This window comes from Podarcis filfolensis, assembly GCF_964270895.1.
Source record: "Podarcis filfolensis genome assembly, chromosome: 9".
In the NCBI taxonomy this organism is placed as follows: Eukaryota; Metazoa; Chordata; class Lepidosauria; order Squamata; family Lacertidae; genus Podarcis; species Podarcis filfolensis.
In genome coordinates this window covers 20,089,805-20,155,215 of record NC_139610.1, presented here as the reverse complement: position 1 = coordinate 20,155,215, position 65,411 = coordinate 20,089,805, and the positions used below count along the sequence as shown (strand labels likewise).

At 44.6% G+C, this 65,411-nt stretch overlaps 1 protein-coding gene and 1 long non-coding RNA gene across 3 annotated transcripts; both read right to left on the bottom strand.

Moving 5' to 3' along the window:
• Positions 1 to 31,029: 31,029 nt before the first annotated feature.
• On the bottom strand, positions 31,030 to 34,149 carry LOC310770343. The gene is made up of 2 exons (XR_014552091.1): positions 33,081 to 34,149; positions 31,030 to 32,409 (listed from the first exon to the last, which is right to left on the bottom strand). It is a non-coding gene; the product is annotated as an uncharacterized lncRNA (long non-coding RNA).
• Positions 34,150 to 37,878: 3,729 nt separating this feature from the next.
• Positions 37,879 to 64,325, bottom strand: YIPF7 (Yip1 domain family member 7). Of its 2 annotated transcripts, none has more exons than XM_083630804.1 (6): positions 64,225 to 64,325; positions 62,151 to 62,267; positions 60,447 to 60,613; positions 52,739 to 52,884; positions 42,270 to 42,451; positions 37,879 to 38,520 (listed from the first exon to the last, which is right to left on the bottom strand). In XM_083630804.1, exons 2-6 carry the CDS (start codon positions 62,264 to 62,266, stop codon positions 38,358 to 38,360), a joined length of 774 nt encoding a protein of 257 aa, XP_083486930.1. In that variant the 5' UTR covers position 62,267; positions 64,225 to 64,325; the 3' UTR covers positions 37,879 to 38,357. The 2 variants fall into 2 exon arrangements, with proteins under 2 accessions (XP_083486930.1, XP_083486929.1); XM_083630803.1 differs by having other exon boundaries at positions 64,179 to 64,313.
• Between the last annotated feature and the right edge of the window lie 1,086 nt (positions 64,326 to 65,411).

Here is a 65,411-nt window from a genome sequence, read left to right as displayed (position 1 = left end):
GAGAGGGGGCAGATGGGAGGGAGGGACTCACCATTTCCTGGCCTGTTATTTTCCCACTCCAAATTGCTGCACACACATGCACCCATAATATTTTAAATCTGACTGCATATTGCATTTTGGACTCTGTGAGTGTGTGTGAGCGGGGGATGCAAAGTAGGGAAAGTGTTGTGGCCTCTTCCCACAATTCCTCCATTTCAAATTTCATGCTCTGGCAACAGCTTTTCCATTCAAAAGAGCCTACCAGCCCCACCATTACATACATTTGCATGTACCATACAGGGGCATAGGAAGGGGGGGGCGGGCTGCCCCAGGTTCCATCATGGAGGGGGGTGACAAATTATCAAGGAACAATTACTGCCCTACGAGGGCGGTTCATAAAAAACTTTTTTTTAAAAAATGCCTGCTCCAAAGGTCTTATCTTACTACACTAGGGATTATATAGCTACATATGAAATTTCATGCATATCAGTTAATAGCTTGACCCTCCTCCACGAAAATAGCTGTTTACTTGGCCGTTTTCCTATGTCGTGAAGGCTGAAATTTCAATTCAGTGGAGCACTTACTGTTCCCAACCCTAACCCTGTGGAAAGCCATCTATAATTAGACTTTAATTTGATTTTGACATGTTTTTAGGAGGTAATTTAATTATTGTTTGATTTTATACTAATGTTATGTATCTGATGTTACATAACTGAGCCCGACTTCGGCCGGGGAGGGTGGGATATAAATAAAAGTTTATTATTATTACTATTACTATTATTATTATTATTATTATTATTATTATTATTATTATTACATATTATTATTCCTTTGTAAGAAAATAACATAAAACCAATTTTGCAGGCAAAAAAAAAAATCAATGTGGGAGGGGGGTGACAAGAAATTTTCTGACCAGGTACCACCTGACCTTCCTATGCCTCTGGTACCATATTGTTGTTGTTGTTTAGTTGTTTAGTCATGTCCAACTCTTCGTGACCCCGTGGACCAGAGCATGCCAGGCACTTCTGTCTTCCACTGCCTCCCGCAGTTTGGTCAAACTCATGCTGGTAGCTTCAAGAACACTATCCAACCATCTCGTCCTCTGTCGTCCCATTCTCCTTGTGCCCTCCATCTTTCCCAGCATCAGGGTCTTTTCCAGGGAGTCTTCTCTTCTCATGAGGTGGCCAAAGTACTGGAGTCTCAGCTTCAGGATCTGTCCTTCCAGTGAGCACTCAGGGCTGATTTCCTTCAGAATGGGTAGGTTTGATCTTCTTGCAGTCCATGGGACTCTCAAGAGTCTCCTCCAGCACCAGAATTCAAAAGCATCAATTCTTCGGCGATCAGCCTTCTTTATGGTCCACCTCTCACTTCCATACATCACTACTGGGAAAACCATAGCTTTAACTATATGGACCTTAACTATACTGGTACCGTATAGTTTGGACCTAAGATGAGCTCCTTATTCCTTCCCACCCCATAGAGCAAACAGTGCTGAGAACACTTAAAGCCATGCATGACCCACATGGCATGTTCCTTGGACCCAGTATGGCTGTTTTTTTTCTTAATGACAATCATTACAATAGAGGCTTCACACACGTTTGTGTGAATAAAGATTTGTGCCTCTTCATGTTAGTTTTCATTTTAGCTCAGAAACATGAGACGTAAACAGATTACCATGAAGAGAGAAAGACAAAGATAGGATAAGCTTGTGTTTCACTGCTTCCAGTGACCTGCATCAGAATTCTTGTATAGCCAAGGCCACATAGGACTTTAAATGGGCTCTTGAGCAGAAAATGTATCTGAACCCATATATAAAAGGTGCCACAGAAGCACAAAAGATGTAGATATTGAGAGGAAGAGGGAAAGAGAAAACAGCCTTTCAGAGTCTCCTGATTACTTGCTGCCACGTATTGACTGAAATACAAAAGGAATACTCAGAAAAGAAAGTGGAATGTATTCACAAGAGAGAAACAAATGAAAATCTCACCTGCAAAACATCCCAGCTTTGTAGAAATCAACTCAGCTGGAAGAGTTTGAAATAATCAGTCCCATATATCTGCCTTGACAAAACAGGGATTGTTGACTGATCTCGCGAGTGAAATGCATACCCCCGTGAAAAGTGGGAACAAGGTGTAGGCTTTAAGCTACTCTTAAGACCACAAATACTACAATATTATTGTGAAAGGTACAAAACCACTTGCGCACACTCGTCATAAGTCTAGAGTACAAACTACTATTAATGTCAAGATTTCGTCAGAGTTCAACATTTCTGCATCACACTCACAAGTACGTTAGAAAAGCAAGTCCAACACATAAAAGGAGTCAGATGCAGTTAAAGTGTGCTTCAGATTGCAGCATTATAACCTGTGTTTCCTCAGAAATACAGCGGTACCTCAGGTTACATACGCTTCAGGTTACATATGCTTCAGGTTACACACTCCGCTAACCCAGAAATAGTGCTTCAGGTTAAGAACTTTGCTTCAGGATGAGAACAGAAATCGTGCTCTGGCAGCGCGGCAGCAGCAGGAGGCCCCATTAGCTAAAGTGGTGCTTCAGGTTAAGAACAGTTTCAGGTTAAGAATGGACCTCCGGAACGAATTAAGTACTTAACCTGAGGTACCACTGTAAGTCAAATTGACTTCAGTGGAACCTATTCACTTATTTCCTCCCACTTTGTATGCCACTCAGTTCACAATGTCTTCTGGGCAATGAACGATAAAAGCCTTAAAAAACAACAACCCCAAAACCAACGAACCCCATAAAAACAATCAACAAAAGCTCAAAAAAACCCAACAACCCAGAATAAAACCAACCACAGTACAAAACTAAATAAATATATAAAGCCAATAAAAGCACTGAAAATATTTAGTCTTAAAACGTTAGGGGGAAGGTTCTTCACCTGATGCTGAAAATATCACAATATAAACTTACTTCCAAGTAGGTGTCTGTGGGATTGCACATTTACTTCCCCTTTCCTCAGTGAGATGCTCAAGGTAGCTACCATCTATAGAACTCCAGAATTCCTCAGGTCCAGCTGTGAACCTGAGTCCTCGCAGGGAGTGCTACCCCATCTGAGAAAGGTTGAACCTTTGTTGAAACCAATGGGGCTCAAAGTTACCAAATGATGCACATTAGTAATGGTTTGCTCCTCTGTATTTGTTTTCTTTTATAGAGCGTAACATATTCCCCTCATAGTTCAGTGAACACGCCGCTGTTGACTATCATCTGTGTTTCTGAAATAATGGCATTGTTTCTATGGTCTGTTGCAAATATGTTCTCACACGGAAGTGATTTGTCTAAGATGGGCTTCATTTGAATTCAAATGAGCGAGTTATGATTCACTTTTAAGAGATCCTTTGGTAGCACTGAATAGTCTGATTAGAGATGTATCATTATGCTATATTATGGCATCCGTGGTCTTTTATGATCCAGAGTTCAGACAGCCGCCAGCATTCGTCTTTTGTGACGTCTGGAAGCCGATTTTGGTGCCAACCTTGGTCATCATGCAAAGATTGGGAAGTCAAGGCATCATTTTCGTTTGTTATAAACAACCCAGCTGGGAGTGCAGCTGCTTAATAAGGGGGAAACGATCAAGCTTCCTTCTACCTGGAAGGCTCTCATTATTCAGCCACCTAGATAGTCTCTCAAAAGAGCAAATAAACAAGCTTGAGCTGAAGAAATAGCCCTGAACCCTGGAAGCTATGGCATCTGAAACAGCTTCCAACGGGGGATACTTTATACACGGATATCAACCCAAAGATCTGCTAAATGAAACTGAAGTAATGAGTTTCCAGGGATATGTAATCTGAGAGTCCTAATTGGCCCACTTTGCCTGAGCTCTTCAGCCAGAGCTGCCTTAAAAAGCCATCCTTTTCACATGAATGTCATGGCATCTGCACAAAACAAAAGAGGGGACATCTTCATACAATTACCGAGAACTTGCTACATTGAGCGTAGACCCAGGAGAACAGGTAACAAAGGACACTCTGGCTACACAGTAAAATCCTACCCTTAGCAAGTTTAAATGAGATGATAAATTAGCGAAGCACTTTTAAGATAAAAGGAAAATGGGCTTTTCAATATATTCACCTATATAGTTATGGCAACTGGCAATTGGCTGTGAAAACTTCGTTATAATTTGAACTTGCCTAAGATTAAGGTGAGTTGATGTTACAGTAAAAGTGTTCTTGTCCATAGCAAATATCATTATCATTATTATTATTAATTAAATTTATATACCATCCTGCATCACAAGATCTCAGGACAGTCCCCAGAATAAAATGCAAGATAAAAACACAAGTAAATAATTAAAGCAATAACAGACACATTTAAAAAGCTCTAGAATATTAATCAGCCAAAGGCCTGGTTGAAATGGATTTCATAATATATTTTTCATAATATATTTTTAAGCCCCAGGCAAAGCTCCCTAGGGAGAGCATTCCACAAATGGGGAGCCACTACAGAAAAAGCCTGTCCTTGTGTTGCTGACCTTTGCATTCCTTCTGCTCCCCCAAAAAAACTACTGGTAAATAGGAAAGTTTGTTTTCTTTTGTTTGACACAACTGCTTGATCCACGAATTCACAGTCTGAAAAACCAGTCACTTCACACATTAGGTTAAACATAAATTTTATTAGAAGGCAATGTGTCATGTTTGCAGCAATCTCATTCTCACCATTAAAAGGTTGCATTAGTCATCCCAGTTTGCACATCTCTCTGTTTGCACACATCCTTTTCAAGTCCAAGGAGCTTGGAGAAATGTGGGGAGGGCAACGCACGGACCTTTTGTCCGTGACAAAGGCAGATTCAGGTCCTTATGCATTTCACATCTACAGCCATGCCAGGACCTTCAAGGTAGCTATATAGGTAAAAAGGTAAAGGACCCCTGGATGGTTAAGTCCAGTCAAAGTCAACTATGGGGTTGTGACGCTCATCTTGCTTCAGGCCGAGGCAGGCGGCATTCGTCAACAGACAGCTTCCTGGGTCATGTGGCCAGCATGACTAAACCACTTCTGGCACAATGGAATACTGTGACAGAAACCAGAGCACACGGAAACTCCATTACCTTCCCACCGCAGCAGTACCTATTTATCTACTTGCACTGGTGTACTTTCAAACTGCTAGGTTGGCAGGAGCTGGGACAGAGCAACAAGAGCTCACCCCGTTGCGGGGATTCGAACTGCCAACCTTCCGATCAGCAAGCCCAAGAGGAACAGTGGTTTAGACCACAGCGCCACCCGCTATATATAAGGCATCTGTTGTTAGGAAATTGGATCAAGCAAGCACTTCCAAGAGTGAGCCAGGAGTTCAGAATTACAGAGAAGACATCAGGACCATGGATAGCACACTGAGAAGCTGCCTGAAGGGTCGAGGATTGCAATCAGACTGCCCTTTAAAGTCCCAGTCAGGAGTTACTGAGCTCTAGAATACTGCTGTTGACAGTTCATGGACAGTTCAGACTCTGGAACCACATACTTGGGTGACCCAACCTGGTGGCCTCCTTAGACATCTCCTTCAAGAGCAGTTTCCCAAGACCATACAGTGGTACCTCGGGTTACAGATGCTTCAGGTTACAGACTCCGCTAACCCAGAAATAGTACCTCAGGTTAAGAACTTTGCTTCAGGATGAGAACAGAAATCGCACAGTGGTGGCGTGGCAGCAGCGGGAGGCCCCATTAGCTAAATTGGTACCTCAGGTTAAGAACAGTTTCAGGTTAAGAATGGACCTCCAGAACGAATTAAGTTCTTAACCCGAGGTACCACTGTATTGTGAACCCCATGACTCACCCTATTTTTATATTATTATTTTATGCATGCCCTTTTCTGTCTAGCCATTTATTTTCATTACTTTCTTTTAAACTGTGAAACGGGTTTCTTTTTAACAAAAGAAGTTCAATGCATGGAGCAACAATTTTAAAACTACAAAATGGCAGAGGGTGATATTCAGCCTGTTCTCTACTCTGTAATTTGCTTAGCACAGTAGTGGCCGAAAACTAGCTAACAGAGGTGTGTTGCAGATTGAGTGGATCCTCACCACTCTCCCATGGCCTGCTATTCCATTGCTTCCAAGATTTAAGTGCTGTGCATCTGAATGCTAAAGAGCGAACCTGTGCTGTATATAATATAGAGTAATAAGGAACTGCACAAGAACACTTGCCAGAAAGTCTTGAAGCTGACAGCTTCTCAGTAAAAAACGACGAAAAACCTTCATGTAAAATTTGCAATCAATGACTCAATAACTTGCATAATATTTTCTGAAAGGAAACATGTTGCCTGCCAGCATTTTGCCCGAGGTTGAAAGGATTTCTTCCAGTCTTTTCAGTTCGGGAAAGCAAAATGATTGACCTAATTCATAGTGATTGGAAAACTGGGAAAAGACGGAAGGAGATCAAAAGAGCTATGTTCAGAGGCACAGCTGCGACTGTGTTGATACAATATAGTTGCAGGGTAGGTTGTTTCATAATCGTGCTAGAAATGTTAATACTGGGAAACGATGTTTGTCATAGAAGTAGGAAGGCGTGGTGATTCTGATCAGTGTGTGAACTCAGTAAGAATTGAGCTTATTAAGTTTATACTTAATATTGCAACCCCTGGGAGCTTGTGGCCAGGACATTGTGACCAGGACTTGTAAACAGGGGTGTTTGTGAGGGCGATGGCAAGGGAACTGCAGCAGTGACCAGCAACACCTGTGCCATGCTTGACTTCCTGCCTGAAATTGCGCGAAGCTGCACCTGAAGCTTCAGATTTGACTTGGGCTGATATTTACTCTAGAGCAGGCATCCCCAAACTCGGCCCTCCAGATGTTTTGGGACTACAACTCCCATTATCCCTAGCTAACAGGACCAGTGGTCAGGGATGATGGGAATTGTATTGGCAAAACCTATTTGGTGTTTCGCAACTTTCTGACTAGTTGCAGGACCTTAGCTAGACCTAGCAGAGTAAATGCAGAATTCACGGGAGCAATTGGCGACTTGGCTGCAGACAGGATAGATGAAGCAGGAACCAGGAACTTGTAGTTAGGTGTTTATTATATACAGTGGACTATTTACAGGAACAGAACATGGATCTTTAGCTTGCTCTCTTGTACACGACTCACAACTCCTGCACTGACACACTGAACCAACTGTTAGTAGGCCATTAATTATCACTCCCTTGAGAGAGCTTGACCAATCATGGAGCTGTCTCCATGCCTCTGTATCACCAGGCAGGCTTACTCCTTCACATGACCTTTTGGCTGTCTGCCAAACCTTAGTTGACTCTGTGTGAGTAGCTGCACGTAAACAGTTTCCCAACAAATTGTAGTCCCAAAACATCTGGAGGGCCGGAGATGCCTGTTCTAGAGCTCCTCCAGCCTGTTCTCTGAAGGCCAGGCTAGATGGGACATCATTGGCATGAATGGAACTCATGTTTACGTTTCTCTTAGGTCAATAGAAGCCACAGCACATGAACAACAGCAAGATGCTTCCAGTAGAGGCTTTCATCCAACAGCAGAAAGCTTACTAAAATGAAGCCACCCTCCTGACATTGGCATCACTGCAACTTACCCGGATAAGGCTGGTGCATCCACACAACCCCAATCTCAGCACCGCCTTGTTCCCCAACCCTCCAAGTCCCATCTAGGTGAGCTGCAGCAATGCTGGTGTCAGGAAGGTAGTTCTGTGGCTCTTCCCTACCACAGTGTTGCTTCCTTGCCAGTGCTAATAGCAACTTGGGGAGGGGTGGTTTTCATCAGGACCATGGAAGGAGTAGCAGGATTACGGGTCCCCCTTGGCTGCTACTTACCTCATGAAAAATGCACAGGAGTTCATTGCATCCGTACAATTAACATCACATCCAGTTTTGTTGAGAGAATGAGCTATTTGCCCAAGGCTATTGAGGCTGCAGTCCAATACTGTAGGGTTGCGGAGGGGTCCATTTTCAACCGAAGGGTTGCATTCTCTCTTGGTCAGCCTTCTGAGAGATGCATGCCAGAGGTGGGCAGGGCCAGAGGCAAAAGTAGGTGGAGCCAGATATGTCTACACCCCCTACCTCTCCATCCTTCATCCAGGCATGCAAGAGGCATTGTCTTGGGTCCATAGATGTCAGCTTTTCCCTTTTCTTGCAAGGAATCCTATTCGGAATAAGGGAATTAAAAAAAGGGAAACATTGACAGCTATGCTTGGGTAACGAACACATTCCAGCCATGCAACAGAGCCCAAGGAGAACATGTGGGAGAGCGAGTAGCCTGGGGAGAAACCCAAGGGCCACATAGAGAGGTCTGGAGGGCCTGAGGTTCTCCATGCCTTTCTTGGGAATAAGCCTAATTGAAATAATGGGACTTCTGAGGGGACATGTGTAGGATTGGGTTTTTACTGAGATGTATGGCTGAGGGAGGATTTCAGTCCAGTTCAAGCAGTTCTGTTAAGGAACATCTTCATTGCAGAGGATTTGAAGGTGTGTTCTGACTTCCCTGGGGATGATGGCCAGGTCTACTGAAACTCAGCTTTGCTTTATTATGTGAACTGAGAAAGAACTCAACACTCACCTGTCGCTACACATAACAAGGAAAGATTGATTGCTAACTGTAGGTTTGGTTGTCTTCAAGGGAAACCTATATGTCATCACTAATTTATCTATTTACTTTAAAAATGTATGCCCTGCCATTCAGGATCTGGGCCCCAAAGATGGCAGATCACTAATATTCCCATTGAAGAATCACCAGTGAACTTCCATAGAAAAAGTAGGGTTCCTTGGGGGACAAATACTCCAGCTCTATTTTACAAACTGAGGGCACCCAAATACCGATTATTAAAGACCTCTGCAATACAAGATACTGTTTCAAGGGCATTATAATGTGGGGAACAAAGTTATGTTTCCCTTTTCCCGACATTTAAAAACAAAGCATTTCTGTTTATTGTAGGAATAACTCACAATTGTCAGTGCAGTAAGCTAAAAGCATATGCCCTAACTTCGGAAGGAATTGCATGATACTAGATATTAAGAGCACTGTTGTGGGTGGTACATATAATTTTATGAATTTATAGAAAAAGCTTTGTGGGGGTTTTCCTTAGCTGTATCTGTTTTGATTGAATATAACCCTGTTGTGACATAAATTGATGCCCTGCATGATTAATCTGCTTAACTCACCCCCTTTGCCTGTATGAGCTGTGATTAAAAAACACAAAAATACATATTGTTAAAAGTCACATAAGGCTGAGAATGTAGCAAAAGTGGGGGGAGACTAAACACAAAACATACTTAAGTTCAAGCTAAATTTTGCATGCAACAAATTTTGCAGTTTATTTAAATACACAATTTCCTTTCTTTGAGTTTATCCAGCTTAAAATAGTGTCTTCCCAAGCTAGCATGTCACGTGTTTGCCTATAATTACTGCAATCATTTTTTTTGCAAAACAACTGTCTAGCCCATTTAAAATGAAAAAAGCTAACATCAATCTAATTATCCCCTGTGAGCCTACTTTCCATCAATTTCCATTACAAAGGTAAGTGAATTGGCCATTATTTTCCACTTCTAACTGCAGCTTCCAGAAGGTCCCCCCCACACCCTGTGTGGCAGATTTCTTTAAAACTCATAGCTTTCATTTCAGAGTGTGCATCAGGACTATTGACGACTAATAAGAATTGCATCTCAGATGTACTTCTGCACACACTTTCAGTTTTTGTATCAGTTAATTTGCTTTCGCCTCAGTAATGGACATTTGGAGGTGGAGAAGAGCCAGGGACTGGTTTTGCTCCTCATACATCTTATGAACTCCGCAGAGGCATCTGATTGGCTGCTGTTGGAAACCAGATACTATTTGGTGGATGCTGGGTCTGATCTAGCAAAGCAACTATTATGATGCACAGGCCTTACAGCAGCGACTCCCAACAAATGGGTCAGGAAGCCTGTGCAATTGGGCTTTAGAAGAAAACCAAAAATAAGAAGAACTTTTAATCCTCGATGGGCCTGATAAATACCTCTTACAGCTTTTTTGTTTCATTGGCATATTATAATGCTTGCTAGGAGAACCCTGTTCCCTCACAGAACTACAATTCCCAGAGTTACCTAGGAAGAGGGATTGTTAAAGCACTCTGGGAACCGTAGCTCCATGACAGGAATAGCACTCTCCTAGTTAAAGCTATGGTTTTCCCAGTAGTGATGTATAGAAGTGAGAGCTGGACCATAAAGAAGGCTGATTGCCAAAGAATTGATGCTTTTGAATTATGGTGCTGGAGGAGACTCTTGAGAGTCCCATGGACTGCAAGAAGATAAAACCTATCCATTCTTCAGGAAATCAGCCCTGAGGGCTCACTGGAAGGACAGATCCTGAAGCTGAGGCTCCAATACTTTGGCCACCTCATGAGAAGAGAAGACTCCCTGGAAAAGACCCTGATGTTGGGAAAGATGGAGGGCAGAAGGAGAAGGGGACGACAGAGGACAAGATGGTTGGATAGTGTTCTTGAAGCTACCAGCATGAGTTTGACCAAACTGCGGGAGGCAGTGGAAGACAGGAGTGCCTGGCGTGCTCTGGTCCATGGGGTCACGAAGAGTCGGACACGACTAAACGACTAAACAACAACAACAACAAATCACAGCACCCTATAAACTGCACAACAAACTGCACACTTATGTAATCATACATTTTTAGAATATATATATGTATATATATTTGTAGCTTATGAAGCAATATCCTCTAATCTGATGGTTGGTGTTCTTATAGTCCCTTAAGCAAAACCATGAATAACTTTGTGAGTACAATAAATATTTCAACAAATTCCACATTAAATTATTTTAAGTTAAGTTGGGTTTCTTTGGCATGGATAGCTCAAGTTGAGTGAACTTATAGGTGAAGGCTGCCAAAGACCTGTGGTCCAAAATTCCTGTGACAATTAATCTATGGGCCACCATACCAAGTAAATTTGGACATGTCTGTCATGGTACCCAAAAAGCTGGGAACCACTGCTTTACAGTATAGTGCATTCTGACTTAATTCTTTCTATCTGGGAGAGCAGCAGCAAATGAATCATTTGGCAATGGCACAGAGGGTGCATTATATTACAGTCACTATAAGGTACCACTAAATATAATCACTGTGGTGAAGCGATCCCTGTTTTATCTGTAATGTCTGCTCCAGCACAGGGATTATGTTCTAATGTTCCCTGCATTGCCTTTTTGCATTCTTCCCCTGAGAAAAACAAAAGAAAATGTGTTCCACCTTGATTTCAGCGGGATAGTCACTTAATTTGTACTCTTCGGGGTTACATCTGCTAAGAAAAAAAAGATAAGCCTGGCATCCCGACCCGATAGAACGGTGGCTCAATAATCCATCACACTTTTGCTGAATTGGGTTGGCTGGGTGGAAGGAGCCTTTAATGGCTGCACACACAGGAAATCACCAGGGAAAGCTTTTAGTTACCAGTAAATACAGTTTTGGGAAAGCTTCACCTGCTGAACTTCATGTTTGTTGTTTAGTCATTTAGTCGTGTCTGACTCTTCGTGACCCCATGGACCAGAGCACGCCAGGCACTCCTATCTTCCATTGCCTCCCGCAGTTTGGTCAGACTCATGTTTGTAGCTTCGAGAACACTGTCCAACCATCTCGTCCTCTGTCGTCCCCTTCTCCTTGTGCCCTCCATCTTTCCCAACATCAGGGTCTTTTCCAGGGAGTCTTCTCTTCTCATGAGGTGGCCAAAGTACTGGAGCCTCAGCTTCAGGATCTGTCTTTCCAGTGAGCACTCAGGGCTGATTTCCTTCAGAATGGATAGGTCTGATCTTCCTGCAGTCCATGGGACTCTCAAGAGTCTCCTCCAGCACCATAATTCAAAAGCATCAATTCTTTGGCGATCAGCCTTCTTTATGGTCCACCTCTCACTTCCATATATCACTACTGGGAAAACCATAGCTTTAACTATACGGACCTTTGTTGGCAAGGTGATGTCTCTGCTTTTTAAGATGCTGTCTAGGTTTGTCATTGCTTTTCTCCCAAGAAGCAGGCGTCTTTTAATTTCATGTTCAGTTGTTGTTAAAGACATGAAAGATTTGCAAGACTGACTCAAGTCACCTACACAGCAGGCTGGTTAACTCTCGTGTGCCAAGCCATTTTCATGTTCATGAATGAAACCCAGATCTGTGAGAGCCAAGCCATCTGCGTTCTCATAGTGCTTTAACCTCCCCATGCCATATCTGCCTCCCTCTGAGTAAAACACCCGTGCACAAAAACGACTGTTTATGTAGCCGAAACGACAACAAAATGCTACAGGATTCAGCTAACTGTGAATGAACTCGTATCATCAGGGGCATTTTAGATGAAGCACGCACGTTGAAATATTAAAGGAGCAGCTGCACAAAGAGAAGCAACTGTATTTAATCAACAACACACACAGCAGATGTGTTTTCTGCAGAAATCTGTAGCTACAGGTCCGGAGATGGAACTGAAAGTGGAATTCCAACTATAGGTTCCGTGTAGGTTGTAGGAGATGCATGTCTTTCCTGTCCTCTGACTGTATACACATTACTATAGCATTCATAATCTATAAAACATTAACAACAGGGGTTTTGTGTTGTTGTTTTAGAAGGAACTCGGGGGAACTGAGTTCCCTTACCTTTTAAAAACTGAAATAATCATTATTTTTTGTCGGGGGGGGGGATGTTAGAACGGATATACACCTAATGTCTGAGCCAAAATCCAGTGATATCTGTAATTAATAAAGTTGTGGTCATTTCTAATTCAGATCATTGTCTGTTTGAGTTCATTAATCATATCTTACATTTAGCCACAGCCCAGGTGTTGTTGTTGTTGCAGCACTGCAACTGGGCCTGCAATAAACAAACAAGCAAGCAAACTTTGTGGCGAGTTCCCCCACATTTCCCCCCAGAAAAAAAGCACTGATTAACAACATTAACAAAATAGCAACCCAAAACAAACTAACTAAGTCCTGTTGAATTCATACACAGTCTCCTCACCCCTATAACTCATAATCTTCCACTCTGTTCAGTTCATTAAAAGACACCTACACACAATGCCCATGGCCACAACTCCATTCTGAAGGCTCCTGGGGCTGGAGGGTGGGGCAAGACAGGTGGAAAGCACCTGTGCTGGTCCCGTGGGTTACCCGAGAGGCGAGGTCCAAGTCCTGTCTGAGGTCAAAGGTGCAACGTGGAGGCAGTCCGTAGTAGCTGAAGCTGGGTGCAGGGCAGGGAGCCGGGTGAAGTCAGGAACAGGCTTGCAAGCAGGGAGCCAGGGTGGGTCAGGAGCTCAGGCAGAAAAGCAGAACGGGGTTCAGGCAGAAAAGCAGAACAGGGTTCAGGCAGAAAAGCAGAACAGGGTTCAGGCAGGTACTAGCAACCAACAACGTTGCTCCTGCAACTTGGGACTGGAGCTGGCCGGCTTTTATCTGCCCCGAGGCATAGGGCAGCCCTGATCCTCTGGTGACTCGCCTCTCCTGGCCTGGAGGCGAGCACTCCTCCTGCAGGAACTTAGTTCCCTCTGCCTCTCTGCCCTGAGCCTCTGCAGCTCAGGAGAGGGTTACCAGACCCAGTGGCAACCTGAGCTTCCTCTGATGGGGATGAGAGTGGAGCACCTGCAGGCAGTGGGTCCTCCATCACCTCAGGAGCCAGAGCAGACTCAGCTGATGCCTGCACCTGAGGACCCTTCAGGCTCATGCCCCAGCCCCAGCTCAGCTGGTTCTGGAGGCGGGGAATCCTGTGCAGGCTGGGAACCCTCAGGTCCAGCATCCAAATCCAAATCCCAGGCCATCACAGCACCATTGCACAAAGCCTCTCTCCCCTCACCTTGGAATGGGTTCTTGAACTCAGATACTTCTTGCTTGCCTACATATAGGATGGAGAGGAATCCATAAGTGTGAAGAAACAAGCCTGTAGCCCCCAAAAGGTTGCCCAGAAGAGAACCTCAGGTTGGAAAAAGGTTCCCCCACCTCTGATGTATATGACCAATGTCCTTTCCAGAGAGTGGATCCCACTTCTTTTTTCAAAGATGGGGGAGGGGAGTTGCCATCGGAGTTCCGGTGAGGCAGCATGGCGGCTGCAGCAGCAGAAAAGAGCTCCTGAAGCCAGCCAGAGTAAAAGGCTGCCTGTCCGATTCCCGGGCTCCCAAGACTGCTGCCGCCAGCACCGCCAGCAGAGAGGAATCGGGGGTGCCCGGGAGTCTATCAAAGGAGCCAAAACACCCCCCCAAGACTGAGATTGAGCCAGAAAGGCACCCGACCCCACCCCCCAACAGCCCAGAGGAGCTCCAAAACCAGGAGAACAGTGGAGCTAAAGCAAAGAGGGAGAAAGAAAGGGGAGAGAGGAAGAAAAAGACAGAAAAAGGAGCCCCAAAATTTACCGCTGCTGCCCCCATCTCTGCCGTCGGGAAAAAAGAGGAGAGGTAGGTGAGCACCAGGAAGGAAAAAGAGGCTCCAAAAAAACACGTGGCTGAGCCCGACCGGAGCTCCAGCGGCAAGGAAAACAGCGAGAAAAGCCGCATGACAAAGGAGAGCACAGAAAACAAGAAACTATCCCTTTTTCCCCCTTTCTTTTTCTTTTTTTTTAACCCCCCTTTTTGTTAACCCCTTCCTCCTCCCCCCTCTCTCCCTTTTTTAAAAAAAAAAAAATTAAAAAATCTTTTTTACCCCCCCCCCATATACCTACTTTTATCATACTTCTTTTTAAAAGAGGGGCCACTGCTGCTGCAGCCACCCTTTACTTGAACTTCAATTGTTGTTTCTACCTTTTCTACACTATTTAAAGACACCCTTTTCCACACACACCCCCCCAACTTAAATCTCCTTTTATTTTCACCTCAAACTCCCCTCTTAAGAATTAAAGTGGCAGTACCCAGAAAAGAGCCCTGAAACAACACAGGTCATTTCCTGGGACTGCCACTTCGCCCCAGACTTTCCACTCTCTTTTACCTATCCTCTTCGTACCTTACTCATTTTTTAAAATAAAATAACTTTATATATATATATATACACAACAACAACACACACACACACACAATTCCCCCCCTCTTTTTAGAGCCCTTTTTATTCTAATTGTCAGCTTCTTCTTGAGGGGGGAATCCTTCGCCCCCCCCTGCTACGACCACTATTCTCTTTTAAAACAAAAATTTTCTCCATATCACTGCTATTGCTATTGATACTCTCCCCCTCAACTCTCCCCTTCCATTTTTCTCTTCCTTTTTTCTCTCCCCTCTCTCTCTCTTCACCCCTCCTTATTTTTTCCTTCTATCCCACCTTTCACTTTCCATCCCCAATTTTGCTTTCTATCCCCTTTACTTCAAAAAATCAACCCCCCCCTTTTTTTTTTTAGCCTGTTCGCCAGATTGTTTTCGAGGGGGGAGCCCTCTCCCCCCACCCCTCTTTTAAAATAAGACTTTCCCCCATACCATTGCCACAGTTCACCCTCCCTCTCCCCTCTCCTTTGTTCTCCTTCCTTTTCCCACCCTTCCCCCTCCTCCTCTCCTTTTCTCTCCCTTTCTCCCTCCCCCTCCCCTTCCCCTAAAGGAAACACATGCACACATTCAAATCACTGTATCATACTTTGCCCCCCTCATACCATAGCTAAAACTATTGCTGCAATCTATTACCGCTGATATTATTGTACTATCTCTCCTCTCCCCCCCCGGCTCCCCCCTTCTTCTTCCTTCTTCCTTTTACTCCCTCCACCCTTTACATATAGCCCATTTGTCTGTCTCTGCTTCTGAGTGCACTCCCAACCCCAACTTCCACCTTAACTGGACCCCAGTACAGCACCCCTTTGGGGTATATACAACCCCCTCCGAAACAAATATTTCCCCTGGCCCCACCCCCTAATCTTTTGCATCTCTACCTGCTGACCCCCTCCCTTTATATGAACTGTCTGTCCGTTAGTCTACTCATCTTCTTACCTGCCCCCCCCCCCCCCGCTGTGGCGGCACCGCTGAGGCAACTACAGAAGCCCTACAGAAGTTCTTGAAACACAGGCTAGAAGTGACACAAATGACCACCTAATCCAAACGCTCTGCACAAGCCACCAGCCAAAGCCTGATCAGCTTAGCAACCCAACAATACTCAGGAACCACCACTGCCACAACTCCTAACCACCGCTCTACTCCAAGAGGATGCCAAGCCAACCTCAAACCAAAACCATTAGGGAGACTGAGATGCCACCAACCAGGGAGATGGCAAACAACGCTAAGACCGTAACTCCCCTTCAAGATGATGACCGCCCAGTAACGAAACGAGACCTGAGGGAAATGGAAGCAAGATTAGAAGCACGATTAGAAGAAACACTGAAGGCCACAATGGCTCCCATGCAGGTACTAATCAACAATCTAACCTCCAAAGTGGAAGCTCTAGAGAACAAGAACCAAATGCAAGAAAGAATAATAGAGCAATACCGGGAGGAGAATGCACGTGTGAACAAGAAACTGGACGAACTGGTAAACCAAATGGAAGCAGAACACAGAGAGATGAAAATTAAGCAAGCCGACCTTGAAGACCGCAATAGACGTTGTAACATCCGCTTCCGCAACTTTCCTGAAAAAACAGAGGAGAAAAGCCCAGCAGACCTAATTATACACTGGCTGAAAAACATAATCCCAAGCCTGAAACTTGAGGCAGATGACTTGGAGAGGGCTCACAGAGCCCTAAAACCTATGCCAAAACCCAGCGCCCCCCCAAGAGACATCATTGTATGCTTCACACGCTACAAAAAGAAGGAAGAGGTATGGAACAGCATCAGAAACTTAACCAACCTTCGATATGGAGAAACCCCCATCCTGGCCTTACAGGACTTATCCCAGGATACCCTAAACCGGAGGAAAAGCCTGCGCCCATGCACCCAGCGTCTCCAACAAGCAGGGATCAAATACCGATGGGGCTTCCCCTTCCGCCTCATTGTAACAACTAATACAACACAACACACGGCCACCAACATATCTGAGGCCCTGCAACTACTAAAGAACCTTGAACTCGACCTCCCACCGGAATGGCAACCGACAAACCCACCAAGTGACAGCCCCAACCACGAGGAAACAACAACAAACAACTGGACGACGGTACAGAAGAAAAAGAAACAACAGAAGCGGCACAACAACGCAATCCAATACAGGCAAGCATCATGCTCAGAACCGTCCCGCCGGCCATACGACACAAGAAACCAGACCAAGATTAACCAAACCAATTCATCGCAGATGGACAACCCTACAACAACAACCCCAGCTGAATGAAGCAACCAGGAAAAAACCACAAACTGAAGGACTGGTGATTCCCCCCCGTTTCCCCCTCTTTTCCTCCAAAACATAGATTTAGTTAACACCATCAACATCCCCCCCAGCCCCGCACCCCCACAGAAATCCTCACCCCAACACCAGTCCAGACGACCTCAACCACACTCCCCATCACCCACACCTTCAACATCCCCATACTCCATACTAAGGAAAAACAACTCCAACCTCAATAACACAACCCACAATCAGGCTAAAATCTGACACCCAACCAGCACTATGGTGGCACCAGAGCGTACCAGCACCCACATCCCCACCCCAACACACCAACAATGTTGCTCAAAACATTGGCAACATTGCTTATGAACCTTATACTTGACAGCGACGTTACAAAGTCAATTCACACTGTCTCGCTGATCACCCCCTATCGCAGACAACAGGGGGGATGGCCTGTCCTTGAACACGGCCCTCCACACCAGCTGAGACCTAGGACCAACCGGCTAAATGCCAGATGGCCCCAAATACCCCAAACAAACACCTATATGACTACATATAGGAAACTCTCCACAACTTACCCCCTACTCTTTAACCCAAATCTTACTCTAACCCCACTAACCCCCCACCCACCACACCCTAGGTCAGCGCAACCCCACTGGTTCTTTAAACAACACGAAGAGAGAGACACAAGACAACCCGAACGGGTTGGCAGGGAATCACCCCACATAATAGATAAGCAAGATGGCTAACCTTAAAGCAATTACATTAAATGTGAGGGGGCTGGGAAACCCCATCAAAAGAAAGCGCATCACCTCATACATAAACACCATGAAACCACACATCACCTTCCTACAAGAAATACACAACCCACCCAAAGGCAGCAAACTCCTGAGCGACCCCCGCTTCAGTCAACAGTGGGTCGCACGAGGCTCAGGGAAAGCACGTGGTGTAGCCATAATACTTAGTAGAGACCTGAACTTCACTGCCACAACAGTCCTCAAGGACAAAAAAGGCAGATTCATTTTCGCTAAAGGGACACTAGACGGCAAAATCAAACTGACAATCGGCTCCATATATGCCCCAAACGCGAAACAATTAGAATTCTTCCAGAAGACACTAAACAAATTCCTCTCCTTCTCTGAAGGGGAAGCAATCCTAGGAGGGGACCTCAATCTAAATATGAAAGGCATATCCCTGAAAGATATCCACCCTACAACCCCATGGGCAACCTTCCTCCGAAGGAAACCTCCAACAACTAGGAACTCTTACAAATTACTAAAATTGCTAAAAAGCAGGGGTCTCTATGACATCTGGGGTGAGCAAAACCCGGGAGACATCAGCCATACATTCCAATCGGGACGCCATGATACAGTGTCCAGACTGGACAGCATTCTACTCACACAGGGTCTGATCCCCTCAGTGGAATCAACAAACATAGGTAACATTAAAATCACAGATCACGCCCCAGTAGAAGTCATCGTTAAAATAGGAGAAGGAACACAAACCACCCCATCATGGTCCTTCAGCCCCATCCTAACTACAAACAAACAAATTAGAGAGAATCTCACAAAAACCCTCCAAAACTACTTCGAGGAAAACGATGTAGACAATATAACAACCCCCCTCCTATGGGACGCAATGAAAGCGGTCACCAGAGGAGCTTGCATAAAAGAGAAAACATTCATTAAAAAACAAACCACCTCAAAAATTAGCAAAATAGAACAAGACATCACAGTCCTCTCATCACGCTACAAACAAACAGGATCTAAAAAACTCCTCAAACTTATAGAACAAAAAAGGAGAGAACTAGACTCCTTAGAAATCAACAAAACAATGATCAACATTCTATACTCTAAACAACGTTTCTATGAATATGGAGGGAAAACCTCCAGATTACTAGCAAATAGATGTAGGAAAAAAGCACTCAAAACAAGAATACACTGCATCACCAAAAAAGACGGCAACATAACATTCTCCCCCAAAGAAATAATCTCAGAATTTGCAGAATTCTACTCCAACCTATACACCTCCCATAACCCACCAGAGAGGGAAATAAAAAAATTTCTAGCAGGACTGACCATGCCTACCCTAACTGATGAGGAACAGGAATTCATGGACAGCCCTATCACCCCAGAGGAAATAGATGCAGTCCTCAAAAATCTGAAACCACACAAAGCCCCAGGCCCAGACGGCTTCACAGCAGAATTCTATAGGAAATTCAAAGAACCCCTGATGCCTTACATGACCCGCCTATTCAATGACATCATAAAAGGGGGTCCCATCCCCAAAACCTGGACCCACTCCAAAATAGTCTCCATCCCAAAACCACTAAAAGATAGCCTCAAAGTAGAATCATACCGCCCAATCTCATTAATAAACCAAGACTACAAGATATTCACATCAATCTTGGCCAACCGCCTAAAAATCTTCCTACACAAGTTAATAGCCCCAGACCAAACTGGCTTTGTCCCTGGCCGCAATATAACAGACCCCATCAGGAAACTACTGAACCTGATCGAACACAGCAAGGCAACCAAACTCCCATTGACAATTATGTCCTTAGACATCCTCAAAGCCTTTGATTGCTTAGAGTGGAAATACATATTAGCAGTTCTAACTAACATGAAATTTGGCCCCAACTTCCTACAAATCCTCAAACAAATATACTCCCAAGCCTCAGCAAGATGCAGAACTAATAATATGGATTCTAATACTATAGCCATCCAAAGAGGCACGAAACAAGGATGCCCACTGTCTCCCTTCTTATTTATCCTGGCTCTGGAACCCTTAGCAATCCGCATCCGAGCAGCCACAGACATCAAGGGAGTGGAAATAAAAGGCAGAACCTATAAATTAGGGCTCTTTGCAGATGACCTAATGGTCACAACACCAGACCCCATAAGCACAGCAACCTCCCTAATCAGAGAACTCAACACATTTGCAATGGTGTCGGGCCTACAGGTAAATTTCACAAAGTCAGAAGCTATGTGCTTCAACACCCCTCCTCACACCCAAAAAGAACTCACGAAGGTCACCAAAATAAAACTTTGCCACACCAAGTTCAGATACCTAGGGGTACAAATAACCAGAAACCTCAATAAACTGCACCTCCACAACTACAAGCCCCTGTGGCGACAAATTAACAAAGACCTAAAGAGATGGAATAACATGAATTTCACTCTCTCAGACAAAATAGCCATGATCAAAATGATCACACTCCCAAAACTAACCTACCTATTCCAAACCCACCCAATCTGGATCCCCCCAACCCAACTCCGCAGTTGGCAAAGGAAACTACACTCTTTTATCTTCTCACATAAAAAACCAAGAATAAGCCCCAAATGCCTGCACCTCCCCACCTCAGAAGGAGGATGGGGAATCCCCAACATAGAAGCATATTACATTGCCAACCAAATACGACATATAATCCCATATATACTCAAAGATGAGACAAAACAATGGGTACACCTAGAGAGGGACACAATTGAAAATACCTGCACCACAGCATACCCACTCCTCCCAAACAAACTAAAGAAAATTCCCACAACACTCAACAGGTACACACAGACCATGCTCAAAGCATGGAAAACACAAATAGGCAAACTATCCCCAACCCCATCCCCACTAATCCCCCTGGCGTACCACCCATTATTCCACCATGCAGCACAAAACCTCCAGATAAAAACCTGGCGAACCAAAGGCTTATATCGCCTAATAGACTTTTATAAAAATAACAAACCTTTGTCAACACAAGAAATACAAGACAAACTAGAAGACACCCAAATGCCCTGGTTAACACAACACCAACTACATGCCCTCTTAAACAACCCAACAGTAAAATTAGCAGCAACTAGGCCCCTGACAACCTTCGAAAACCTCCTCCTAACAACAAAGGGAAACAGTAAAGGGACGGTATCCGCAATATACAAAATAATACTCCAAAACCCCACAAACCCCCTAGACGCAATCAAAAAACAATGGGAGAATGACATAGGCTATGAGATTAACCCCACGCAATGGACCAGAATGTGGTCTAAACCTCCCTTTAAATCCATATCAACGAAAAGAAAAGAACTCACACTGAAACTCACCTACAGGTGGTACCTAACACCAAGGAAACTAGCGCTAATACGCCCAGGAACCTCACCAAAATGCTGGAGAGGGTGCACCTCCACAGGCACATACCTCCACATGTGGTGGGAATGTCCCAAAATCCAACTATTCTGGGCAACAGCCATACGAGAAATATGTAAAATAACTAAACAAGTATTAGATATCACCCCAGAATTGGCCCTACTAAACATCTTCCAAGACAACAATGCCCATTTACACCACAAAGAACTCATAACCCACCTACTTTCAGCAGCCAGAAACACCATAACCAGACACTGGAGAGACCTGTCAGGAGTAAGCATGGACCAATGGTACCAAATAGTATGGGAAACAGCCCTACTGGAAAAATTAACTAATAAACTGAAACTGACACGGGGACAAACAGAAGAAGACACCTTCACCCCGGTATGGCTCCCCTTTATCACATACACAGCCCAACAAGACAATGACAATAATCCACCAACAGCATACAAATCAATATGGCTAACCTGATCCAAAACACCCACCCACCTCACTCACACACGAAAACAAAGATCACCACAGCCAATCACAAACAAACAATCACACCCTACGCCAACCCCAAACTCTCTCACTACCAAAGGAACACAAGTGAACAACACAAACAACGCTGACACCAAACTCTACATACACTAAGCATAATAGAAACACTGCCACCCGACCCCACCCCCATCCATCTTCCCTCTCTCCACCCCCCCTTTCTCTTTTCTTTCTTTTTTCTTCTCCCCCTAATGCCTCAACAAAGGAAACGGATTTGTAAAAATGTTACATGGGAAAAAAAAATATACGAGGCATTACACTTCTGTAAAACAAGAAAATCCTAAATAAAATATTTAAAAAAAAAAAAAAGATGGGGGAGGGGTGGGAATGTCCTGCAATCAGTGCCATTCCCTCATTACAAAATATACATCCCCCACCCCAACAAATAAATGTAGCTTTGCAAATCTACCCTTATCTGTGCAACTGAAGAAAAAGAGGATATAGGAAGTTATTTCATAGGGTGTGAATTGCAGAACCTATTGTGTGTCTTTGAAGAGGGCTGATAGTTCTGTCATGTTCCTAGGCTATTTGACTAGACGCATGTGTCAGGAAAAAAGGAAGTTGGAAATGGTTAAACATCTATCTTCAGAAATTTATTTTGGCTTGATGCTTTCAGTCTGCAAATACAGCTGCGGCAAGAGCTATGCATCTTGTATACACAATCACACACATAAAATTTGCGTATTGTATACTGAATTCTACTCCTCAAGCCATAAGCTCTTGCTTTCCCCTATAAATTGCTGATAAAAATTGCTTGCACTGTACTGAGCAATCAGATTTGGAGACAGACTGATTGTTCTTACAAAACTGACCTCGTTTTCCAGATGCAAAGAATTAGGATTTTTAAAAAACATTTTTTAAAAACCAGCAACCCAGAAACAACCTTCTATGAAATAGAAACAAGCAATTTGCTTTGTATTTTTATGCCAATCATTGATGTTATGAAGGCCGAAATTAAGGCCTCCAGGTGGAATCTAAAAGAAAACACTGCAATATTTTAACCAGATGGAGGTTGTGAAAAACACATCTGATGTTGTCTGTAGCCTGGCTTATCAGCTGCATCAATGGATCCTGGAATAATCTATATAGGAAAAACATCATGGGCATATCCACACTACAGACTTAAACTAGTTTAACAGTCATTCTCTCATCTTAGGGAGGCCTGGGAATTGTGTTGGGGGTTGGTGGGTAGAAAACTAAGGGGGGGAAACCCATCAACACCCTGACTACAATCTGCAGAAATCATTGGGAGAAGTCATTCTTTGGGCATGTTCAGAAAGAGGAATGCTTTGCATGTACAGTGGTACCTCGGGTTAAGTACTTAATTCGTTCTGGAGGTCCGTTCTGAAACCTGAAACTGTTCTTAACCTGAAGCACCACTTTAGCTAATGGGGCCTCCTGCTGCCGCCGTGCCGCCGGAGCACAATTTCTGTTCTCATCCTGAAGCAAAGTTCTTAACCTGAAGCACTATTTCTGGGTTAGCGGAGTCTGTAACCTGAAGCGTATGTAACCTGAAGCGTACGTAACCTGAGGTACCACTGTATAAAAATTCAATCATCAACATCTCTAGTTAAAGGATCTCAGGTAACAGGTGCTGAGAAAGCCATGGCCTGACTTCCCAGTGAGCCTGTGGCTGTCAGGGTAGACAATAACAGGCGATGTGTCTCAGTATAAGACAATTTCATATGTTCATGTGGTAGAAGTGACATAGACTAGGAGTGTAGGAGATATTGGTACAGGGAAATTGAACCTGCATCAATGTTGGAAATTCAGATCACATATTCAGATCACAAGGCCCGGTGGCCGCCATCATTTAGCTTTGTGTGCAATTGGCTTCAAATCAGCTCAGCTCAGCTCAGCTGCATTTAGTCTACACTCTCCAGATGCAGCCGAATAAGGCGTGAGGAATCCACAGTCTCTATGGCAAGGGGTTGACACTTCTCATGGAGTCAAAGCAGCCATCTCCTTTAAGCTGACATAGCACAGCATAGCTTGCGTCAATCACAGCACAATCTAACTCTCATAGCCCCACCGTGGTTACTCACCTACACAAAAGGCTGTGTTTTGTAATGTGACCTGGGCAGCAATTCAAGGGGGGCAGCTGGAGGAAGGACCTCACTGAAGACCTCCAAGAGCAGCTGCAGCCTCACAGCAGATGACTTTGACCTTCCTCTGGATGGCTCTGGAAGTGAGAAACCACCCAGGTTCACTGAGAATCAGCATCTGAAGTGGTAATGGGGTCACAGCCCCAAGGACAGAATGAGCAAGTTGATAGTCAGGTAGGGATCAAAGGCACGAGGTATGGTCAAGATTATGAGATGGCAGCTGGTTTGAAGATGGGTTGGAGGCAAGCAGGATATTCTTTTCAGACACTTGGGGTCCTGAATGTTGAAGGAAGAGTAGCAAAAACACAGCTAAGAAGTTTGTATTTATGGCTGACACCTTTCTTTGGAAATTAAACCAATGTCCAGACTTTAACATTCAAAAACTTTACTTGCAGAAACTTACAGATGAATTAAAACATAACATTTACAGTCACATGCCTGTCCAAGCATGGGCTTACAGTCTCTTCTAACTTCCAAACAACAGTATCTTCCTCTCTTTCCAGAGCTCAGCACTCAACTTTCTGTATCTCAGGCCATGCCTTGCAGCTCTTATGAGAGATTTCCATTTTACAGTCTTCTTCAGTTTTGCTCTCTTTCTTTCAAGCAGAGAAGCACTCAAACACTCAGTTCAACTTAGCACTGTTCACAGTGGATTCTGAAACACAGTCATCTTGCTTCACATAAAATGGAGTCTCTCCTTCACTAGATACCTCCCACATGACCAACGTTAGCCAGTGACATGAGAACTCTCTAAAATTCAATTACCAACCAATCAAATTCAAACACATGGTAATGCATACAAGCATTTACAATTTCAGTGAATTAAATTACTGTACTTAACACTGAGTCAGCAACTGCTGGGAAGAAGAACGGCTAGCACAACTTAAGGCTGACAGGATCGTATCACTAGAAGACTCCTTGTGTAGAATAAAGGTAATGGTCTAGGGTCAAGTGGGGCTCTGTTGGCTCCTGGCTCACCTGGTGGGGCTCTTAGGTTGTGCCTCTGGTAGCCTAATTTGACCTGCAACTTGTCAGTACTGCAGGAGATAAGAGAACTGAAGGATGCTGAAATTTACTCAGAGTCGAGGGTGGATTTCATGCTCTTTATTCAGCTCATAGTGGTGAGGAGGAATGGAAGTTCCCTCAGAATGTCTGCTTTATATACATTATTACACAATGGGCCCCACGTGATTGGCTAATTCTGGGATTCTCCTGTAGGCCAATCAGGCTGCGGATTCACTTCCACCTGGAACTGGATTGGGTGGCTCCTGTGGACCAGTCAGACTGCTGCATTTTGGATCCTATTCAACTCAGTACATAACAGATGTCAACCAGTAGTCCCTCTTATCTTATATCATTTCAGCCTTGCATAAGATTCTGAGGGGAAAGGAATGGGATTGTGAGGTGTTACCAAAATGATAAGGGAGGAGGTGGCAGCAGGGCTGGGATGGGCCTAAGGCCCAGGGAGAGAGTTTGGTTCATCCTGGTTGCAATTTGGCTATGCTTCTGGGAGGTAACTGGAAATGGATCCCCTGCTATCGAGGCTGCCGTGTGGCACTTGCGCCATGTAAATAAACAGATATAGACACCACTTCCTTGTCAAGGGATGGCAAAACCTGATCCATGCTCAGAATAGCACCAAGGAGCAGGGCAAATGAGGAGTAAGCAAAGCGCTGACTATGTGTATTAAAGGGAATCTAAGCAGAGCTTGTAGATGAATGCTCGTATCAAATTCTTGCTGATCATGCATAGTGGGAGCGATAACATTCTACTCTGAAAAATGGTCTATAGCGAACCACAAGGAAGAGATCCATCAGGAAACTTTACCAAGCAAAGGCACTAATACACCGTGTGCCATTCATAGCAGTACCCTTTGATTAGAGAGTGGCATGGGAGAAATGTTTGGTAATGATTCGAGACTTTCCAATGATTTCAGGGTCAACACTGATAGGGCTGCAATGCATCAGGACTTTGTAGCTACAGAAGGGATTATGAGAAAGATTCTTGGATGGTTTCAGGAATGCAAGGTCACTGACACAAACATGCTGCCATGATTTGCAGGATCTCAAAAACAGAGAAGCCATATTATATTTTTTGCATTCCCTTGGGGGTCATATAATGGCAAAACCTATTTGGTGTTTTGCAACTTTCTGACTAGTTGCAGGACCCTAGCCAGACCTAGTCAACGCAGAATCCACAGAAGCAATTGGCGACTTGGCTGCAAACAGGATAGACGAAGCAGGAACTAGGAACTTGTAGTTAGGTGTTTATCGGACTATTTACAGGAACAGAACACGGATCTTTTGCTAGCTCTCTCGTACACGACTCACAGCTCCTACACTCACTGACACACTGAACCACTGACCCACAAACTACCAGTTAGTAGGCCATTAATTATCACTCCCTTGAGAGAGCTTGACCAATCAGGGAGCGGTCTCCATGTCTCTGTTATCACCAGGCAGACTTACTTCTTCAGATTGCCTTCTGGCTGTCTGCCAAACTTTAACTGACTCTGTGTGAGTAGCTGCACGTACACAGCTTCCCAACATCATATGTTTGTGGCCACATGCCAGTTTTAGTTAGGGTCCTTAGCCAGTGATAGGCAGGTTCAGAACCAAATGGGGTCAGTTGCTCCCTGTGTCTCTGTTCCTGCCACCTTCATTTTTCTTACTTTCAGTCATGGTGTTATGTTCTCTGGCCTCAATCCCCTCCAGCTTAGATGAAGAAAGACATGGTTGGGGAAGCTCAGGTACCCAGTGACCCTGATCCACATCTGGAAGATGTGACTTTACCTGATTCATCAAACTCAGAGGTGTACCCGCCTCTGACCCTACATGGCATTCCTCACTGCCCCTACACAGGAAGGAGCTGACAGCTGCAGAACCAAGCAATGACCTTTAAAGCAGGCATCTCCGGCCCTCCAGATGTTTTGGGACTACAATCCTCATCATCCCTGACCACTGGTCCTGTTAGCTAAGGATGATGGGAATTGTAGTCCCAAAACATCTGGAGGGCTGAGTTTGCCTATGCCTGCTTTAACACCTGGGAACAGACGACTAAAGAACTACGGCAAGAGAAAGTGATGTACTATGCAGAATTGGCAAAGTTGACACCTAAACTACGGGACAAGGATAACTGTGATTTTAAAGATGAATGGGAACCATTTACAAAGTATTTAAAGATGCAACAAAGTGAACTGTACTCCTTGGCAGGCTTTGAATAAACACTCACAAACTTTTTGTTGATAATAACCAGTCAGATAAATTAAGGATTTATACAATTATGTAACATGCAGAGAATAGCATTTATAGAGAAACCAGAGATTGGAACTGAGGGAAGTGGGGGGGGAGGTGAGAGTGGGTTGTTTTATGGGGGGATGGGGATGGGGAGAATTAAGGATGTTATGTTTTAAGATAATATGTTTTGTTTAAATTCCTAATAAAAAATATTTTTAAAAAACCAAACCCCTGGAACAGAGAGTTTCAGCCAACCCCTTTCATGGTGATCTGTCCAGGGTCCTGACAGATTGGCCTTGTTATTATCTATACCTTGACTCTGCTGCTATGAGCGTGACATCCCTTTCTCCCATTCTCACTCCCACTCCAGGGCTTTTAACGCAAAGGGGCAGGACTTCATTAATTTCAATGGGTCTACTCTGAGTAGGGCTTGGTTGGCTTCCTCCCCTACAATATAAAACAGTGACCCTATTGATGGGTGAAAGGATAACAAAAGGAGCAGTGGAAAGGGTAAGAATCATACAGGTGAATTAAATGGATACAATACATAGCTGCTGTTTTAACCTCCCATTGTCAGGAACACAGTTAACCCTAATCTCTCTCACACACACACCCCACCCACCCCGGTAACAGCTATTTAACATCGTGTTAAGTTTTGCTTTAAGGTTCACTTGGAATCCTGCCACTGATTCCAGCACCCTCCCACCCTAACGTGCGGTAAAAATATATTAGGCACTAATGCTGCAATGGACATTGCTCTTTAATGTGCCATTGGTCCTCCTGCTCTGCTGCTGCTTTGCTGACTTGCACTTTTGAAAGACAACTGCTTGCCTGATCGATAATCTTCTTGGGAAGGGGAAAATGCAGGATGGTTCTCATAAATTGATTTCTAACCCTGCATCTTCAGCAAGAAAAAACAAACTGTCACTACAGAAAGGAGGGAAATGTTCTCACCTGGCCAGGTTGCAAGTGGCTGGCCTGATCTCGGAAATGAAGGAAGTGTTTCAGTGTCCTGACCAAAAGGACTAGATAAAAACATTTGATAATGATTCATAAATCTTCTTTCCCTATATATAAAAAAATGATACTACAATTTGGACTGATGTTCCTTGCATTAACATTCATTCATACTCCTGGGTGCTTGACAGAGCGGGGGGGGGGGGGACGACAATAATAATAAATAATAGTAATAATAATAACAATAATACAGTGGTACCTCGGGTTAATTACTTAATTCGTTCCGGAGGTCCGTTCTTAACCTGAAACTGTTCTTAACCTGAAGCACTACTTTAGCTAATGGGACCTCTTGCTGCCGCTGCGCCGCTGCTGCACGATTTCTGTTCTCATCCTGATGCAAAGTTCTTAACCCAAGGTACTATTTCTGGGTTAGCGGAGTCTGTAACCTGAAGCGTATGTAACCTGAAGTGTATGTAACCCGAGGTACCACTGTAATAATAATAATTTATTATTTATACCCTGCCCATCTGGCTGGGTTTCCACATCCACTCTGGGCGGCTTCCAACAAAAGATTAAAATACAATAATCAAAGCATCAAAACATAAAGAGAAAAAATAATAAACATAGCCACAAAACCAGGGATAGGACTATAGCTGAGTGATGGGAATATCTGCTTTGCATGCAGAAGGGCCCAGGTTCAATCCTAAGAAATTCTAGTTCGTGCTGGGAATGTCCTCTGAAACCCTGGTCAGTGTAGACAATACTGAGATAGCAGCAAGGTCATTTCCTATGTTCCATAACACAAAAGCTGTACAAAACAGGAAGTAGGATGAAAACTGTGTCTAAAAAGCTCGGTGGAGGGAGGCAGTACTTGGTGCTAAAAGAACAGAAAGGTAGGTGCCAGGCAAATGTCTCTGGAGAGAGTCTGCCGCAATTGGGGCACCACCACCAAAAAGGCCCTCTAACAGCCCCACCTCAGATGATGAGGAAGCTCACAAGAACCCCTTCGCTGAAGTTCTGAATGAATGGCTAGGCTTCTAAGAAGGCCAACTGTCCACTTATTCAAAAGTTCCCCATGGTAGGCAGGTACATTTAAAATTTAACTGGTTGCCATTTGCCTTTTAGTTGATGAAAGCAAGTATTATTTAACTAGCAGAGGTCCTGCCTAATTTGTCTTCCTGTGTCACCATTGTTTAGCCCATACACTGAGATCCAGCTCTGAGGGCCTTCTGGCAGTTCCCTCGGTGAGAAAAGTGAAGCTGCAGTAAATCAGTCAGAGGGCCTTCTTGGTAGTGGCGCCCGCCCTGTGGAACTCCCTCCCATCAGATGCCAAGGAGATGAGTAAATATATAACGTTTAGAAGACATCTGAGGGCAACCCTGTATATATGAAGGTGCCCAGAGTGGCTGGGGCAACCCAGTTAGATAGGCAGGGTACAAATAATAAAAATGTTATTATTATTAGGAAATGCGGTATTCACTTCTCCCTCTTTGGGCTCTTCTGATTTCTGTGTACCAGTAAACACATGGTCTAACTTTCACAACATCTGTAATTGGCAAATATGCCACGGCAGTACTTCTCTTCCCTTCTGCAAACTGCTGGAATTTTTTGCATATTATTCAGGGCCTCCTTTGTATGTGTGCTGAAACCATATCAGTTGAGGCCTTCGAGGAACTGCAACCGTGGATATGGAAAGCATTTTAATTTCCCTCCCTTAGCTATTTTAAGCAAGCAGGTCTTTACCCCATCATCACACCTCTGGCCTCTGATTTCCATAACAAGGAGATCCTAACTAACTGCTACTAATATCAAGGATGGGTCTGCATACATTTCCTTCCCTTTCAAATCCATTGGAAAGGGCGCAAAACACTGGAGAGCAGCTATCTCCTGCGGTACACAGAGTAGATCTGCAAATTCCCTTTTGTGTATTATACATATGCATCTGGAATCTGCCCTCCTGAATAACACAGAATAAGTAGAAAGGCCCAGAGGATGCTGGGAAAGATCCAGGGTGGGGGAGGGACTAATCTGAACCAGAGTGTAGAAGAAGAAGAAGAAGAGGAGGAGGAGGAGGAGGAGGAGTAGTTTGGATTTGATATCCCACTTTATCATTACCCGAAGGAGTCTCAAAGCGGCTAACAGTCTCCTTTCCCTTCCTCCCCCACAACAAACACTCTGTGAGGTGAGTGGGGCTGAGAGACTTCAGAGAAGTGTGTCTAGCCCAAGGTCACCCAGTAGGTGCATGTGGCGGAGCGGGGAAGCAAACCTAGTTCACCAGATTACGAGACTAGCGCTCTTAACCACTACACCACACTGGCTCTCAGAGGGTAACAGTCAGCAGGATATGGCAGCAAGAAGCAAGGCATGGATTTCAGTGTGAATCCATCCTATAACACATAAGAAGAAAAGAAGAAGAAGCAGCAGCTTTAGAAGGTCACCTGGCAGGTATATTTATATTTAAGGAAGCTGAACGGTTGCTATTGCTCAGTGACAGCCGCCCTCGCCGCTGTGTTAAGGTGAAGAAAGGCACTTGGGTAAACAAGTAACAGTGGATACTATTTTTGTTTAGGAGAAGAGGCTGCCGATTGAGCCTGTCTGCAGCTTCCATGGAAACATCTGGAGCTCTTGGCTTCCTGCCCTGGTACATTATTGCCATCTGGGTCTTTTTAGATGCTGCGGACTCCATTCACTAATTGTGAAGCTGCTGATAAATCGACTGGCCCTCATAAGAAGGAAAAATTGCGCAGACCAATCATGTTTATCCAGGAAAAGTGTTCTCAGATATCACAGAATCAATACAGGAGCGTTTATTAGTTTAGTTAACATTGGGTGATGTTTTTTCCCAAGCATTGGGAGGAAAAGGGAACTGGATTAAAAAAAACAACAATGGGGGAAATGTTGGGAATAGAACATTTTACTGAAAACTGCAGTTGCCAATACATTTCAGATGCTGGCTTTTTTTTCAGGAGGCATTTTCCTCCTCTTCTATCCCATTCATTGTGATCCTTCACTCAAAACATCAAGCCTTGGCGTGGTGGGTGAGTCATCTCCAAACTTGCACAGATGCAGGTGGAATTTGATCCCGGAACCTACTAGTTCACTATGCAGCACAAACTCGTGTTTGGGTTCAGCAGAAGGCTCCATAAATCTCTACAACAGAGAGCTTCCATAATTTGCGCTACAAATATTAATCTATGGAAGCTTCCTCTGTTTAGAATAGTTCTGATGTAGACATAAAATACAAGTGCTTTCAGTCCGTAAATTAATTTGTTACATCGAGGGGGGGCGGAGTGAATTTTTAAAATCTCGCAGTAGCCCCACAACGAATGGTTTGGCTTTAATCTTTAATTAAAGAATGCAGGGGAGTTAAACGGGCATGAAACAATTTTGTTACTCACTGTATGGGGAATGGATGTTGATGCTGGGCCATGCTTCATGCAAAGTAATGTGAAGTGATGTGCTGTAATTTGTGATGCAACGGCCTGCAAATCTGCATGCCAGGAAATTGACTGGGCTGTTATTTCCCTGCAGATTCAAACATGATCACCACTAGAGAGAGAGATGGAGAGAGTTTGCAGAAAGGGCTCTCTTCTTTTCCCCCTAGCGCTGTCAGGTGATTAAAAGGCTATGTTAATTGATCAGCTGATTGATTTTTAAATTTGTAACACAAAATAACCCGAAGGGAATCCTCCCACTACCACCTTCCTTATGTTTTCTGTTTCTGGTGGTCATCTAGTCCTCTTCTGTTGACAGCCTGGTTCTGTGGACCTGCTTTCTTCAGGGTGTGCCTGCACATCTTTAAAGAAATCTAGTTTTGAAGTCTGCGCAGCAGTCGTGGCCCCACCAAGTGAGGTGCTGTAGAAATGCAGATCCGTAAAGGTTTATAAATCCCTAATTAATATTTTCTGATGTGGCCACACTGCCTCTGGCAAGCGCTTGGTAGACAAGACAAGTAACATGAAAATACTAGGAAAAACTTCACCTGCAACATCCAAAGGCATCCGCCACCCAACTCCACTTTCCCCCAGGAAGAAGCAGCCAGTCTGGCTGGTCCCTCCTACTCAACTAGATCTTTCCATTGCTTCTCCTTCTTCCTGCTATGGGCAGCCCAACCCAAACCATGTCAATCCAGGACTATCTCTGGTGCTATTTTTCTAGAAAAAGAGGTGATGGAACTCACCATGAACTTCTCCCTTGTTCTCTAGTAATGGCAATGGCGCCCACCTGAGAGGTGCCGGGGCTGAGCTCTGGTGAGTTCAGGCTGAAAAAAAGCCCTGACTATCTCCATCCATTCGAATCCCCGCGGCGGGGTGAGCTCCTGTCGTTCGGTCCCAGCTCCTGCCCACCTAGCAGTTCGAAAGCACACTTAAGTGCAAGTAGATAAATAGGTACCGCTTTATAGCGGGAAGGTAAACGGCGTTTCCGTGTGCTGCTCTGGTGCCGGTTCGCCGGAGCAGCTTCGTCACGCTGGCCACGTGACTCGGAAGTGTCTGCGGACAGCGCTGGCTCCCAGCCTTTAGAATGAGATGAGCGCACAACCCTAGAGTCTGTCAAGACTGGCCCGTATGGGCAGGGGTACCTTTATCTCCATCCCAGAGGGATGTGGGTGGCGCTGTGAGTTAAACCACAGAGCCTAGGACTTGCCGATCAGAAGGTCGGCGGTTCGAATCCCCACGATGGGGTGAGCTCCCGTTGCTCGGTCCCTGCTCCTGCCAACCTAGCAGTTTGAAAGCACATCAAAGTGCAAGTAGATAAATAGGTACCGCTCTGGCAGGAAGGTAAACGGTGTTTCCATGCGCTGTTCTGGTTCGCCAGAAGCGGCTTAGTCATGCTGGCCACATGACCCGGAAGCTGTATGCCGGCTCCCTCGGCCAATAAAGCGAGATGAGTGCCGCAACCCCAGAGTCAGTCATGACTGGACCTAATGGTCAGGGGTCCCTTACCTTTACCTATCTCCATCCCATTTGGATGAAGCCCGTATTTCCTCAAATCAGCCCATTTGGTTGCAGATTTGGCTGAATCCAGTGCCCAGCCCAGCCCATATAAACCAGATACTACTGTCCTTTCTTAGGTGATGGAGGACAAAGATGGAAAACTCTGGTTTTATAATGTTAAAACCACCCTTCTAAATTCTTCCCTCTCAGTATACTGGCTCCCCGTTATTCTGTTTTGTATTCTTCAAGTGGTTGGTTTGCTGCAGATGTATTGTTTGTTGACGATTCCTTCCCCATAGACTGGCTGAGTGAGCTTTGTACATTACATGCTCAGATTCAATTCTGGCTTCCAGGAGACATATTTAGGAATTACCTTGGCTCTGCAAAGGGTTGTTTCTGCTGTGACAGCAGGTGGTAGTTTAGTGGCAATTTTGGAATCAAACATTGCTGTACATTATGTACAGTACAATGGAGCTTACAGAACCATTTGTCTTGAAAAAGAGAAACGGCGACCCAATGGGCTGAAATTCAGTTAGCTCATGTGGCGGTCTAATAACATGTTCCTGTTGTCCTGTCCCATAATGTAATCCTTCAGCATCATAATAATTCCATTTAAAAAACCAAACACATTTCTCATGCTTGAATAAACTCTTTGTACAAGGTGCCAAGACAAACTTGTGTTTGTATAATTTAAAACTGAAGGCCTGGAGAAAAAGATTCAGTTTCTAATCAGTATGTGAAATTCAGCGGCTATGTGGAATTGCAGTTTCTCGTGTCCAGCCCTGCTTAGCTTTGCCTTTTCCCGTTCCATGTTTTTTTCTTCTTCTGAAGACATTTGCCTTTCCATTCTTGACGCCAGCGTCAAACTTCGATGGCAAAAGGAGATTGGAAACTCCATGTTTTGCCCATGTAATTTGGCAGTAGTAGAAGATGGGATGGGGTGGCAGCCATTACCTGACCTCCCAGCTGTTGCTGCCTTCCGGGAGGAGAGCAGGAGGGAGGTCAGCGCTATGCAAACAAACCAGTGGAGCCAAAATGTCCTCTAGTCCTGGCCCAGGACATCTTACTGCACCATCCAGATATGAATTACCATACATTTTCCCCCAAAATGAAGGGGAAATGTGTGTGCATCCTATGGAGCGAATGCAGGCTTTCGCTGAAGCCTGGAGAGCGAGAGGGGTCGGTGCGCACCGACCCCTCTTGCTCTCCAGGCTTCAGGAAGCTATCTGCAAGCCTTCGGAGCCCGGGGAGTGCAGCGCTGAGCTCTCAGGGCTTCGGGCAGCTATCCGCAAGCCTTCGGAGTGCGGCGGGAGTTCCCACCGGGCTCCAAAGGCTTGCGGATAGCAGCCTGCAGCCCAAAGCCCAGGGAGCGCAGTGCCAACTCCCACTGCGCTCCCCGGGCTTCAGGCAGCTATCCGCAAACCTTCGGAGCGCTTTCCCAGCCCACAAGCTCCAGGAGCGGCGGCAAGGCTGTGCAACCTTGCTTCCACTCCCGGACCTCTTCTGGGGGCTGGGGTTGGGGGAAGCTCGGGCTTAAAACGAAGTCGCGCACAGCCTCCCCCGGCTGGAGAGGTTGTGCATGGCTAAAGAGGAAGGATGGATCCCGCTGGCTGTCTTGGCTTCTTTGCTCTTTGGGGCTGGGGGGGGGAAATAATTTTTTTCCCTTTATTTCCCCCCCTAAAAACTAGGTGTGCCCTATGGTCCGGTGCGCCCTATGTAGTGAAAAATACGGTACTACCTCCATTTATTGCCCTCACCCCCTGCGATGGTCCCATCCAAATTTGGCCTCATTCTGTTACACAGCAGCCAGGCCTCAGTCCTGGGTGCACACAAGAAAATTACATTGGAAACCCCAAGATATATGGACAGGTCCCTAGAACTGCAGGATTCATACATGTGCCTTTCCCATCGTCTATAAAATACATTTTATTTTATTTTTCCTGGGGGTTTTTTAAAGCAAAGTTTTCCAGTGCCTTAAAAAAAAAAGTCGTTTCAGCAAAAATGCTTTTAAAAGCAAACATTTACAGCTTAATGCTTTCCCTGTGCAATTATTAACATCCCCTTCCTGGTTTTATTTCATTTTCATCCATTAAACAAATAAAATGTAAATCATATAATCTAATTTCGGTAATGGGATTTAATGCATGCTAGGTAGGGGAAGAGCAGAAAACATTTAGATGTGAATACAGAAGTAGATAGCTCCAAAAATTAATGCATAATTTTCCTGTATGCAGAATCTTTTTCATTGCCCATTCCCTCTTCGCTCTCTCATACACTGTCTTATTCACGTACACACACTTACCCCGTGTACTGATTTACAGAAAATGCTCACAGGGTATACTATTCACATACTACTCTCAAACCCAGACAATATTCACAACACAAGCTGTGTACACCTTACTAGCTTAAAATGCAGCTAGGTTGTCCTTTTTTCTCAAAGCTGGTTTTGGGGTGCTCGAAGCTGGTTTTGGGGTGAAATGCATTAAAATATAGTACACTCGTACTTTGGAGGTCAAATGCCTTGCGAGTCAAACATTTTGGCTCCCGAACGCCGCAAACCTGGAAGTGAATGTTCTGGTTTGCGAATGTTCTTTGGAACCCAAACGTCCAACACAGGTTCTGCGGGTTCCAATCGGAAGCTGTGCCTTGGTTTCTGAATGTTCTGGAAGTTGAACGGACTTCCGGAATGGATTCTGTTCAACTTCCGAGGTACGACTGTAATTCTTAAGAAATGACAGACCGGATATAGATTGTGGCTAACGTCACAGATATGGATGAAGAGATATGGATTGTGGCTAACACCAGCTGTGGGAACGCACTGGATGGCAGAGTAAAATAGGAATATGTGCACAGCCAGGCATGGTATAGTAGCTGATGTAAGTGTTACTCTTATTGCAACATCCCTTTCCATTAACTTCATAGACCAATATGTCCCTAGACACTGTCTGCTGGCAGTTCCCTCTCCCCACTTAATTCTGAGCATTTGGAATGGTCACAAACATTCCGTAGCACTCAAGCAGTTCAGCCAATGGCTAGAGAGGGCTCATGTTCATCATAATATTAGCCAATCACAACAGAGGTTTCAAAGAATACAGTCTTTGTTTATCCATTTTTTAATTTAAAAAATGATTACATAATGAAGAGGGTTTAACATGACACAATTCTTTCTCTCCACCCCTCACCCCAAACTCTATACATTCTGTTCCTCAGATCAATATTATGATCATGAAGAGTTGAATGAGCTAGATAGCCAATGAGTGAATGCTCAACTCAATTCTGAATTGGCCTGGTAATTAGTAAGGTCTTTTTGTGGGGGGAACTGTTGTCTGCTTTCTGAGAATTCTCTCCCACTGGGAAATGACGGTGTGGTGACAGTGCTATGTGTAAGTGGATGATCACATAGTCTCCTGGAAAATGTAATTCCCAGCGTCAGCCATGGCTGAGAACCAGCTAGAAATTTAAAACCCTCCCCACCTCAAAACAAACAAATCCAGGAGCAGGTTCCAGATCTAGAAGTGGGTGTGGAAATATATAAAAGGTTTGCAAGAAACAAATGAAGATACTAGGCCCTAACAGAGCAATTATTCACCCAGTAAAAGAGAGAAGGGTTAGGTGTTTGGGCCACATACTTCATTGCAATCAACAGACATTTCACTGGGAGTTAAGAGGTTAACGTAAAAGACCTTGATGTACGTTTTCCTTCAATGCAACCTTGTCAGAATAACGTATTATATTCTGAGCTAAGGGCAAACTTCTGGAGAAAACAAGGCTCAATTCACAATACAGCAGAGGGCCAGTTTGTGAAGGTGTTTGGGGGTGGGCATGGTTGCATGCGTGAAAGCAGAACGCTGGGAGGAGCTGGGGGCGGAGCCAAATGCAGCGGCCATGCTGTTTCAATGGCCGGCAGCGCTGCCACTGGGGGGAGACTGCTTTGACACTCCTTCCCCTCTGCAGGAAGGAAACGATCAAATTGTTTCTCAATTTTGACCCTTTTACATGGTTTTGTTTGTATTGTGGTATTTTATGCATTGTGACTTGCAGTTGTTTTTATTTATCATAGTTTAGTCATTATTTATTGTAACTGTTAAGAGTGAATTTCTGCTTAATTATTATTTGCTGATGTTTTGAGACTTAAATTTCATTGTTTCCTATTATATTCTGTTAGGTTTTTTTGAAAATTACTTTATTTGATATAAGTTGTTCCATTTTAAAGTTTCGTTTTTATTATGACTTTTTGTATTGGATCAGATTATGATAAGGTGTGTGTTCTTTGCTGTATATTTTGTTGCCATAAACCACCTTGTATATAGAAATATAGAAGGGTGGTACAGTGGTACCTCTGGTTACATACTTAATTCGTTCCGGAGGTCCGTTCCTATAATAATAATAATAATAATAATAATTTATTATTTGTACCCCGCCCATCTGGCTGGGTTTCCCCAGCCACTCTGGGCGGCGTCCAACAAAGATGAAAGATACAGTAAAATGTCACATATTAAAAACTTCCCTGAACAGGGCTGCCTTCAGATGTCTTCTGAATGTCAGGTAGATGTTTATCGCTTTGACATCTGATGGGAGGGCGTTCCACAGGGTGGGTGCCACTACCGAGAAGGCCCTCTGCCTGGTTCCCTGTAACTTGGCCTCTCGCAGTGAGGGAACCGCCAGAAGGCCCTCGGAGCTGAACCTTAGTGTCCGGGCAGAACGATGGGGGAGGAGACGCTCCTTCAGATATACTGGATCGAGGCCGTTTAGGGCTTTAAAGGTCAGTTCTTAACCTGAAACTGTTCTTAACCTGAAGTACCACTTTAGCTAATGGGGCCTCCAGCTGCCGCACACCGCCTGAGCACAATTTCTGTTCTCATCCTGAAGCAAAGTTCTTAACCCGAGGTACTATTTCTGGGTTAGCAGAGTCTGTAACCTGAAGCGTATATAACCTGAAGTGTATGTAACCCGAGGTTCCACTGTATACAAATTAAAAGTAAAATGAAAATGAAATGAAGGAAGAAAAGGAGCTGGCCACTAGAGCCATACCGCACTCAGCTCCACGGTTTGCCTTTGTACTTTTTAGACATTGGGGAGCTGGCCCTCACCCCCAAAATATTGGGGGGCCAAAACGGCTCGGTCCCCAGGAGCTGGTGCCCCTCAGTACAGCAAGCTTTCCAGGCTGAATTCGAGCCCTAAACCATGAGCTTTGGGGAACATCTCTAAATCATTCAAAAAGATCTGTAGATGGTTCTGATTTTGCAGTCCAACGTAGAGATAAGATAGCACAGTCTTCCTGGACACCAAAGCTCAGAAGACAGCCATGAGTGCAAAGAGACCATAGAGCAAAGCACAGGGGTAGGCAACCAGAAACTGCTGGCCTTCCATCGACAAGGCGGAAGTGAATATTTTGGAGGCTGAGAGGCTGCACCATCCAATAATGAGGAGAGCTAGCACAGTTCCTAGAAACCCCCTGCAAGAACATAAAAAAAAAACCTACTGGTTAATAAGAGCAGAATAAAAAGACTTCAAGAGCCTTCCTAATCAGGGATGCATTGATAGCCAAGGGCCAGCGGCAAAGACAATATAACATCAAGCCAAACAAACAGAAGATGAGGGGAGCAGGCGGGAGGGCATTTTTCATTTCGTATGAAAAACAGCTTCATAATTTGCAGCTTTAAAAGACTAAGCAGCAAGTAGTAAATTAGTCAGCTGCTATCTCGTTTGTTAGGACGGCAAGACAAACAACCGCAGCATTTTCATCCCGCAGCGAACCAGAAGCTGGCAGCAGATAAAGAGAAATGTGTGCATGATGTAATATTTGCACTGTGCAATCTAGGGCAACGGGCACATCCGCCCTGCAAACTGATGCCAGCTTTGTATCAATTTGACAGACTTGTGGAGGGAGCTGGAAGTGGCAGCTTAGGGGAGGGTCTGTGAATTCGCTCGTGCCACTGCTGCCCTCCCTCTCCGCAGAGAAACAGTTGGCGCTTTTCTCCGGACAGAGGGAATGGCGAATGAACTGGCCGAATCCTGTCATAATGATATGCCTACTATGTTAGCTTGTTACAGGAACAAGCTATTTGTTCTTATATTTATGTCGTATCCCCTTGTCCTCAGTGCAGCTTACAGCAATTTCATCAGTATCTAATGGGCAGCTTGAGGAAACAAAGGAAGGGAAAATGAAAATGATAAAGAATTCATTTCCAGTCACTAACCATTTTTTTTTTTTTTTGGTCCTCCATTACTGTTCTTCTCTGTCTTCAAAATATAGCTCTCTTGAGATACACAACCAGTGTGGTATAGTGGTTAAGAGCGGTAGATTCATAATCTGGTGAACTAGGTTCGCTTCCCCGCTCCTCCACATGCAGCTGCTGGGTGACCTTGGGCCAGTCACACTTCTCTGAAGTCTCTCAGCCCCACTCACCTCACAGAGTGTTTGTTGTGGGGGAGTAAGGGAAAAGGAGATTGTTAGCCGCTTTGAGGCTCCTTAAAGGGTAGTGAAAGGCGGGATATCAAGTCCAAACTCTTCTTCTGTTTGGTTTCCATTTGTTTCTCTCTTCCCTACCAGTCGCCCCTCACCCATGTCCCTGCCCTTACCCCCCATCCCAGAAAACAAATCACACTTTTAAGGAAAAGTCTATTCAGGCCCTTAAATATTTTGCAGTGAGTGACACAGGTGATGTGTCAGCTGACAGAGAAGCCACCATAGATAGGAATGGTGCCAATGCCAGTTTCTCCTCATTGCTTTTCTTCCTCTTCTGCTCACAGGAAAGTTGAGCCTAAAGATGCAAGTGCCATTTCATTGCCTATCTTACTTTATATATCTATACCTATATATCTATGTACATCAGAGGGGCGGGACTTCTTTTCCGTGGGCCCAATTAGAACTACCAGATCTCCCAGTTTGTCCTGTGAGACCATTTCAACCAAGCCACGCCCACCTGCTCTACATCCTTGATTCTAAATTTGCACAGGCAAAAATGGGTCACCTGACATTGTGACATCAGGTGATTGACAGGAGAGTGGTCCCACCCACCTGTCAAACTTGGTCCATTCAGGCTGGGGGAGAAAAGCTAGTGGGCTAGATCTAGTTTCCTAATTCTGATGTTCATGGAACATGACATACAAGGAGGGGGGAGCCATAGGGATTTTATAGTTTAAATTGTGATGGGTTCACTGGACATTTTATTTGGCCATTTTCTAAGATGGGCAACAGGTCTGTTATGAAGTCTGGCAATTCTCCAGAGTAAGCCCATTTTGCTGCTGCTGTTTTTAAAAATACACATGCAGTGCTTTATACATGAAAATGATTACATAGTTAACCAATTAACCCTGCCTATTGCTGTAGAGACTGCTAGGGTCGCCATGTTTTGAAGAGCAAAAAAGAGAACACATTTGCCGACTTCTCCTTTTAACTATGAATCGCTATGACGACTCTACCCATGAAAAAGACGGTGTGTCCTGGAAAAAGAGGACATATGGCAACCCTAAGACAAGACCACTGTGAAACCACTGTTTGCCATAATAAGGGAAGAAGAATGCTTTAATATATGGATTGTTGCCAGAACAGACTTTAGCTGCTCAGTGGAGTAAGGCAGAAACTCAGTACGATAAAAAAGCAACAACAACCTAGTCCAACAGCAGCAAAATGTATTTAGATGCAACTGCTGCTTTGTAAAATGAATCAACGGGATTTTTTTCTGTTCCATCTCCTGGCTGCAGTTTATCCAGAGCTGCTTTTGCAGCTCCCACTGTTCCATCATTGATTAGGGTTGGAGGAAAGCAGGTGGTCAATAGCAAAACATTCCCCACAATCCCACCCTAACCTGGGCCAGAGCCCTGAACAGGTGATACAAGCCAGATTTAATTACCCGGCTTCATCTGTTGGCTATGTGAGCAAAATTAAACCTTCCTTTACAGAGGCAGTGTACCACATTGTGTGCTGGGAAGAGGCAGCAGAGGGTACTAGGGCTGGGCGATATATATTGTCCAAAACCAGTTTGAAATCCATTTTGTTATATTGGTTTCATAATTTTTGATCTGGCAATATACAGTGGCACCTTGGTTCTCAAACTTAATCTGTTCCAGGAGTTCCTTCGACTCCCGAAACCGTTCAAAAACTTCCGACTGGCTGCGGGAGCTTCCTGCGCTCAATTGGAAGCTGCATTGGACGTTCAGCTTCCAAAAAAGTCTACAAACCAGAACACTCCCATGTTTGCAGTGCTCGGGAGCCAATTTGTTTGGGAGCCAAGCTGTTTGACAACCAAGGTACCAGTGTATCACAAAGCCTGGTGTATGTGTGTGTGTGTGTGTGTGTGTGTGTGTGCTGTGCAAAAATCACAATGCAGGGAAAACTGTGAAGCCAGCCAATGCCTCTACATAGCTCCATCCTTATTTCAGACACCGTGATATATCATTATATTGCGATGTTTAGCTGGTGATACATCACAATGTTGAAAATCAGATACAGTAGTACCTCGGGTTAAGAACTTAATTCGTTCTGGAGGTCCGTTCTTAACCTGAAACTGTTCTTAACCTGAGGTACCACTTTAGCTAATGGGGCCTCCCACTGCTGCCGTGCTGTCGCCACCGCACAATTTCTGTTCTCATCCTGAAGCAAAGTTCTTAACCTGAGGTACTATTTCTGGGTTAGCGGAGCCTGTAACCTGAAGCGTCTGTAACCTGAAGCATCTGTAACCCAAGGTAGAAGAAGAAGAAGAGTTTGGATTTGATATCCTGCTTTCTCACTACCCGAAGGAGTCTCAAAGCGGCTAACAATCTCCTGTCCCTTCCTCCCCCACAACCAACACTCTGTGAGGTGAGTGGGGCTGAGAGACTTCAGAGAAATGTGACTAGCCCAAGGTCACCCAGCAGCTGCATGTGGAGGAGCAGAGACGCGAACCCAGTTCACCAGATTACGAGTCTATTGCTCTTAACCACTACACCACACTGGCTCTCTGTATTGCCAGGCCCTAGAGGGTACCTGTCACTACCATGATCTGAGTATCTAGAATAAATTTGGCTGTCTGCAATTGGAAAAAAGCATGCTAACCTAAACAGATCCAGCAAAGCAATTCCCATAACTCTCTGTTTTCCCCATCGCTTCTCTTATCCTTTCTTGTTATTTCCTGGTGTCCTCTGTCTCAATGCAGCTCACATTACCCCTTCCTTATCATTCAAAGCAACCTGCCAGCATTTGAGATGAAACTTCATACTTACTGTAGGGAGAAAAAGACCGCGTAGGTTGATAGGATCACCATGGGCAGCAGGCAGTAGCCTAGCACACTCGCCACACAGCCATAGGAAACACTTGTGAGGCTCATCAGGCTGAGCAAAGCATGGATTGCTGTGCAGCCAATAGCACTCATGCCGTAAACGTAGCCAAAGTGGACTTTTCCTGCCTGTAGAAATGAAGAAAGAGAGGAGGGGATCACCATACAAATGGTAGATCAGCCAGAAAAGAAGTGGAAGGTCTTCCTTTCTGCCAAGCCATGGAGGCAATGGAGGTAGAATTTGCTGTTATGTGATTGAATCCCGCCTAAAAACAGGGGCAGAGGAGATGCATCCTTAAGGATGCAGAGATGCATTGATGGTGAGGCAAATGCGCTGGAAAATGTGGGGCAACATTTCATTTGACACAACATCATTAAGAATAATAATCATTGTTATTATTATTAGCTAAGCTTCCCAGCGGGTGGCGCTGTGGGTTAAACCACAAAGCCTAGGACTTGCCGATGAGAAGGTCGGCGGTTCGAATCCCCATGACGGGGTGAGCTCCCATTGCTTGGTCCCTGCTCCTGCCAACCTAGCAGTTCGAAAGCACGTCAAAGTGCAAGTAGATAAATAGGTACCACTCTGGCGGGAAGGTAAACGGGGTTTCTGTGTGCTGCTCTGGTTCGCCAGAAGCGGCTTAGTCATGCTGGCCACATGACCCAGAAGCTGTACGCCGGCTCCCTCGGCCAATAAAGCGAGATGAGCGCCGCAACCCCAGAGTCGGTCATGACTGGACCTAATGGTCAGGGATCCCTTTACCTTTAAGCTTCCCACAAATAAATCAGAATGAGTGCTCGATAAATAGCAGATGTAATCTAAACTCCCCGCATTTTTGTGTGCAAACAGATCGGGATGGTGGCTCATCCAATAGCCAACATTGTCTAATCTCTCTGCAAACACAGGCGAATGCTCAATAAACAGAGTATCTGGCAGTACCCTGAGATATAATTGACCTGTAACACAATTCCTTCCACATGGAAAGCCAACATACCAGGGAGTCTGCTATGCAAGACCCTTCCTTCCATCCCAACATCTAGTTTTCTACATGGAAGGTTTTCCCTGCCATATGGAGGAACAACCAGTCACGTAAACTCTCGCCTGCGGTCTGAAGTAATGGAGCTTACCACTCCAGTGAGAACCAGGGTCTAGTTATTGCTGACCTTGCTGGCTTGCACCCGTTCTTTTTTGTCTTCTCCGTACTGAGCGTTCTGCAAAGTGTTCAACATCTGGGTGCACCTTTCTGTTGCAGCAAAGATACATCATAGCTCTTCATGAAAAAGTAAAAAACTTACGTAACTGAATCCACAAAATGAGTCTGAGCGCGTGTGCTTGGCCATCGTAAACAAAGGAATACCTAGAAAGTTTCAGTGATACCTTTTATGAATCTCCAAGCCGATGGCACCAATAGTACAATTGTGATTTCTTCCCTTAATATTGCAGCCAAAAAGCAGTTGCTGCTGCATTAACCTATCAATGACCGTTGACCTTTTCGTGGCACTTTTCTTCTTCTTCCTTTGCTTCACCCAGTTATTATTCCTCCCCCTCCTTTTAGGGTGCAATCCTACACATCCTTAAAAAATAAAGGTAAAGGGACTGGACCATTAGGTCCAGTCGTGGCCAACTCTGGGGTTGCGGCGCTCATCTTGTTTTATTGGCCGAGGGAGCCGGCATACAGCTTCCGGGTCATGTGGCCAGCATGACTAAGCCGCTTCTGGCGAGCCAGAGCAGTGCACGGAAACGCCGTTTACCTTCCCGCCGGAGCGGTACCTATTTATCTACTTGCACTTTGACGTACTTTCGAACTGCTAGGTTGGCAGGAGCAAGGACCAAGCAATGGGAGCTCACCCCGTCGCAGGGATTTGAACTGCCGACCTTCTGATTGGCAAGTCCTAGGCTCTGTGGTTTAACCCACAGCGCCACCCGCCTTACCTGGGATTAATTCCCATTGAACTCAATGGGACTGACACATGAGGAGACCCACATGGGACAGCATGTTAATAGCTATCGACTCCGTAACAAGGACTGTCGTGGCAATTTGAGAAGACACTTTTATCTCTGAAAGAGAATTAACGGGCCACTGGCTTTTCCAACACTCATATTTCCAGCACTCCCCCGACTGCTGCTGACATACTGTGGGTATATAATGCCATTAGTGTAACAGATTACTATCAACAACCTCGATAGTCATTAAAGGTTTTCAATAGGTTTAGCATTTTCAATTTGGGCAGGGAGGTTTGATCTGCAATATTTCCTGCAGATGCCGCGCATAAACACAATGCCAGCAATAATCAGCTAATATTTTAACTTGTTTGTTCCAGAGCGTTTGATTAATTGACACAGCCATACTTAGCAGCTTAATCTAAGATTAACAAATTGCTTGCGCCAGAGGCAGAAGACAGCAAGATAGCGGCTAAATGAAAACTCTCTTTGATATACTGCTTGGCGGAGGAGGGAGGTTTTGGTGCAATAAGAAAGGGAAGGGGGTAGCTGAGGAAGACAGGAGGGAAATGAAGCTGGAACAGATCAAGTCAAATTATCTTCCTGTTTCCCATGTCCCACACGCTTTTCTATCTCCTTGACTTTCATTAGAGGCTTGTTTGTGGGGTGGGGGAATTAACTGCTTTGGAACTTAATATTTCTGATGAGGTTTATGTACACAGAATACACATTATTTTCTCAGATCTAACCTTTTATGACTTAGCCCACAGATGGCAACTTTGGCCCAGAAATACTTGCCATCCCCCAAACTGCCTGAAATACAGACCAAGAAGGAATATGTTCAAGCCTCTCTGAGAGAGATTTTGCCAGAAATTGACACAGAAACCAGCAACCTGGAAATCTGAATGTCATTCAGTCCCAACGCACCAACTGCTCAAGGTTGCTCAGTGTCTTTTAGGTCTCTGTTTCAGGTGGTAGAACAGGTGTGAGGAACATTTGGCCCTCCAGAAGTTGCTGAACTACAACTCCCATAAACCCCTGCAAGTATGGCCAATGGCCAGGGATGATGGAAGTTGTAGTTCATCAACATCTGGAGGGCCAAAGGTTCCACACACCTGGGCAGGATCTACAGAGATATGAAAAACGCTGTTAAAAAATTATTTATAAATAGACAGTAGCTCCCAATGCATTTTGCCATTGATGATTGATCACTACTCCACAGCGCCCTCTGGTGTCAAATTTTTATAACACATTTTTAACGTTATAATGGACCAGTCCAGCTGAGTCCCTGCAGGGGTAGATACAACCTAAGCCGCAGCCCTTCTCAACCTGTGGGTCCCCTGATGTTGTTGAACTACAACTCCCATCACCCCTAGCTAGCAAGGCCAGAGCTCAGGGACGATGGGAGTTGTAGTCCAACAACATCTGGGGACCCACAGGTTGAGAACTGCTAAGGCCATACATAAGGACCAAGCGGGCTTTCTGCCGGGAAGACACATATCTGACAATTTGAGGAATGTAATCAACATTTTGGAAAAGCTAGATGTGGATATAAATACTAAAGCTGTCTTGATATTTGTGGACGTGGAGAAAGCCTTCGACAACATTTCTTGGAGTTTTATGAAAAAGAATCTACAGGGTATGGGGGTAGGCCAAGGTTTTGAAAATGGTATAGGTGCAATATACTCTGAACAAAAGGCCAAATTAATTGTAAATAATGTGGTTACGGAACAATTTAAGATTGAAAAAGGGACACGACAAGGATGCCCAATTTCCCCTTTACTTTTTATATCGGTCCTGGAGGTTTTGCTGAACATGATTAGAAGGGACCGGTTGGTTAAAGGTATACAGGTTGGAGTTAAACAGTATAAATTGAGAGCATTTGCAGATGACCTAGTTTTGACGTTACAGGAGCCAGAATCTAGTACTAAAAGAGTTTTAGAACTAATTCAAGAATTTGGTCAGGTGGCAGGATTTAAATTGAATAAGACCAAAACTAAGGTTTTAGAGAAAAATATGACATTGTTTGAAAAAGAGAAATTTCAGAATGAAACAGGTCTGTCTGTGGTGAGGAAGGTGAAATATCTGGGGATTAACATGACATCTAAAAATGGGAACTTATTTAAAAATAATTATGAGAAATGCTGGTCAGAAGTGAAAAAAGATCTCGAAATATGGTCAAATTTGAAGCTTTCCTTGATGGGTCGAATAGCAGCTATAAAGATGAATGTATTGCCTAAAATGTTGTTTTTGTTTCAAAAATTACAAATTGTGGACAAGATGGAATGTTTTAAGAAGTGGCAGAAAGATATTTCTAAATTTGTCTGGCAGGGCAAGAAGCCTAGGATAAAATATAAGATTTTAACTGATGCAAAAGAAAGGGGTGGCTTCGCCCTGCCAAACTTCAGACTCTATTATGAGTCAGCAGCATTCTGCTGGTTGAAAGACTGGCTGCTTCTTGAAAACACAGACATTTTGGACTTAGAAGGTTTTAACAATGTTTTTGGATGGCATGCATATTTGTGGTATGACAAGGTTAAAGCTCACAAAGCGTTTAAAAATCACATTGTTAGGAAATCTTTGTTTAATGTTTGGACTAGATATAAGGATTTACTGGAAAACAAAACCCCAAGGTGGTTGTCACCAATGGAAGCGAAAGCTCAGAAAAAACTCAATATGGAGGCCAGTTGGCCAAAATATTGGGAAATTTTGGAGCAAGAAGGAGATAGACTGAAATTGCAGAGTTTTGAGAAATTAAAAAACAAAGTCCGAGACTGGTTACATTATTTTCAGATAAGGGAGGCATACAATTTGGACAGGAAAATTGGCTTCCAGGTGGAAAAATCTAAATTAGAAACAGAAGTGCTAGAACCTAAAACTAAAATCATGTCAAAAATGTATAACTTGCTGCTGAAATGGAATACACAGGATGAAACGGTTAAGTCAGCTATGATTAAATGGGCACAAGATCTTGGACATAACATCATGTTTGCTGATTGGGAACAGTTATGGACCACAGGTATGAAATTCACGGCATGTAATGCCTTAAGAGAGAATATTATGAAAATGATATACAGGTGGTACATAACCCCAGTCAAGCTCGCAAAAATATATCACTTGCCCGATAATAAATGCTGGAAATGTAAGGAAGTTGAAGGTACATTTTTTCACCTATGGTGGACGTGCCCAAAGATTAAGGCCTTCACGGAAATGATTTATAATGAAATGAAAAAGATACTTAAGTATACCTTCCTGAAAAAACCAGAGGCCTTTCTCTTGGGCATAGTCGGCCATCTGGTGCCAAAGAAAGACAGAATTTTCTTTATGTACGCTACAACGGCAGCAAGAATACTTATAGCAAAGCACTGGAAGACTCAGGATCTACCCACTCTGGAAGAATGGCAGATGAAGTTGATCGACTGTATGGGACTGGCAGAAATGACCGGCAGAATCCGCGACCAGGGAGAAAAGTCAGCAGAAGAAGATTGGAAGAAATTTAAGGATTATCTACAGAAATATTATAAAATTAATGAACTTTGAAAAGATGTTGGTTTGAACTTTGGTGGGAACTAGCTGTTATGATAAAGATAATGGGGATTATAATGGTTTATGTTATTAAATTTTTAAAAAAAGCTGAATGGAAAACAAGGTTTTATTTTAAAAGGAATGTTAAGAGATTAGGATTTGCTGAATTAATAAGGTGAACTAGAGAACAAGAAGGGGAGGTATGAGGAAGTCAAAGAAATATGTGATTGAAAAACTGTTATTGAAACTGAATTGTTTTTAATATTTTTCTTTTTCTCTTTTTTTTGTGTTTATATAAAATTGGAAAATCTAATAAATATTCATTTTAAAAAAAAGACAGAACTGCTAAGGCCATTCTTAAGGAAATCAGCCCTGAGTGCTCACTGGAAGGACAGATCCTGAAGCTGAGGCTCCAATATGTTGGCCATCTCATGAGAAGAGAAGACTCCCTGGAAAAGACCCTGATGTTGGGAAAGATGGAGGGCACAAGGAGAAGGGGACGACAGAGGACGAGATGGTTGGACAGTGTTCTCGAACCTACCATAGTTTGACCAAACTGCAGGAGGCAGTGAAAGACAGGGGTGCCTGGCGTGCTCTGGTCCATGGGGTCACGAAGAGTCGGACATGACTAAACGACTAAACAAGGCCATTCTTAATGGTGTGACAGTACAAGGCTCTTCATCTTTGTCCCTTTATCTGTGTTCACCAGTATCCACAATTCTGGAACAAAGGAAGCTGTTTGATCTATCTTAGTATTGTCTACATTGATTGGCAGTGGCTCTCCACAGTTTCACAAAGAGGGATCTCCCAGACCTACCCGGATATTTGGGACCTTCTGCATTGAAAGCAAGTGCTCTACCAATGAGCTACAGCCCTTTTCCCTATGGTACATGTGACTGTCCTCCTTAGGGTGGTTCATTTCTTCTTGTACTGCTACTAATCCCCTTCTTGCTGGCTTTGCAATATATACCATAGACAATAGCTTCTTCAGCAGCAGTAGCAGCAGTATTCCTGGGAGGAGTGGGAATGCTGTAGATGGCAGGTTTTCTTCGAGCTGATTTACCCCACTTTTTTTGCATATGACAAACCTAGACAGCATCTTAAAAAGCAAAGACATCACCTTGCCAACAAAGGTCCGTATAGTTAAAGCTATGGTTTTCCCAGTAGTGATGTACAGAAGTGAGAGCTGGACCATAAAGAAGGCTGATCGCTGAAGAATGGATGCTTTTGAATTCTGGTGCTGGAGGAGACTCTTGAGAGTCCCATGGACTGCAAGAAGATCAAACCGATCCATTCTGAAGGAAATCAGCCCTGAGTGCTCACTGGAAGGGCAGATCCTGAAGCTGAGGCTCCAATACTTTGGCCACCTCATGAGAAGAGAAGACTCCCTGGAAAAGACCCTGATGTTGGGAAAGATGGAGGGCACAAGGAGAAGGGGACAACAGAGGACGAGATGGTTGGACAGTGTTCTCGAAGCTACCAGCATGAGTTTGACCAAACTGCGGGAGGCAGTGGAAGACAGGAGTGCCTGGCGTGCTCTGGTCCATGGGGTCACAAAGATTCGGACACGACTAAACGACTAAACAACAACAACACCAGTAATTCCTAGCCAGCCTATGCCAATTTATATAACCAAACCACCACATGAATGCCAGCACCATACAACGGTAGGTGTCATGGAAGGCTTAAAGGACATACCAGTCAGAAAGGTAGCCAACTATGCTTTTGCTTTGTAAACGGAGGACAGGAAACTCCTGAATCCACACAGCTACATCTAAGTCCAGTGCCACCTAGTGACTAGACTGCATAATGACACTACCCTCCCGGTAAATTTCTGAATGCTCTCAGCCACGTCAAAAAAGAAAAAGGTAAATGTGGACTCATTTCTACGAGTGACATAATCATTCATGCAACCAGTTCTCTATGTGGGGCGCTCAGGTGGAATTTGGCAAGGCTGACCAAAAGAGACAAAAGAAAACTGCAGCGGAAATAGGCCTTCTGGCGGTTCCCTCACTGCGAGAAGCAAAGTTACAGGGAACCAGGCAGAGGGTCTTCTTGGTATTGGCGCCCGCCCTGTGGAATGCCCTCCCACCAGATGTCAAGGAAATAAACAACTATCTGACTTTTAGAAGACATCTGAAAGCAGCCCTGTTTAGGGAAGTTTTTAATGACTGATGTTTTAATATATTTTTAATATTTTGTTGGAAGCTGACTAGAGTGGCTAGGGAAACCCAGCCAGATGGGCAGGGTATAAATAATAAATTATTATTATTACTATTATTACTATTATTACTATTATTACTATTATTATTGCATCTAAACGAAAACAGGCCCTCACCCGTGCGCCATAAACTCAACCTGCTGGCAAGGTGTGCCAATTGGTGGAGTGAAAAATGCCACATTGTAGTTCTGTTCCTTCAGCAAGGTTACAACCAACATGTCACATGGGTTTGTGAAATGACTCCTGTTTGTGCATAGCAAGGATATGGAGTTCAAAGGTGCACTTTCAGTACCAAAAAGACTTGAAGGTCCTATAGGTGTATCAACTTTCCTTGGGTTTTTTTCTCTATATGGTGGATGCAACAAATAATAGCCATTACTTGGGTTATCAGCAGGAGATGATGCATATATTGTTCAATGGGTACAGCCACCATGTCTTCAACTCCAGGGGTAGCAAATGTCCTACCTTCCAGAGATGGTTTGGCTACGGCTCCCATCATCCCTAACCACTGGTCCACACTGCCTGGGGCTGAAAAGAGTTGGAGGTCCAATGACAACTGGAAAGAACTAAGTTGGCTCCTCTCGTTCTACTCCATCCCTTCGCTGGGAGCTTTGCTTAATGAGGAGGAAAAAATGCAGCCTGGTCTCTGGGCTTTAACAACAGCTTGATCTCCAGAACTCAGCACACCGAAGGTTTTCATCACATGGGAATGAACGTTATAACCTGCTAATTGGTGCTGATCCAGCAGCTGTTTAAAAGAGTTGCCAACTTTTTGTTTCAAATGTTCTGGCACCTTAGCAGGGTCAGGCCCCGAGTGAATCAGAAAGCAGAAGTCATCAGAAGCTGGTAAGCCAGAGGCAGAATCACGGACAAAAGTCTTCTTGTTTGGCAGGCGCAGAGAGTCAACATGCACCAATGAGTTCTAAAACGGGACGGGCCAGGCTACATTTCTGCCTCCTTTTTTCTCCCATCTTAAGCCCCCGTGGAGAGCAGCTATGGAAGAAACACGCAGTGGCGTAGCGTGGGTTGTCAGCACCCAGGGCAAGGCAAGTAATTTGCGCCCCCTAACCCGTGGATTTTAGCACTCGAGCCAGGCAGGGGCAGAGAGCTGCGAGTGCAAGCGTGCGCCCCCTCGATGTTGCACCCGGTGCGGCCGGGCCCCCCCTGCACCCCCCACGCTACGCCACTGGAAACACACACATATACAGTGGTACCTCTGGTTATGTACTTAATTCGTTCCGGAGGTCCGTTCTTAACCTGAAACTGTTCTTAACCTGAAGCACCACTTTAGCTAATGGGGCCTCCTGCTGCCGCCACGCCGCTGGAGCACAGTTTTTGTTCTCATCCTGAAGCAAAGTTCTTAAGCCGAGGTACTATTTCTGGGTTAGCGGAGTCTGTAACCTGAAGCGTATGTAACCTGAAGCGTATGTAACCCGAGGTACCACTGTACACAGCAGTCTCACATGCAGCCATGTGTGAAATCAGGCTGAACCTAATGACCTGGCATCCTAACATGCAAAAAAAGTAAAGGTAAAGGACCCGTGGACGGTTAAGTCCAGTCAAAGGCAACTATGAGGTTGCGGCACTCATCTCGCTTTCAGGCCTAGGGAGCCGGCGTTTGTCCACAGACAGTTTTCCGTGTCATGTGGCCAGCAGGACTAAGCTGCTTCTGGCACAATGGAACACTGTGAGGGAAACCAGAGCACACAGAAACACTGTTTACCTTCCCGCCGAAGTGGCACCTATTTATCTACTTCCACTGGCATGCTTTCGAACCGCTAGGCTGGCAGGAGCTGGGACAGAGCAATAAGAACTCACACCGTCTCGTGGATTCGAACCGCCAACTTTCTGACTGGCAAGCCCAAGAGGCTCAGTGGTTTAGACCACAGCGCCACCCGCATGCACGTTTTGGGGTATGTACTGTTTAGGGAAGTTTTCAAAGTTTGATATTTTATCGTGTTTTCATTATTTTGCTGGGAGCCGCCCAGAGAGGCTGGGGAAACCCGCCAGATGGGCAGGTTATAAATAAGAAAATGACTATTATTGTTATTAATCGCATAATTAACACAACATATAGTGTTCTAAGCAAAAGCGCTGCTGACAACTTTTAAGGGAAAATGTCCCAATAAGGTAGTTTCAGATAACTACCTAATTTTTATTTTTTAAAAAATGGGTTGGGTTGTTGTTTTTCTCCTGTTGGTACCTAGTTCATATATTGACAGCTCTATTCACTGATGCTCTTAGCCACTTTCCTCTCCCAGTTGCAAGAAGCCCTTTTTGAACAGGTCAAGAAGCACAGCAGCTGCATCACGTCTGAGTGGCTCGGAAGATTTCAAGTTCAATGTGTTGCGCTTTATATGATGGAAGGTGCCTGGGGAGGGCACAACCGCACAAGGCAGCTGAGAAAGCTTTCAGTTCATCAATTAAGTTGGTTAGATAGCTGTAGGTGCTGTGTTCGGATGTCCTTTCCCACTATTCCAGCGATAGGAAGTCTGTGGCTCTCCAGATACAGTGCACTTGACCTCCTATCATCCCTGACCATTGATCAGAAGCAGCTCACTTGAGCAGGGTGCAGCCACAAGGCTAGCTTCCTAGCAGATGAGTCGCTATTGCTTTCGACATTCCTTAGCATGTGGGGCTTTTAATTGGGTTCCTTCTCCCTACAAAGCCCAAAGTCCTTTCTACTGAGGATATTGCTATGAGAACAGCTGCAGTTTGCACTATACCGTACCAGTAGCAGCATCGCTCCAAGCGCCAGGCAGAAAACCATAGGCCCTGTCAGGTCCGTCTCATTCATGATGCTGCCATCTGCTGGCTTCATTGGGTTGAGGACAGTTAATGTTTTTTGCCAGATGTGATCGAAGTTGATCCCCAGCTCTGCAACAGAGGAGGGGGAAGAAGTTTCAAAATGGTTAATCATCCTAAATGAAAAACCTCGGTGCAATAGCTCGCTTTAGAATAACAAAACAGTCGGTTGGCTGTAGGCAAATTATTCTAATGATGCATGCGTTGTAGCCAAGACTTAATTTGGAAGTATTGATTACTCAGTTAGGCAAAGGAAAACTATGTGAACCAGATGCCAGCACTGTCCTCAAATGGCTTTCTCTCTCTCTCTCTCTCTCTCTCTTTCTCTGTCTCTCTCTCTCTCTCTCTCTCTCTCTCTCTCACACACACACACACACAGAGAGAGAGAGAGAGTCAGAGTCAGAGAGAAAGAGTCCTGAATAACTTCACTGACAGGAATAGCCCTGTTGAATCAGGCCAATGACCCATGTAGTTCAGTATTTTGTTCCTGCAGCAGCCAACAGAGACTTCTGGAAAGTTCATAAGCAGGACCTGGGTGCAACAGCCTTCACTGCATGCTCTGTTTCTCTTGCACCCGATACAATATGTGGATGAAATCGGACATCTTCCAATGCGAATGTTGATGGATATGCTCTTTATATCCATGCTAGGTAAAGGTAAAGGGACCCCTGACCATTAGGTCCAGTCATGCCCGACTCTGGGGTTGTAGTGCTCATCTCACTCTACTGGCTGAGGGAGCCGGTGTACAGCTTCTGGGTCATGTGGCCAGCATGACTAAGCCGCTTCTGGCGAACCAGAGCAGTGCACGGAAACACCGTTTACCTTCCCGCCGGAGCGGTACCTATTTATCTACTTGCACTTTGATGTGCTTTCGAACTGCTAGGTTGGCAGGAGCAGGGACCAAGCAACGGGAGCTCACCCCGTCGTGGGGATTCGAACCGCCGACCTTCTGATCGGCAAGTCCTAGGTTCTGTGGTTTAACACACAACACCACCCGCATCCCATATCCATGCTACTTTTATTAATTTGATTAATGATCTGTCCTTACAATCCCATTGTACAAGATACTGCTTTGTTTTCATAAGCCAATCGCCAATTTTGACAGACAAGAAAGTGGCTGTAGAGGACACCTCGCTCGCTTCAGAGCAGGTGGCTTTCAGGATTCAGTAACATAGGCTTTGTCAGAGTCATTGCAAATGGAATCCCTTATCCAGACCTTGTTCAGAGTTGAAATGAATTTGCTCTCCGCCACAATAATGAGTTCCATAGCTTTACCGCAGAACAGTTTTGAAACAGTTACAAATGAACAGTACAAAATACAAAATAACTCATCGCTCGTAAATAAGCAAGGAATGCGGTCTGATCTTCTTTTCAGTCATTAATACAGTTAAATAACTTTCCTCTCTCTGTAACAAGATCCTTTGCTTGTTCACTATCTCTGATACTACTGCTGGCTCCCGCGATTGACTAAGACACTGAGTTCTCAGGTTTCATCTTTTTGCTGTGAGATCTCTGCTTGGGTTTCTGGTATGAGCCATCAATTAGCCTTAAACACTCTCCTTGCTGCATTTGCTAAAGACAAACACCTCATGCCTAATGCAAACCTCTCTGCATAGCATTTTAAATACAACACAGTCAAACGTATCACTGTATGAATATTAAGCTTGTACTATTAAAAGGCCTGTTCTACTAGTGATCCAACAAGCCGAATGCAGCCTGTCGGCTGCAAACATTAGAAACCTCTCAGCTTTTTTTGCGGGGAGGCTTAGATGAATTCTAAGCTGAATCAGGCAGATTTGGAGAGATTCTGGGTTCTTCCGAGTTGAAGCAGGTATTCTGCAAGGCGTCCTATGCCAATTGTGCTGCTCTCAAAGCCTTAAAGGTAAAGGGTAAAGGGACCCCTGACCATTAGGTCCAGTCGTGACCGACTCTGGGGTTGCGGCGCTCATCTCGCTTTATTGGCCGAGGGAGCCGGCGTACAGCTTCCGGGTCATGTGGCCAGCATGACTAAGCCGCTTCTGGCGAACCACGGAAATGACGTTTACCTTCCCGCTGGAGTGGTACCTATTTATCTACTTGCACTTTGACGTGCTTTCAAACTGCTAGTTTGGCAGGAGCAGGGACCGAGCAAAGGGAGCTCACCCCGTCGCAGGGATTTGAACCACCGACCTTCTGATCGGCAAGTCCTAGGCTCTGTGGTTTAACCCACAGCGCCACCCGCGTCCCTTTTCTCAAAGCCTTAGGGCTGCCTTATAGCTTCAGAAACCCCAGAAAGCACAAAGAGGTTGAAACACTCTAGCCCTGTCTTAGCATTCTGTCTTTGTGTTAAGCAAAATGTGGGGGGGGGGGTTTGGCGGGGGGTGGTGGTGAGAGAAGCAGGCAGATCCAGTCATCCTTCACAGTAGGCTTAGATTCAATGGTTGGCTAGATTGGGCAGTGAACAAGGGTTCCTGGGCTCTGAAAGGCCCCCACCAGCCCCTCACGAAACCTCATCACCCTCCATCTTCTTGTCCAACACCTGGCCTCTGAGAAGGAGGCAAGTGGGTCCTTTTTTGCAGTCATTTTGGGTGAGATGGCCAGGAAAATGCCTGTGCATTTGTAACACAGAGACATGTTTTCCGTGGCACCAAGGAAAGCTTTATTTAACAACAACAACAACCTGAAGTTTACAAATTTATTTCTGATTGCTATGCCAAACTCCAGTGGTAGATCAGAAATTCTCCTAGCCAGCTTGCTTGGAAAGATGTGAAGCAACGAGGGTGGCAGAAGTGTGTGAAATTACCCAAGCTCCCAGCAAAAATAGTATTTTGCTTCTGACATTTTCACAGTCAAGGTGGTTCACAGTCAGTGGTTCCCAAATCGTGGTCTGTGGGATCAGCCATGGTCAGCGAGCTTCGTTCTGATGGCCTGTAGCATGTGCACACTAAATATTCACAGTGGGTTTTAACTGTGTTTTATTGCTTATTTTATTTTTTATATTTTAACATTGTATTTTATTGCTTTACAATTTGAATCCGACGGGCTGCAAATTGTAATACAATAAAATACAATTTAAGAAATAAAAGAAGCGATAAAAATACAATTAAAAATCATAAAGCATCTAGCACAGCACCCGGCAATTTCTGCAACAGGCAGAGGAATTGTTCAGTAGAGTGTCGGCAATTGTCCAATGGTCTGTGTGTGGGGGGGTGGAGTTTGGGTGCCAAAGGTACGGGGGGGGGAGAGGGGGCATGGTTCAGTCATGAACCACCTATGAACAAGCCACTGTTTCTCTTCCTAATAAGATTGCAAGGATAGAATTTGGAGACAGTTTAAGCCACTTGCACTCCTCCCTGGAGGTTCCTCTTAGGCAGCTTCCCAGGCTTGGGTCCCTGGGTGTGGACTACAACTCCAATGCTCCTGGGCCAATGGCCATTTTGGCTGAGGATGATGGGACTTTCTGTCAGGTTTCGGGGAATCTGATCCCTCCCACGCTAGCAGCCAATAAGCAGAGAAACAATAAAAGATCTTACCAAGCAATTTATTCAATAATTCACAGAGAGCAACGAAGGAAGGCGGTCTCCCTAAGATAATGGCGTTGCTCCAAGTAAAGTCCCACCCCCTCCGTCTCTTCTATTCTACATCACCCCTGTGTCGGCTAATCTGAGCTTTCTTCCTCTGAGCTCTCTGTTCTAATACCTTCAATGCATGCCTGGTCTTGGGAGAGGGGGAGGTCAGGAATGCTTTCCAGAGACACTGAGTCTGTCAGCTGTCTCTCCCCTGATGCTTCTTCTTCTTCCTGCTGTTCCTCTCCCGATATTTCCCAGCTTCTCCCCTCTGCAGCCTTTGAACTGGGCCCTTCTACAAACCACTGTTCTAAATCTATACTGTCCTCCTGTTCTTGGGAAGGTTCAGGAGAACGGGGAGCAGTCCCCACGATTCCTCCTCAGTCCAGCCTCTGACATCTGTCAGGAGTGCCAACTTGGCCCTATGACTGTGGGTGCCAGGGGCTGTGGGTGCCATGCAGCGTGCATGGCCCTGGCACCAAAATTTGTGTGTGCCCGGCTTGGTGTGCTCTGGCACCCAGAGACCCAGGGAGTTAGCATCTACTGAACTTGTAGTCAAATGGCATCTGGGGACTCTTGTGTTGGGGGAGACTGCTCAAAGGAGTAGGTTTCAAACGTGATAAGATTAGGGATGGGTAATCTGTGTCTCTCCAGATGCTGTCACACTTCAACTCCCATCAGCCCCGGCCGGCATAGCCAGAAATCTGGAATGATGGGTGTTGTAGTTCAGTAACAAACAGAGAGCCATAGGTCCCCCACCCCTGAGACAGGTAGATAGACTTGGGGGTCACTTTTGTCCTCTTAGCGATCAAATGGAGATAAATGCTGTGCATTATTTAAATATATGGGAAAAGGCTAGACTCTAACAGGGGAGTCCTATGGAGTGCAAATACACAATCAGAGCACATTCAGAACACATTCAGAACACATTCAGAACACATCCCGCTCTCCCCCCCCAAAAAAAAAGAATACTGAGAACTGCAGTTTAAGGGTGCTGGGAGTTATAGCTCGGGGGGGGGGGGTCAATTACAGTTCCTGGTACATCAGAATGAGATGCAAATATTTCCACTAGGTATTTCATGTACAGATCTTTTAACCTTTTTCATTATTTAAATCTAACACAGTGGTAATCTCTAGTATGTTATAGTTATAGGAAATTTATCAAGTTTTGCCTTGGAATACGCTGCCTTTATTTTTTTAAAAAAGCCGGCAAATTTATTACTAGATATGTAAACAAGATTATAACAAGTGTTTATTAATTATAGGTACCTTAACATGATATCTGATTATGCAATATAAATATAGAGGGAAAGGCAATGCTATGAAATCTGAATACGAAATTTATTGTGATGCTGTCATCTAGAGGCAGTAAAGTACATGATGTATGTGCCATAAAAATGAGTTATCACCTTTATTTTCCATGCAAATTGTAGTGCTGCCCTTTCAAATATAAACATGTGTCTGTGTTACAAATGCAAGACAACAAATTAAACAAAGCTCTCCCCCCCAACCCCAGTTTCTGATTTGATAGCCTAAGATTGAATATTGCTTTTAAACATACTTTTTACCTAGGATTTTGACTGTGCTGTGATCAGTTAAATTACTATTCTGGGCGCAGAGCAATTGAAAACGTGTGTGTGTGAGAGAGTGGTAAGTTAACACATACCAAACTTCAATAAACTTTTCTCTTGCTTACATTTATTCATTTATAAGAAAGGGAGTTGTTTTGTTTTTTTAAAAATAATTTTTATTAACTGGTCAATCACATCAAATTAAATCACATCACATAAATTCCGAATTACAAAGCCAAATTTTGAATTTTGTTGGGGGGACCCATACTTCAAGATCCGAAGGGGGATTCTGATCATCTTCTTGCTACTGCGATAATGTCCAAATCAGTCCAACTCAATCCAGACAGAGTTCGTAATTCAATCCCATCTTATCTTGCTGTTTCCACATCACATCTTGTTCATATATTTTTTATTTTTCCTTTATGATCTCTTCTGATAGTCTCCTTAAGCCGATAAACACCAATGTAATAATCCTGTATGAATTTTCCGTTCTTCCAATCCTCAAATCCAGATGGTTTCCATATATCATCTCCTTCATAGATAACATCGCTCTTTCCATCATAATCTTACGAAGCTGTCGCTCTTGAGTCCCACTGAGGAGTTTAATCCACAATATATAAACACCTTTGTTTCTCTCTTTCTCCTCCCAGACTCAAGACCTCCGACAGAGCCTCCCAAAATGGCGACGGCATTTTTAACTGCGTCATTCCAAAGCTCCCACACCTTCCAGGCTCGTCTTGAAACATGCTTTGATTCGAAAGTTTATCTCCACACAGCCTTAAATCCACAGCTTAAGTCCTTAAAATGACATTTCTGACTCCTTAGGGGAGGGGATTCTTGTTTAATCACATAGAAAAAGAAAGGAAAGTTGTTTTTCCCCTCCCCCATCAGTCATTTGCCGTACCGTATCTTGATGTATCTTCTCATGTTTTATTCTTGTCTTGTTTTATCAGAGATCTCTTCTGACCGCAGTCTTTACTCTCCCTCCTTCCTTGAAGTATGTGCAATTCGCCTCGTCCAAATTGTTTCTTTTGAAGTTCTTGCAGCTAGTGGCGCGAATCAGGGACGGCGTCCAGGAGTGCCGAAATCCCACAGGAGGGCTTTGTGCCTAGTGCCCCCATCCCCACAAATTCGGGGGTGGTATAGGGCACAGCAGGCAAGGGCTGTCCCCCCCCACAATCCTGGGGGGGTTAAGGAGGCTAATTAGCCCCATCATAGCCTCCAAATTACCTCGTGTGGGTCGGAGAGATGTTATTGTCAGCCATCTTCCGATGCGCCCCCTAGTGGCCCCCATAAGAAAGGGAGTTTTAATTGCAATTTATAGTTTGATATTTCGGACATTATGAAATGTCTATTAAGAACATGTGATCTGCTGCTTAATTTTAACAATGAAGGAAGTTGCCAAAATGGAGTCAAGGAATGGAGTAAAATCTGGCTTCTGGCCTGCAAGCGGTGTAGGCCCAATTGTCTTCCAAATCCGGCCCGCAGATGGTCTGAGAATCTGTTAAGTTGTGGGTGAACATATCAGACGACACAGCTCTTGTTTATTCACAGGCCAGAAACAGCTCTTCAAACAGCTCTTGTTTATTCACAGGCCAGAACAGAACTGAACTGAAGGGTTCAGTCAGCCTGCTTATATAGAGTTCCAGTACAACGTAACTGTAACAATTTTCTAAAACTATCCAGTCACTGAACATCACTTTCGATCCTTTATTTGCATAACTATCTACAGTATCCCCCTGCTGGCCCAGGGTGAGAACTTCAGTACATAACAGAATCAGCATGTTTTTACATTAGAATGTGTGCTTTTGTTTAAAATGCATCTCTGGGTTATTTGTGGGGCACAGGAATTTGTTCATTCCCGCCCCCCCAAAAAAATTATAGTCTGGCCCTCCCCTCCACAAGGTCTGAGGGACAGTGGACCAGCCCCCTGCTGAAAAAGTTTGCTGAGGGTCAGAGCAGGCCAAAAACATTTTCAACTGCTGGAGGTGAAAGACAAGATGCTCCCTTGCCATCAATCCACAAGCACAAGTCAAAGGAACTGCCATTTGAACTGTGCTTTAACATTGCTAACAGGATAGCATCTTCCATCACACCTGAGGGCAGCCGAATAGGTTAAGGGGTGCAGGGCAAGTCAAGTGGCAGGTCACACAACACTGCCATCTAACACTACCTGGGCACAACTCCCAGCCCTTGAGGATCTGCTGCCTGAGGCCACGCTTTGCCCAATGACAGGGCCGGCTCTAGGAAGGATCACTGTGCGTTGTTGTGTGGAGAAATGTCGGCTTCTCTTGTTGGGAAGCCAGAAAAAGGGTAATATTCCAGGCAGGTCATTTCCCCAGCCTCAGACGAGTCCCACCCCTCATTTAGACAAGTTCTTGTTAGTAATATTATAGGGAAGGAAAATAAATCACTTCCTTGACACCACAGAAATTTGCGATGAGTATTAAGGGAGTCTGCTCCACGTATAAGCCGCCAGAACATGGGGAAAGTGTAATTAAGTGTTTTAATTCTGTACCTTCTAGCAAAGGCGGTTCTTCATCAAAGCTGTCAGGGTAAGCGTTGTTAGGCGGGAACTCTGAGGTAAACGCCGGTTGAAAAATCTGGCCTGTGTACTGCTGAGAAGACGAAGCCCTTTCTGGAGAAGCAAATGCATCTGGCGGTGGCGAGGCAACTGCCCAACCTCTACAAGGAAGACAACATGGGGAACGGGAGTCAAAAGCACTGCTACTGGAGTGAAAGGGCATCTTCCTCAAAACAGTGAAGTATGAATTGGGTCTCACCAGGGGTCGGCAAGGCTTACCAGGCATGGGCTGCATCATTCCCATGGAGATCCTCTGTGGGCTGGGCCAGTGCACCACAGCACCAGAAATCGCATCTGCGCATGCCCAGATGTCGAAAATCGCGCCTGCGCAGAAGCGATTTTCAGCATCTGGGCATGCACAGAAGCAATTAATTTATTTATACCACACCCATCTGGCTGGGTTTCCCAGCCACTCTGGGTGGCTTCCAGCAAAATATTAAAATACAATAATTCATCAAATATTAAAAGCTTCCCTAAAGAGAGCTGCCTTCAGATGTCTTCTAAAAGTTAGATACAGTGGTACCTCAGGTTACGTACGCTTCAGATTACAGACACCGCTAACCCAGAAATAGTGCTTCAGGTTAAGAACTTTGCTTCAGGATGAGAACAGAAATCGTGTTCTGGTGGTGCGGCGGCAGCAGGAGGCCTCATTAGCTAAAGTGGTGCTTCAGGTTAAGAACAGTTTCAGGTTAAGTATGGACCTCCGGAACAAATTAAGTACTTAACCTGAGGTACCACTGTAGTTGTTTATTTCCTCAACATCTGACGGGAGGGCGTTCCACAGGGAGGGCGCCACTACCGAGAAGGCCCTCTGCCTGCTTCCCTGTAACGTCACTTCTCGTAGTGAGGGAACCGCCAGAAGGCTCTCAGTAAAACCTCTGTGCGCTTCCCTCCTCACTGTGCCCTGCCAGTTCCTCCTGCTCCTCATTATGGCTGGGTGGCTGCCACTCAACCCTGCCAGGTACCCAGTGCTCTGGTCTGCTGGGCACACTCTGCCTCTTGCTCCTCAATTGCTGTGGCTGTGCCACGTGCTGCAGCCACGGTCCCTTGCAGTGACCTACACCGTGGCCCAACCACCAGCAGAGTGTCGGGGACCATGGCTGCAGCAGCGGAGGAGCAAGAGGAGGCAGCGAGCACCCAGCAGTGGCGATTGCCCGTGAGCCTGCTGCCCTGAGATAACCACCTCACCACAGCTCAGAGGCGAGCCAGCCCATGAAAAGAATGTGCTTTCTGTAGCATTTGGAAATTGGAGAATGTATCTTGTTGGCCTTGGAAGGAAGGAAGGAAGGAAGGAAGGAAGGAAGGAAGGAAGGAAAGTAAAAAAAAATGCATTGCTACAACTGTGTTCAAGAAACATGGGGATTAATATTGAAAAACTATTGGTGGGATCTTGTTCTAAATCTGTGTTATTACTTCTTCATTTTTTAGGTAAAGGGACTGTAAAGTACCCTAAGCATACATTTTAATGTTTTTTGTTTTATTATAAGTGCAGCCAACTGATACGCCTCATAAAATTCTCAAGGCTGGAACACTTGCTTAACAAAAGGGGGGGAAACCCAATTAAATTGTGTTATTAATTGCAATTGAAATGCAATGTTAAAATTAAACCAGTAAATTTGTTCTATTTCAAGCACTTACTGTTTGCTTCCATACTCATTTCCAGGGGGTTCAGGCCCGCTATAACCTTGCTCTTGGTTTTCAGCGATGTAATCTGACTGGTAAAAATCTATATCAAATTGCTCAAAGTTTGACATACTGAAGAGAAGGAGAACAGGTTACTTTAGCAACAATGTAATCTGAAATACAGCAAATGTTTGATATGTGTGCCTTTTGGAACAGAAGCTGGAAATCCAGGTTTACTTATATATTGGGCATTTTCTCTGGAATTATGGTAAAAGCATGATAATTTTACAGTGAATCCAAATGATGCCGCAGCTAACTATTGCGTTCTATAACAAGTCTATAAAATCATGGGCACAGCAGAGAGGTATTTTTCTCTGTAGGAATGCTAGTGAAACTGGCATTCAGTTTACTATATGTGGACTCCGTAAAGTATATATTAACTTTTTCATAGTTAACTTAGCACTACAATTTATGGCGATGGCCCCTGGCCCTAGCTGCTAGCTTAGAGCTTCCCACCACTCTTTAAAAAAATATTAAACAAGTTAATGGAAAATAGGGTTTGCCTATTCTGCAGGTAGGAGAACAAAGCCAGCAATGAAGACTTGTCATCAATGCCACCTCTACCGGCTGCTGATTCATAGGCCAGAATCGAGCCCTTCCCTTGTGAAAGGAGACTATTGAGGTCCGCCAGATAAGAGATACAGTCGTACCTTGGTTCTCAAACACCTTGGTACTCATACGTTTTGGCTCCAGAATGCCGCAAACCCAGAAGTGGGTGTTACGGTTTGCGAACTTTTTTGGAAGCCGAATGTCTGACGCAGCTTCTGATTGGCTGCAGGAAGGTCCTGCAGCCAATCGGAAGTTGCGCCTTGGTTTTCAGAAGTCGAATGGACTTCAGGAAAGGATTACGTTCAAGAACCAAGGTACGACTGTAAGGTTGTCTAGGAGAGGGGAGGTGGAAGGACTTACAGAGTCCACTTGTTTTTCGTTTAGCTGTGGCTCTCTAGTCAGAAGTGCCACTGAGTTAATTAGGGCTTACCCTCCAGGAAGTGGGTACGGGATTGCATCCTAACGAAACAAAACAAAAAATAAGAACTGCCATCCTGAATAGGGGCAAATGTCCATGTCATCCTGTTTTCTTGCTGATATGGTATCACCAGGTTTAGGGTGTGTGTGTTTATGTGTGCAATGGGGCAACAGGGAGGTGGGGAAGGGTTGTGAGTGATTCACCCACCAGCCCTGTATCTGCTCCTAGACCAGTTGAGGGCTAGAGAATGTCCAACTAGGCCTCTAAATCAGGCGTAGGGAACATGTAGTTCCTCCAGATGTTGTTGGACTCCAAATCCCATCAGCCATAGCCAGGAGGGCAAATTGCAACGGATGATGGGAATTGTAGTCCAGCGACTTCCCATCCTCACTCTATCAACGAATAAAGTACTGTAAAAGAAAACGTAAACCCATGCAGGAACAACTTTCTAAGAAAAAATTCAAAATGTGATCAGTATTTCATTGGGAGTTCTTGGGGGGAAAACAAAAAAACACCACAGAATGCATTTTGTATATACAAGTGCTGATTGATATCCTATAATCAAATCAATCTGCTTCAGCCTGATGCCTTCATTCATCAAAAATACTTAGCACAACAATTATGCCATATAGCAACTCTCTTTCCTGCTAGTTAACAAATCATTCATGTTTCCAAATTTAGAAGAAAATCTGATTTATTTTTAATAAGTCTAGTAAATTAGGGTTTTTTATTAGAAATGTGACATTTTCTATAAATTATGGGCACATAAAATTATGGAAGTACATAATAATTCTTAAAGCAACCCTGGAATATATTTTCTAATTTAATTGTCAGTACAATTTTAATGCTTTAAAATGCCTTTAATATTTCTCAGACGTACCTCCCTCCCCCCCAAAACCCCCCCCACCCAAAACAAAAGCCAAGCTGTTGCTATCAATTACTTGAGTGTGTCTAAAAGGTGCACAGCTGGGACTTAGAACTACTCCTTCTAAACATTTAAAACTGAAGGCCCATACCTCTTCCTACCGTCGATGAAAATTCCCTACTATAGATTCAGCTTACATGCAGAGAAACGAGCCAAGCCTTCTGGTGTCTTCAGCAGGGTGATCTTGAGCTATTTATAAAGTCCTAAATTTGGCTTTCCAACAGATGCATGACAGAAAGACTTTCAGTGCCATGGACATTATTTCCAACATGACTTGTCTGGTAACAGAGCTAATAAATTTACCAGAAAGTAGACAAGGCTCTTTACTTTAAAACAGTATTTTTGGTCTTTGAATAGTAATTTTAAAAACCCGCCTTGCCTAGCGGGTCCCAGAGAAGGACATTGCACAAAAAAAGGTTCTTTGGTGTTGCGGCTTGTCCTTCGCGGGGGACGGGACACTTTTTCTAAACTTCTGCCTTCTGCTCAAGTGGCTGACAACACAATCCTATAGATGTCTACCCAGAGAATTTCCTAGCAGACGACCACAGTGCCTGGAGACAGACAGACAGTCAGGTTCTGCATCCATAGCAGTGGCTAGAGGAGGAATAACTGCTGGGAGGGAGCGATCAAAGGCATTAAGGCACAGGTGCAGATGTGAGTGGTTTGGCGGCGAGTGTTGCTCGGTTGGCGGCTGGGCGTCATGGCAATCCTTTGTCTTGGATGGAAGGGAGGTTGGATGGAAGGGAGGTTGATGACCCCAGAGTCATCTGCAACTGGACCTAATGGTCAGGGGTCCCTTTGACGTGCTTTCGAACTGTTAGGTTCGCAGAAGCAGGGACTGAGCAACGGGAGCTCACCCCATCGTGGGGATTCGAACCGCTGACCTTCTGATCGGCAAGTCCTAGGCTCTGTGGTTTAACCCACAGCGCCACCCGCGTCCCATAATAAATGGTAGGATTTTGATCAAATGGGATATGGATGAAAGTACAAGCTTCAGAACTGTGCCAGATAAGGAATCCCTGGGCTGCCTTATGCAAAGCAGCCTGGCTGGCTTAGCAAAGAGCAAATCTGTTAACATGACAAAAAGGGTTGCCAAGGTGTGTGTTTGAAGTGACAGGAGAAGAGAGTTTTTGTTCTGGGAAGGACGAAGGAGAAAGAAAGACCGGGATCCATCTTGGGCAGGCTGGCTGAAGGCTGGCTGAGAGAGCTGCACTGCTGTGGGGCACAAGCCCCTCTTGAAATGACCATGCTGTCAGATCTGGACTCCCTCCATGCAGACTGAAGGTGTAAAAAAGTGAACAAACCATATTTCGTAAACCTATGA

What these genes read in the sequence shown, in the direction of transcription:
- YIPF7 (XM_083630804.1), bottom strand. Translation starts at nt 62,266, where the DNA reads ATGTCAAACTTTGAGCAATTTGATATAGATTTTTACCAGTCAGATTAC. An exon ending in AGAACCGCCTTTGCTAGAAG is followed by an intron (nt 52,885 to 60,446) that starts GTACAGAATTAA and finishes CCTCTGTTGCAG; the next exon opens with AGCTGGGGATCAACTTCGAT. An exon ending in GCGGTCTTTTTCTCCCTACA is followed by an intron (nt 38,521 to 42,269) that starts GTAAGTATGAAG and finishes ATGTTCTTGCAG; the next exon opens with GGGGTTTCTAGGAACTGTGC.